Here is a 60,948-nt window from a genome sequence, read left to right as displayed (position 1 = left end):
AGCCTATAGGCTTAACTATCTGTTACAGTCTCTAACAGGCCAAGTTCCTCAGACACGAAGATGTGCCCTCTCATGTAAACATAGACCAATTCTGAAGAGGGCCCAAAGGAGTGGATGGTCTAAATTTGTGAATCCAGCAGTGGAAATACTGGCAGAAGCAAAGATGTAGAAGCTCAATATGGCGAATTAATCTTCACAATGATCAGAAGGTTCATAGGAGATCCTTATTTCTTTTCTTTTTCTTCTTTTTGCTCTGATATGGACCAAGTGGGACAAATCTTTTAGATAGTAGTTTATCCATTTCTCCAGTGCTGATGGTAAAATGGCAGAGTAGTGGAGATTCCTAGCAAAAGAGAATGCTGAATGTGCTCAAAATGAGGCTGAGAGGATCCTAGGAATCTGAGAAGCAGGTTAGGGATTGTGGATAGAGATGAGAAAGACATGGCAGTGCCTCTAAGACAAAATAGGCAAAGATTGTGGCCATAAGAGGGTGGAGGTTTGCCATCACAAATTAGCTTAGTACTTGCAAAATGGAGCCTTCAAGGTAATCTGCATCCTAAATTCCCTCACCTGTAGCACAGGTGATACAAAGTAAATAAAATAAATTATAATAAAGTGGAAAAAGGAACAATTCTTTAAGAACCGACAGGCTTCAAGGACAAACATGCAATTGCTATTGCAGTAAAAAACAAACTGCAGGGATTCTGTGAGAACCATGCTTAGTCATGCACGCAAGGGGCAGAGCTCTTGCCAAGAAAGTCTGTAAGCTACAACAGATTCCAAACAGGTTATGCACCTGCATGGAATAAAAGATTTGATAAAGAAAACTGGTGTAAAGAGCCATAATTAAGAAAGTACACTTTATTGTATTTTTTTCAAAAATTATTACAAAAAGCAAATGGTTACACATTATTTAAATTATCAAGTGCAAAATAGAAGCACCCTACAAGGTTCCATCTAAAGTTCATGGAACTATTCTAGACCTGAAATGAGCAGCTGCAACTTTGCTTGGTCCACAGAAATCACACTAACTTATACCAAGCTTAATTGCAGGGAGCTAAACTGTAGACCTCCAAAAGATCAGAAATACACACAAGGTGCAAAATCAGCCAAGACACAAAAATGTATCTACAAATATATATATATTCTTTACATTAAATAGTTGCATTTAGAGGCTATAGGTTTCGAATAGAACAAGGAAAGGGAATTCCCAGCTCTCCTTATTATTTATCTTTTAATTGATTATAAATACAAATTGAAACAAAATTTGCTATTTTAGGGGTTTTATTTTAATTACTTCCCAGTTATGTTTTTTGTTCTTTGCCTTTTGGAGAAAACATCACATTATAAGGCTGCCTTCTTTTGGGACGTGGACAGGGAGCAAGCTCTTCTTTTATATAACCTTAAAAAAAACAAAGATAACAAATGTTCACACCATGATTTTGGTAAAAGAAAACACTAGTAAGTTGTAGTGACATGAATTTCTGCCAACTTCAAAATATAACAATCATAAAAAATCTTGATTAAAAAACCCAGTTACATAGTATAGTTTTATACTATTGAGAAACAAAAAATGAATTAGTAACTTAAAAATATTTAACAGTGACTTAAAGCTTTTGTATTCATACACATACAGAAATAAAAATAATATATTATCTTTGTTAAGATTATAAATAGTTAATTGAAGTAATTTCTCAGGATAAAAATTGTATCAATTTATTTTAAAAGTTTGATCCAAAAGACTGGGATCAATGTATCTTGACTTTTATTCAGAAGTTTTATTGCTAAAGACTTCCTGTGTTCACAAATACAAAGTGAGTAGGGAGCTGTGCTATTTGTCAATTTATAAGCTTCTAAAAAACTATTATGGGACAATTTATATTTTGAGATGCAAAGGTAACTTTCTGTGTGCAAATAGGGAACATTTTATGTCACATTCTCTGCAGACTTTCTAAGAAATTAAGTAAATTTTGCTTACTACAGCACAGTGTATAGAAGGCTAAACTTTAAATGGGGAGATTGCTCATTCAGTTTTCACTTTATACATGGGTTTACTAGATTAAGAGTTATTTACAACATACAGTGGAAAGACTGTAACAGCCACTATGTAGGACAGACAGGCAGAAGACTAGCAGAGCACATCCACGAACACCAACTGGCAGTCAGAAAACACAATGAAAACTTCTTAATCTCACAACACATGGACAGACTCAACCATAGTTTCCACTGGGAAACTGTGAGCATCCTAGACCAAGCTAAATCCAAAAATGCCAGAGAATCCCTGGAAGCCTGGCACTCAGACAAAGCAGCCATCAACAGACACATAGAGGTAAACAACATTTACATACCATTCAAAAGAGACAATAGAAAAGCCAAAACACCAGAACACCTCCTCGCCAGCAATCAACACCCAGATATGCAAAAATCAACACTAGGATTAACACCAGATGAACCATCAAACAGCACAATACACCCGAATCAAGGAACTATTAACTCAGGCAATCAACCAAGCAGAAAACAACAGCCCAATCAAAGAACTCCCAAGGAGAGAACACCCCCACCAACACATGCAGGGCAAGCCACTGCATATAAACTGAGAGCAAGGCCCACTCCCTCTTCGCAATGAAGATGTTGCCTAGTCTGGCAATGAAACGTCTGCAAGAAAACAACAAGGCTCAGAGAGCACCAAGGACTCCACATTTACTAGATCGCCATAGACAAATGATCATCATTCTGATTCAGCTGTGCATCTGTAATAGGGAGATAATACTGGTTTGACCAATGGCTTTACTTTAAGGATTGCCAAAAGAATGTGACACTCAAAAACAAAATAATAAAAAATATTGTTTATTATTCTTATTAATGAAGATTAGTGATATCCTAATAAGACACTGTAAAAGGTTATGGGTAGAATTCATTGCAATCAATAGGTAAAATATTATTTGTTGTTGCAGTTTATATTTGTCCTTTTTTACATCCCTAAATAGCAATTATTGGGTACATGTCTATGTCATATAAACCATGAAACAAAAGAAAATACAGTGTAGTTTCCTATCAACCAAGTTCTATTCATAACAAACAATAATGGGCAAAACCAAAATACACTAACTTGTGTAGACACCATGAAGGTGTGGGGTGGCTCGGTCAGGTTGCCTTTGGACAAATGGAAAAATATTTTATCTATCTATCTACCTACCTACCTACCTACCTACCTACCTACCTACCTACCTACCTATCTATCTATCTATCTATCTATCTATCTATCTATCTATCTATCTATCAAATATATCACTGCCCATCTCCCCAGAAAAGGGACTCTTTCTATCCATCAGTTCTGCTACTCTCCCTGCCTCTAATTCAAGTGACGTTCAGGCAGGAAATACTTCCTTCAGATTGCCTATCTTCAAAGAGTAGTCCAGTGAGTTGGCCCTCATTGTAAAATTGGAACAGAACTATCCTTGTTTATTGGAGTTAGATTTGTGATGAGGTGGCAGAGACTTCCAGTGGTTGTTTCCTTGACTATTTCTTGCCTGAAAAAAAGATGGGATGTAGTCTCCAGAAGGAATGGATGATGACAGTTTTCTTTTGTATGTGCTCTCCTTCTTTTCTGCGGGCAAGCCTTTCTTTTTATTTGGGATAGATTCCCCAAGAAAGGGAAGGATGCCGCAGAACTCTCTCTCAGTTGGTGAACCACCTCTAGTGCTTGAGCCATAGCCCCATTGTGCCATCACACTGCAAGTTATGGATCTGGTGTGAACTGTAAGAGATCCATAGACATGTCTGTCATGAGCTCTATTGCTCTGGCTAGTTTTTTTATGCCCTCTCTTAGGCATCTGGGCTCTGACAGAACTTCTGGGAGGAGGTCATATGTCTCTATTACCAAGACTCAGTCAATGGTGGAAGGAACAGTTATGGCCCTGCTTCCCAAGGCTGCTGCTTTGTAGGTTTGCTTCAGTGCTCCATCCATTCTTTGTTCAGGGCTTATGGGAGCTGTCTGAAGGTACTGGGTTGGGAAAAGCTGACATAATAATTATGCATACAGTGACTCCCACTCTTAAATACAAATACTTGAATTTTCAACAAATCTGCTTCAGGTTTTAGACATCTTTAAATCATCTGGATTTTATGATGGCTTATTCTTTCACAGGTTCCTGCAATCATCCTCCAAAAAGAACAGAGCAACCATTAAGATATGGGCTTAGACATGCAGGTACATATTTCCCTTGCTCCTTTCTTGGGATTCACAGATCCCTCCTCTGACATACTGCTATATCAGGAGTCCTTTGGTTCTCTTGCTGCATTCTCTTGATGGAACTGAGGGAGATCTGACTTACTACTTCTCATGGCAGTCTGGAGCAACTGAATACTGCTCTGCTACATTGTGACTTGCCTAGTCTTCAGAGAATGACTGCCAAAGGCCTACCTGGTGTTTAGCCTGCGTAACAGTTGCCCCAGTTGATGCCACTCAACAGTCTTTTCCTGGCTGCCACAGTTGCTGCTGCCCACTGCTTCACTCTGATGGGAGAGGAAATTTCCAAGAGGCCTCCTGATCTTCCATGCATGGATCCTGGCTGCAGTTGGGGTTGCCTGGCCCCATTGTGCCATCACACTGCAAGTTACGGATCTGGTTGTGAATTTCCAGCTCCATGAGAAATGGAGCTGGAGGATTCCATGTGGCTTCCTGATCTGCCATGGGGCTAGCTGTCATTGTCCTTTGGCTTCTCTGCTTGCCAAACTACTCTGAGAAAAGTCTTTGTGCTCACTTAATTCCTATTCACTCCAATTTTACTCCTTTCTCCCAGTCCTTTTGAAATATATTTCCAGATGGCTTTTTGGCTGCAGCCTCTGATCTTCATGTTACTTAGCGGGGATACTGTTTTGGGAGTTGCATTTCACTGAATGCTGCTTCGCTACCTGTATTTCTGATTGTCTTTTTTCCCCTTCTTAATAGGTCCTTAAAACGGAGCCAAGGGGAATGCCGCTGCTTCTTCCTAGACACCAGAACTAAAGGGGGGGGGGGTCCCTTCTTGGGATGGGAAGTTCTTTCTACCCAGGAGAGGCTCAGTTTGCCCATTTCTGTGGGCTCCATTTTTTGTGACTGAGAAACCAAGAAGCAACCACCCCTTGTTGCTTCTACTCAGGTTCCTGCATTATTTCTGGCAACACAACTTACTCTTCCATTTTTATATATACTGCTTTATATAATTACCTCTTTCAACACACATTTGTGTGGAAGGGAATCCAACTTCCCAGAAATTTTCTGGTGTGTCAGGAGGAGCATAACGAGATCGATGTCTAGAACAGGTAGCTACTTTTTTCTCTCTTTCTTCTTCTGGTAAATCTGCATAATACTAAGATATAATAATTAGAAATAAATAACAAATGAAGGAGAATATTTTAGCAGTAAAAACATGGATACCCAACAATATATACACGAATCAGCATATTTCTGAATCCCTGATTTGTGGCTGTTTGCATATTATGTCTTTAGGTCCAAAATGAATCCCATGCTTTTGGGTTAATGTATCTTCTGAATTAGTAATCCACAAGCTGGCTACAAACATATTCATGATATGCAGAAGCATTTCTGGTCTTATTTAGATTTCCATTTATATGTAGCATGAGTTGGTTACTGGGAGCTATCCTGTGTCTTTAGAAAGTCACAAGAGTATAGCTATTAAGTAATTTGAATTAATATGGGCTAAGAACAAATTGTATTCCATATTTGTGAATAATTGTTAAAAATCAGGAAATAATATAGACTTATTTGTTATCTATTTTGTTCTACCGTACGTGTTCACTGCCCTCTCTTCCTTTTTTTTGAGTTAGTAATAGTGCAGTGTTACACTGAAACTACTGATCACTGTTGCTTTTAAATGACTGACAAGCACTCTAAACTGTTTATTAATCACACATTTAAATAGTTCCAAAATCAGAAAGAAGGAAGAGAGGAGACAAATACATTTACAATGAGTTTTTTAAACACAGATTGGGTGGAAGTTCTATCTACATTAGGTTGTAGAAATTATTTTTTAATGTTTTATTAGAACAAAATGCACTGTCTTTTCAACAGGATCTTTTAATACTGGCAAACTGATCTAGACTGGCAGTCTGACATATTAGGTATGCAATTTATATAAAATCACAGGAATTATTTTCTTGCAATATTCCCGTTGGGTAGAGTTGATTAAAGTCAGTCAGTCAGATATTGATGGGAACATGCAGTATTGAGCTGTTCTGAGTGCTATTCTATTGCTAAATTGGAAAGCCTAGAAGTATGCAGTATTTATATCCAAAATGGGGTGGTTCAGAGTGGCATATATAACACACCTTCCCTTGTATTTTTCCCTACAACATCCCTCTGTGGTAGGTTGGGCTGAAAGAGATTAAGTGGCCCAAAGTCACCCACTGAGCTTTTATGGCTGAGGGGAGACTTCCCACTCAATGGGAAGGACTTCCCAGTGCTAGTACAAAACTTTAACCACTAAACCACTTTGGATCCAACTGTATCTACTTGTAGATCTTTAAAGAAACAGTGGCTTTCCTGGATTCACGTCCCAAGGCATAGCTTCTTTAAAGCCACCAACAGCTACAGCAAGCATGTCTACATTCAAAGCACTTTTCCTAGCTGAGATTTCAATACAGGTAGTCCTTGGTTAACAACGCTAATTGGGACTGGGAACTCTGTTGCTAAGCAACAGTCGTAAAGTGTGATGTCACGTGACTTACAACAGCGGTTCCAGTTGTGATTAAGCTAATCCTGTGTGGTCATTATGTGTGATGTCACATGAATGCCATTTGCAACCTCCTGCTGGATTCCCCACTGACTGCTTTTTGGAAGCCAGCAGTGAAGGTCGCAAATGGTGATCACGTGACGATGGGCACCGCAACTGTTATAATTGCAAGCCAGTTGCCAAGTGCCCGAATTGTGCTCATGTGACTGCAGGAACACTGTGACAGTCACAACTTGAAGGACCAGGCATAAGTCTCCTCATTCAGCACTGTCGTAACAGTGCACAGTCACTAAACAAATGGTTGCATACCTCTAGAGAAGTATGAACTGTCTATAGACAAGGTTGTGATCTTGTCAAAATTTAATTTCAGTTTCTTGATCTTTATGTAGCTCATTACCAAACTTAGGTACCAACACAATCTTCCACAGTGTAGAGTAAGGAAGGTGATCTTGACAGAAATATGCAGGAACTGTTTTCTAGGCTAAAGGGGATGAAACATTTTAAAAGTCCAGAACAACAACATAACATCTGTAGCAGCTCTGGCAGATGCCTCCATAATTCACTGGAGTATAAGAAAGAGGAGGAGGTACAGTGCAATCAGATTTACAAGATTCTGTTACTATAACCAATCTCAGTAAAAGTAGTTTTAGCCTTCCTGTGGAGTTGATTTCCTGGTCTGTTTTACCTAGTGGGGCTGAAACACAGTAACTCATGCTGTCATTATCATCTGCCTGAATTATTGTAATGCATTTTACATGATGCCTCTTCTGAAAATACTCAGAAACTTCAATTGGTGCAAGATGCAGTGCTCTGTATATTGGTAAATCAAAGTCACCATAGCCATATGATACCTGTTTTACAGTTACTCCATGGTTATCAATACATTTCTGAGTACAATTCAAAGTGCCAGTTTTGATCTATAAAACCTTATATGGTTTGACAGCAAGCTACTCATAGGACTGCCTTCTCCAAATAGAGGTGGCTTGTCCAATGTCCAGTGCAGACCTCCCCCCAACATCTTTCAATGGTGAAGAGGGCTGGGGCTTACAGGCAATGTGTTTCTGTTGCAGCCCCCATGTTGTGGATTTTCCTCCCCCTTGAGATTAGATAGGCAACCTCGTTGCTGATCTTCCAGAAGCTATTAAAGACAGTGTTGTTCTGGAGGGCCTTTCAGGAATAAATGGTCACCATTACACTTACTACTTTTATGGTTGTTTGTGTTTTTATTGGCTTTTATGTTTTTGTTCCATTTTTATATTGTAAATTGTCAGGAGCCATTTTGTTGAATCCAGCAGTATATTAAAACAATTAATTAACTAGCTTGTAGGATTCTAAGGGACCAAGGAGAAATTCTCCCTATGCCAATTTTGAAAAATATCATGGTCAATGTTATAGAAAGCTGCCAAAAGAACAAGAAAAATCCATAAGACATATTCCATCCCCCATGCCAAGACTAGCCATTATGATGGCCAAAATTCTTTTAGTGTCTTAACTAAGCTAAAAGCTACACTGAAATGCTGTTGTTAAAAAGCCTCTGGAGTTATACAGCCACCAATCTCCCCAACACTTTAACAATAAAGTTATAGCAATAGCTCTTAAGTCAAGGGGATCCAAAGAGTGTTTCTTAAACAATGGCACTGATTGTACAACTGACTCCTTAGAGATCAGCCCCTCTGGTAAAGAAGCATTAAATAGCTCTTACAGCTATATGGTCAATCCCTGCATCATGTCGGAAAGTCATCAGTAAGTAAGACTGGTAAAGATAAAGATGTTTGCTTTCAGAAGTCTCATTAGACAGCTTTCCAAATATGGGAGTGCTTATGGTAAACCAAAAAATATCAATACTTTCATTAAATTAAAAAACTTAAAAAGTGGAATTTGGGTATACAGAACAGATTCACAAGTTACTTTCTTAATAAGGTTCAACTGCCTCCCCATCAAAATACTGTGGCTGTAGTGGCCTTGCGTTCTGATAGGATTGGTTCCTATGGTCTATTTTTATTATTATTCATGTATTACTCATTTAGCATTTCAAAATATACATCCACTTTAAACACTTGGAAATAAAATCTATAGCTTTAGGATACCAAGCCTAGGTCATTTTCAGTTTTTCTGGTTCTGAAAATAATGAATAATACTTTCCATTAAACCTGAACAGCAGCAACAAAAAACCCACACAGGAACAAATATGTAAGTTTCAGAATACATTAGGTAAGAAAAGAAATTTAATCTCTTTTTGCTGATGTCTGGCAGGATAAAATGCTATGCTACAAATTATAGGGAAAATTGTACTGTATGGATAATATGCAGTACTACAATGTTTATGTATCTAAAACTTTCTTTTTCAAGGGTAAAGTAGAAATTTAACAGTACTGCAAGTTGGAAACACTGATGGATCTTTAGAAAACCCTAAGGATTACTGTCAAAAGGGTATCACTATCTCTTGTTTCCTAACACTGTTTCAGGTAGAGAAAAGGGGGAAGTTAAAATCTCAAAAGCAGAATCTAAGGAAATGAATGCAGGACCCCAAAGAACTCTGTTAATAGTTTGTCTCAACGTAAGTACAAATTTAGAGGAGCAGCTTTTTATATATTCATGCCAAATCTTTACATATAATGCTGCTAAAATAGCTCAAGATGAGAATGTCCAGAAACATCAGCTGAACCCTGGTACCATTTTGTTACCCATAACTGGAATCAGATTTCACACTACTATAGAAATGTATAAAAATGTATACAGGCCAACTAATGAAAGGATCAAGCATTGTTTAATGGGATTAAAATTCATGCTTAGCAAAGTTACCACCTTCATTATTGTGAAGAATCTATAATGGTACAGAAAATCTACAAAACCCTGAAACATAATAGTGTACTATACAAATCATTGCCCTAACTTTATCTTTACAATTATATACTTCCTAAGGCTTTAGAGGCTACCATGATGATCCCTCCTCAATTTAAACTGTAAACCCTCAATTCTACCCAATAGAGGAGTGTTTAATGCATTTAATATTATTTTTATATTTTTAATAAAGTATATAATTTTATATCTTAACTTTATATATCTATAAAAATAATTTTATATTTTAATTCCAAAAAGCTTCTAGCCTTATTTATTTTCACAGTGCTGATGTGAGAGCTGTGTGGTCTAGCAAAAACAAACAAAAAATCTGGTTAAAATAAAATTCTACTATATACAATGCTCACACACACAGATGCTAAATATTACAACAACAAAAGTGCTATCTCTTGGTAGGATGATATTCCTGATTCAGACAACAGAAAGTACTACCAATGCATAAACAATAAGCTATAAATTTCTGACACTGTAACTATTTTGGAAGGCAGGGTTCCCATGTCCACAATGAAATCAGAGATTAACTGTATTTCAAGCAGGAGATGTTAATTCTGATGTATTAATTGGCAACTATATTTATGGTAAAGAAGATTCATTTTCGGTGAAAGCAGGCAAAACCCAACATATATAAATGAAGAAATCCATCCATATTGCAATCCATAGATTATGAAGTACTGATGGATGGACAGTCATCAATAGCCATTACATCTTGATAGATTTTACTGTTAAGAGCACATACCAACAATTTGGATCAGAAAAGGAAATTATTCACATGGATCCTGTAAATAAATCATTTAATGAATTTTACTGGCAGAAGAATCAGACAGTGAAAATATTCTTTTACCCAGTATCTAATTAACTAAAAAAATTTACTACCTGCAGTTGTCATAATAGTAAGTATTTTAAAAGGCTTTAAAAACAGAATAGATCAATAATTAGAAGACCTTTATAGACAGATACGATTTTCTGAACACTACATAACTAACAAAAGGATATAGTGCAGGTATATTCCCAATGCTATCTAAATGTCTGCTTTTGGGAAAAGCAATATAAACTTGTCTGTACAATACTTATATTTTTAATAGTATATGCTAGCATATTTTTTTCTTCTTTCTAGACCGTTTCTTAAACTTTGAAAATTGTACTCAAAAAGTAGAAGTGCTAATCAAGACATAAACATAACTAAGCGTAGCTTTTCCTGTCTTGTTTATTTTGATTTAGAAGTCTTCTGCCTCTCCCTATCACTTTGGTGCCATGCCATGGCTGACATTCCACATAGTTCTGTGAAAACATTAATTTTGGATTGTTTATATTAAATAATCTTTTTATAAATGCTTTAGATGTTTTGCCCTTATTTTCAACATTTTTACGCCACTGAGAAAAGTTCCTAACTGTTTTCAATCTACAGTTAACACTAACAATCACTTGCCAGAATGTAACAAGAACCAAGTTCCTGGAGAGGAGAACCATGGCTGTGCGGGGACAGGAAATTAAAATTGTTCACACACAAACCTTGGCACAAAAAACAAACTGCTTTTATGTCCTGTTTCCTTCTTCATTCAAGACTCTAGATTCTGCACTTGCGGTGGGGACATGGTGAACTGAACAGCGGTGGAGCCAGTGGGCAGAACTGACAACACGGCAGTTTTTTTGGGCTCAGGCAGGCTTTTCCTGATGCCCTGGAGTGTTTTCCCAGACAAAGAAAATACTTGGAATCATCCCATCTGTCCTTCAGAACAGCGTCTTGCAGCCAGGAGATCGTAAACAGCACTTGTGCTCAACTGGTAAGAGCTGTCGGGACGCTGGGACGTCACCATTTCCAAGCCACGCTGTAGCCTTAAAGGGACATTAAGACTGGCCACCCCATTTCTAAATCACCCAATTTATATATATATTTAAGTTTATGTACCCTAAGAGAAGCTTTCTACAGCAAGGAGAAGCAATCTCTCTTGGTGCTTATTGTTATTTTTGGGATTAATCTTTAAAAAAACTTTTTAAGTTTTGGCTTGTTTCCCATCCAAATACTAAGGAGGATTGAGAGTAAATAATTGTCTCCCTGTTATTATTTCTGCACTGAATTTGAAGATTTTAATATTTTCCTACACGCTGAATCTGCTGTTTTGAACCTTCAGCTTTCTGCTGCTACTTTTTCTGAGAAACTGCCTGTTATCGTACTTTCACTTGTGTAAACATCTTTCAGAAATTTTCCATTAACTCCTACTTTTGCTAGTTAAGTACCTAGGGGGTGCCATAACCTACTGCCTGAGACATGGAGGATTTCAAGCAGACTTTCTTGGATTTCCGTTGTGAGCTTAAACAGATTCTTTTTGATTCTTGTCAAGTTATTATGCAAGATATTCGGGACATTGTAGAAAACATCAGTTCTACAATGTGTCATCTGGCTGGGGATGTCATGGAAGAAATCAAAGCTTGACAACGATAGAAATGCTTCTGCTGACAGCGAGATTGAGGCTTCTGTTGAAAGGCCAGATGGTGACCAGAATGTTGAGTTGAAGAAATTAAAGGGACAGATTGAATTGCAAGCCATAAGTGAAATTGTCTTTCTGATGGAATGTTATGGGAAAGAAGGGGTTGTTATCTATGGGAGGTTTTCAGCTGAGAAGTCAGAGTTTTAAAGGGGGGCAGTTGGGCTGTCTGATTTCTTTATGAAAAATGCGCTGTGTGTACTGTAGAGATATGTAAATGCTTTGGTTTATTTTGAAGTGGGGTAAGGGTTTAAGAAGGTTCATCTGGATTGCTTTTAGGGCTTGTTTGATTTAATTCTTTTTTAATGATTTGGATTAAGTTTAATAAGGTAAAATAATAAATGCTTGGTTTTAGGTTTAATATGATTAAGATTGTTATAATTGTACTATTATTAGTTATAAGAGCAGTTTATATGCTTTTTAGTTTGATCTTTATTATAGTGGACAGAAATATAGTGGTAGGAAGAAAGTAAATTGGGGGGGGGAGTTGATTGGAGGGTTTACATATTTCCTTTTCTTTTAATATAAGGGGAGGGAGCAATTGTATTTAGTGATTTTTATAATGCGCTAATGGAATGATTTATAGAAATAATGTAATTTTGGTTTGATATAGAGTAAGGGATTGATTATGGAAATTGCTGTATATTCTTGCTGTTAAAAGTCAGAAGTCACCTCTTTATGCAATCTTTAACATTTTCTTCTTGTTTTCACACCTTTTTAGTTTTCTTTTTGTAGTTTTTTTGCTTTTTTGTAGTTTTTATCTTTGCCTTAAATCTAATAAAAATCTTATTTAAAAAAAGACTCCAGATTCTGCAGGTTTTAATGAACCAATTTAAGTTTCATGATGGGCTATAAATAATGTTGTGTGTTAAACAGAAAACACTAGCAGCAACCTTATTTGCGGAAATAAATTCCTTATTTTAAAGATTCCATTTCAGAGATATATTGATGATTTTTTAAAGGATGGATGAAATAAACATTTACAATGGAATCATCACTGCGTTTTTGAAAGACAGTGCAGTAAAGCGCTGCTATATGATCTCACAACAAATTGTATAGAATATCAATAAATAAATTTCATGTACTTTCACACCACTTATGGAAGTAATTTACATCATATTATTTTATGCAGTCATGGAAGCAAATGCACTCAAATGATAATAGCAGTATATACATTTTTCATATATAATGTTCTCCCCATAATGAAATGGTATAATTATTATATGAACAGTCACTCTTAGTAAGTACAATTTTGAGAATGCTCAAGGACTACAACAAGGGCTTCTGAAGGTGAAAACAAGGGAACTATAACAGTGGTATTAGAAACCAGAAGAGGAAGTTGAAGAATCTTCTCTGATTGGGAACATTCACAAGAATCTTCCATGGTAAATTCCTTGACAGAATTTTGTAATAAGTTTCAAAAAATTGGCAACTCCATTGGAACACTGTTGGTTTATTCACGCAGGCTGGTTGCTTCTTATCTTATACACAACTGTCTTGAATAGTTATCATATCGCTCCCTTAACTATTCCCACATTATACTAAGCCATAATGTAGTTCATTTATTTTTAATTTAATGTGACATGCAAACCCATTCTAGGAAAGAACCCATGGTTTATAAGTCAATGTGAATATGCTTAGTTTTTCACATTTTTCCATAGGACTTGGTGTTTTAATACCTCACCATTTTTGGCTACCTTCCTCCAGTCACACGTCAGTTTTATCTACATCTTTTCCAAATATGTGAAGAACTGGACACAGCACTTCAATTTTATTTATTTATTTATTTATTTCTCAAATTTATTCTGACTACATGCAGGACAATTCATAGATGCAGACAGGCTAATAGTCAAAAGTATGGCTCAATGAAAATTTTATTCATTTACCAATTCCTTAGTAATAGCACATATATGTTTATTTGCATTTGAAAATTAGGATATAAGTAAATATTAAAAAGAAATATACAAGACCCACGGTGTACTTACTATTTCACATTCTTTACAAGTGTGGCCAGGTAATTTTCTTCTTTCTTCTTTTTTCCGCACAACTTCAATGTGAGGAAAACCCAATACAAGATTTGTTCTGTAAAGTAAGCAGAGAAAGGACAAGGATCTAAACTTTCTGCTGTTAGAAATTGCACAAGCTGTTCCACTGCTGTTGAAATTTGATTTTGTCCCTAATTATAAACATACAAAATATAGAATCATGACAACACTCTGGCAGTTACAGTATTTCTAAGTATTTTTCCAGTTTTATATTTGTGTGTGTGTGTGTGTGTTGCTATCACAAAATTATTGAAAAGAAAAAAGGAAAAAAGAAACCACTAGAACTATAACTAAAATTCTACTGATATCAAAATGACTTCAGTATATTAGCCAAAAATAGGCAGACTACTGAATATGTACTTTGGGGAAGACAAATTTCAAAAGAAAAATAAGTGACTTGATCTTGTGTGCTGAGAATATGGATGAAATAAGGGTCTGGTAGAGAGGCTATATGGGATATCCTGAGCAAGAGATAGGTTTAAATGTTGGGTTTATACAATCTTTGTTTTGTATTCAAATTAGGCAATTCTTTAACCTCACCAATTCCATTTTCTGTTGCATAGCAAGAACGGGTTTGTGTTTTTGAATACAGACCACATCTCTGAGTTGACTTCAGCTATTCAGACTTGCTTTTTAGTTTATTAGTTTGCCTTTCTGAAAACTTTCTGGGTGTTATGTCAAGCAAATGTCAAGAATGATGAGCATTCTCTCACTTTGTATGTGTCCATCAACCTTTCTCTATGTTCTAAGTATACATTACAAGTGGCCTGCACACCTTGTAGAGGGGAAAGGACCACACTGATAAATTAAAAATAATTGCTGGCTATTAAGAAATGGCTGGCATGCTGATCAGCTGTTTGGTGGTTAGCAGAGAGGCAGTAGCAATGAGGCTATGGCACTGGTGAGGCCTGAAGGCGTTGGAAGCACTCAGCAGTATGTTTTTTGGGGTGGTGGCAGCAGTGGCGGTGGATCCTTCCTGGCGGTGGTGATTTTAGTTTTTAAAAAATGTCAGCAGGCTGCACAAGGCTATATGTTTTGCAGGTCTGCCCTAGAGTCATGGACAAATCCACAGAAACTTAAATGATGAAAAGGACCCATTTACTTTTTGTATTACGTTCTTACTGATTTCCTTACGGACTAACATATAACTAAATAAAGATATGGGCATGTACTTAGAGAGATAGAAATTACCATTCATTTGAAATTAATAAATAAGCCATCAAAATACTTTGCTAAACTTTTAATTTTGCCATGTTATCATCTGTGGGCAAATATGTAACTAAGATTTATATTCTGAGGAAATTTAATTCCATAAATGATCATTTTTACAAGTAAATAAAATGGGGATTGCTGACGAATAATAACACACTGTGTGAATGTGGAGAGGTACAGAGTTCGGCCCACCTGCTGACCTGCCAATTATTACCAATAGTATGCACTGAAAATGACTTGTTTTTGGCCAATGACAAAGCCAAGAAGGTAGCGTCATATTGGCAGCGTAAGGTTTGATCTGGATACGAAAGAAGAAGAAACAAGTAAATACCTTTCATCACTTTTAAAATATGTTTCCACAAAAGCCTTCTGCTTCATTTTATTTTGTTTGTCTCCTTCCCCTGAAAATATATAGATTATGTCATAAACAATGCTGGAAAGAACATGCTGTAATTATAAATCTATCTGAAGAAATATAGCTACAGAAAACTGTACATTTATAAGCATTTGTAACAATGAATAAATTTTCTCTGAATATCAAAGCTAGATTTTGAAGACAATACTTTTATGTGCATTCAGAATAAAGCAGTTATTTGTCTTCAGCCACAAACAGTGAATTACAAATCTAATAACAAGTAAATACTTTGTATGCTTCTTTTTTCTTTTCCTTCTTCCTCAGAAGAATTCTTATGATCACATTCTGGAAGATTGTCATCTTCTAAATAGGATTCATATTCTTCATAAGATGTCTGATCAAATATTTCTGCTAAGGTGTCCTTTTCTCTCTTTTCTTCTTCTACAAATACAAGTAACAATAATTACTAGCAATAATCTTGACCATCTGGTCCCATAAAACTTAGTTTTATGTTAGTTTTTAGTAGAACATAAACACAGCAAAATCATCTCTACTCAGCTTTCCCATTTGATTTTTCCTCTTTAAAAGGGTGGGGGAAAGTTAGGTATTAGTTTCTAGGAGACTCCTGGCATTGTTTTAAAGGGATGGCTTCAACTATTGGTTTAATTCTATTACTTTATTAAGCATGTAAAATATTTTAATCACATCTAATGTCATCAGACTACATCCAAAAGAAAATGATGTGGGCAGATTACTATCTCTTATACACATACTCAGTTTGCTAAAGCTAATGTTTTTGTGAAGATCCAAACTTATGTGAGATCCATAAATATCGTTGATCTTCCAGAACTATGCGTTAGGAGCTCTATGAGATTATTTACTAATTTACTAGTCCAACAATGCTTACTGGAAAGAATTAAAAAGTATAAACATAGGAGTATAAACTAAAGTATATGTAAACTTAATATTTAAAATTCAATATTAAAAGGCCAGAACCAGCACAACCAGCACAATGGAGGAAATCAGAGTGAATTCCATTGCATAACAACTGAAATTCATTTGAAGTACTAATCAATGATGGTTGAGGCAATGAAGAATGTTTACTTCCCTGCCTCCACTATATCTGCACAATTAGTTTGACACTACTTTTCTATACACCTCAACCAGGATGCTAAGAGGGGGGGCTGGAGCAATCAGTGACTTGCAGTGTTTGTAACTTTCCTTGCCCATAAAATTGTTCAGATAGGTCACTTGAATTTCAGTGCTAGAGCAGGGCATTAAGATTTCACAATAGCAAACACCAATCTGGTATGGACTAGATCTGCTTATTTGACTCCTGCCTCTGGCTGATTAAATTGACTAGGGGAGAACTGGACCCATAGTTAAGGGAAGCAATAAATGCTTCTTTACAAGTGGAATGTTATTTGCCTGGAGGAGGCAGTGCAAAAAAGTATTATTAAATAAATCTGTCCCTTGACTAAGAAGAGCTAGAAAAATATTGGCCATTCTCGAACATACCATTTCTGACTAAGGTAACAGAGAATGTTTTGGCCTTTCAACACCCGATACAACTGAAGGATATTGATTAGCTAGACCCAATTAATTCAAGGTTTTGGCCAGGATATGTGATTGAGATCATTTAATGGATGATGTACACTGGAAGTTAGGTGGAGGAGTAAGGCCCTACTAGTTCTTTTGGAAATTCAGAGCTTTTGATATCACTGATCAAGGTATCCTTCTAGACTGCCTAATGATGGAGGACCTCGGGGACACTGATTTGCAGTGATTCCGGTCTTTTTTGTCAGACCATATTCAGACAAATAGTGTTGGGTGACTACTGTTGATACCTATACTGTGACTGCTATTGTCTCCTATATTGTTCAATATCTACATGAAACTGCTAGAAGGGTACCCAGGGCTCTGGAATGAAATGCCATCAGTATACTGATGATACAATTCTATTGGTCCTTAGCCCAAATTCAAGGAAGCAGTTGATTTTTTGGAACATTGCCCAAATTAATCCATGGGGTGAATGAAGATGAACCAGCTGAATCCCACCCCCTTTTAATATTCTGTAAGGCATGAAGAAACAAGAATACATGATAACAGCCCAGACCAATGTATCTCAGCATTTAATCACAGGCTACATCTTACACTTAATTTATCAACAGAAGAGTTATTATTATAGGCATGACTTACATAATCTTTCCAGATCTGATAAAAACGTGAGTCATCCCTCAGAGAAATCACTATTCAAATTTTATCAGTACCTTTTTTCCACAAGAGCATACTTTCCATAAGACTATACTTTACCTTGCCAATTATTCAATGATAGGTTATCTAGAAATTTCCAGTTTTGAGCAATTCTTAATGTTGCAGTTGTTGTCAACTCTTAGAGACCACATAGATAGATTCTCTCCATGATGATCCATCCTAACCTGGTCCTTCAGGTCTTCCAACTGTGCACTCATCGTCACTATATTTGGGTCCATCTAACTTGCTGCTGGTCATCCGTTTCTCTTTCTTTCCACCTTTCCCAACATTAAAGCCTTCTCTAGAGAGCTAGGTCTTTGCATAACATGTCCAAAATAGAATATTTGAGTCAGGTTATTTGTGCCTCTGGTGAGAACTCTGGGTTGATTTGTTCAATGATCCATTTGTTTGTTTTCTTGGCTGTCCATGGTATTCTCAGTAGTATTCTCCAACATCAAGGTTCAAAAGCATCAATACTCTTCTGCTTCTTCAAAGTCCAACTTTTGCTTCCATAGAGTGTCACAGGGAATACCATTGTTTGCACTATTCTGATCTTTGTAGGTTTAGACACATCACTGCATCTGAGTATTTTTTTTAAGGCATTCATGGCTGTTCTACCAAGTACTAGTCTGTGGCGTATTTCTTGACTGCTTGTTCCTTTACTATTGATAGTGCATGATACTGAGAGCATATTACAGGTAGTCCTTGGGTTACAATGGCAACTGGGATCAGGATTGCCATCGCTAAGCATTGTGGTCATAAAGTGCGATGTCACATGACTGCATTGCTTAGTGATGACAATCCCAGCAGTTCCAGTTGCCGTTGTGACCCCAAGGTCATTAAGTGGGAAGTGGTGGGAGTCCCATGTAAGGAGCATGGGGTGCTGCGGGTGGGTGCCACAGGGGGGTAGGGGAGGCTGAGGGAGGCCTGCTGCATGAGCGCAGAGAGGCCAGGGAATGGATGGTGCGGCACGAACACAGGGAGGCTAGAAAACTTACCAGGGCAACTTGTGACCTTTCCTGCTGGCTTCCCCACTGACTTTGCTTGTGGGAAGCCAGCTGGGAAGAGTGCAAAAAGCAGCCACGTGATTGTGGGGTGCTGCAACCATCATTAAATGCAAGCCAGTTATCAAGTACTCGGTTGTAAGTACCACTTGTTTAGTACTGTGCAGCTTCAAATGGTCACTGAATGAGTGGCTGGTAAGCAAGGACTACCTGTATGCCATAATGGAAAGACATACATTGATTGTCAACTCTCCAGCACAATTTCTGGTTTTAATTTTTAAAGCCATAAATAGATTAGGCTCTGAACCTATATGATATTAAGGTCAGCAAGAGAATCCCTCTTGAGGAAGCTCTCATTTTCTTAGACCTTATTTTAGGGCACAAGAGAGGAGACTTCAGCCTTTAGCCTCCAAGCTTTGCAGCCACTGTTCAGTTGTTCATTGCATGCATTCACTCAGTCAGTCAGTCAAGAAAGGAGTTAAGTTTGAACTTGTTTAAGAGTGATTTTAACTGTTTTTGTTTTATTTTTTATAGCTAACTGCCTAAAAGCTCAACAACCATAAAAATGCAATTATAAAAGCCCATGGGGACCATGTTGCTGAAACTGCACAAAGGAGCTCATCTGCCATTCTTAAATACTTCAAGCCAAGAGGTGGCCACTATATACCTGCAGCATTCAAACTATTTGAAGCCAAGCCAATAACACAACTCCTGTATGGAGCCCAGGTTGGCCCCTTCTCCAGTTTTGCACCACTGGAACTTGTGCAATCCAAATTTCTATGATCGGCCCTTCAAGTCCCAAAATGTGTCTCTAATGCCACCATGAGACTAGAGACAGGCCTCATGAAAGTGGAGGCTAGGGTCTGGGTGGTCATACTCAACTATTGGCTCAGACTATCCTTTTTTCCCCTTGGTCTTGCCCCATTAACTATGAGGGATGACTTTCAGTCCACATGGAAACAGGCAGGGGCTGTCCTAACCAGGAAACACACTGAGACAATGAACTGGTCTCTAATATTTATTGCTAGTACTTAACAGGAATCCTAACAAACTGAAGAAGCGTGGGAAAAACCCAGACATATAACCCCCAAGGGTTAAGGCGGTCCCGATCTGTGTCTCTTTGAATGGCTGAACAATTCATCAGTGCTACGCATGCGCTTGACAGTCTGGATGGGAGCCCCCTGCTCGCCATCCTTACTCATGACAGGGGCAACTAAAATCTCAACTCTGGGCTTCTCTCCAGGTCTGCTACTCAGCATGGGATATGATCAGGCCAAAGCATTCATTAAACAGTGTGTAGCAGACACAGAGCGCCAACTGAATTTAGCCAGATTCCCAACCTTTATTGCCAGTGAATCCAGCATGTATTCTGCCTCCCCTATGACGTACTTAACTAAATGCAAGGTACCCAACCATCGGAGGGCGCTCACTGATTATTTTCACTATGTCCTGATACGTAAAACCACAGAACTCAAAAAGGGTGTACTTTCTTTTTCCCATGACTGTACGATGTTGCCAGGTTCTGTGCAGCAGCACTTAAAATTTGCCAGATGATGACTGGTGCCACAAACTAGCATTTAATTTTAATTTACTAGAGTATTGTATTTACAGGTATACTAACCTTTATGCTCCCCCACACTCATCTAATGCTCCAAACCCTCCCCTAGATTTTTTTCTTTCCTTTTACTTTCTCCTTTTCCTCTAAACTTTTGTGTTTTATCTTTTTATATTAGCTTTTAATATATTTTCTATTTCTGTGTTTTAGCTTTTTGTATCAGATCTTAATGTATTTCTGTGTTTTAGTTACTTATATTAGATTTTAATGTACCTTCTATGCTTTTAACTGACTTTACCCCACCCTCCTTATGCTGGTCTTTGACCGTAATATTTGTTTGTTTGCAATTATAAAAAAGTAGCAAAAATAAATAAAAATAAAGGAATAGAAGAATCTGAGTCCTGCAATTTTTACAAGCTTTTGCCCCACTAAAGGCTGTTTTATTATACCAGATTAAAAGGTTGGTAATTATCCTATTCCTTATTGTAAAGCTAACTCTAGGTAAAGGTAAAGGTTTCCCTTGACGTAAAGTCCAGTCGTGTCCGACTCTAGGGGGCGGTGCTCATCTCCGTTTCTAAGCCTTTAGAGCCGGCGTTGTCCATAGGACACTTCCGGGTCATGTGGCCAGCATGACTCACGGAACGCCGTTACCTTCCCGCCGAAGCAGTACCTATTGATCTACTCACATTTGCATGTTTTCGAACTGCTAGGTGAGCAGGAGCTGGGACGAGCAACGGGAGCTCACCCTGCCGCGCGGTTTTGAACCGCCGACCTTCCGATCGACAGCTCAGCGGTTTAACCCGCAGCGCCACCACGTCCCTTAATTTCCTATTTTCTTACTGCCTATATTAATCTAGGGTATTCCTATTGCTACAGGTTTTGTGCAACTACTTCTATCTTGTTTAATCTATGAACTTCTATCTTGGTGTTCTATACTTCCCATGCCTACATTCGTAGCTCTGTATTTTCCTTTTTTAACTATTTCCTAGCACTTTGAGTTTTTTCTATTTCCCCAAGTCTTCAGCTCTTTGCAGGCCCTAGTCAGGTTCTTCCCCCATCCTTTGGCTCTGTCTCAGCTAGTCTTGCTTGCTGAAGGGTTGCTCCAAAGGCTGCTGTTCCTTGTCTCTTCCTGGGATTGCTGCTGAGTTGCTTGCTTTTGGACTGGAGGCCTTTCTTGTTTCCCTGCAGTCTTCCTGGCTCAGCTCCTTTGTTGCCACATAAGCTCTGGGTTTCTTATCTGTTTGATGGGATACACTCTCCAATGAAGGAGGAGATGGGGCTGTTTTAAGTCTCTTTCCCAGGGAGTGACTTCATCCTTCCACAGTGGGCTATTCATGCACTACCATCAACCCCTATTGACTATGGTTCTGATGCAACTGCTATCTCGATGCATCTATGGAGCAGGGTCACATATCCACGTAAGGCAGAGGTACATTAAGATGATAAGTTATCTTAATGCATCAATTATCTGAAGAATAAAAATGATAACAGGCTGTGATAAACAAAAATAAACTTACTTGTACTGTTTGCTTCTTTCTGTTCTTGTTTTTTCATTCTTAATAGAATACTATCACTGATACATGTATAGTCCATGTTCAGGGTCTCTGATCCAATTTTTGTTTGAGTTCCTTCCTTTTAATTAACAAAATTAAAGATAACTATGATAGACAAAATTAAAATATCACTACTAAAACTGTAAGTATAATTTCTATAAATGTTCAATAAAACTACATCAACATTTTAAAAATAAACATTAGACTGCTTATCATCTTTTTAGATTCTAGAACAATCTCAAGTCATCTGGAGGTGCCTCATACATAGCAACTTCATCCATGTGCAAATTCTGATCAAAGCCAAAACCTGGAAATGCATACAGTATTTAATATTTTAAACACGTATGAACATGTTTTGGGGCTTCTAGCATATACATTGAGCACTTCCATAAATAAAGAGAATTATGTTATATTTAGAATTGGTACAGGAATGGAATTATATTTTCATGGAGATTCAAAGAAGCAGAAAAACAAAGCAATTTTACAGCCCATATTTTGGTCAATTTCATTAAACAAAATAAAGTTGAAGTTTAATTCTGAACTTCTCTGTCTTAGGCTTATGTCTTGAATATTTATTCAGTTATACTGTGTACGTACATACAATTTAATTTGTGCCTCTCTGCAGTTGATTGAACTACATTTTGAAGTTTCTCTTCTCATTTACAAAGTCAAAGTACTTTTAACATGATTGTAAACCTCCTAGAGTCTGATTAGGGTTGCATATACTACAGTATATTGGTGAAGTATATAAACAAGACCAATGTGCAAAAGCTTGCTGCCAAAAACCTGCTTGGATATTACTTTAATTTTTTTTAAATTAAAGATGACATTACTAGTGGTAGGTCAGAGTGAAGAAAACATTCTTCACACAGTTCTCTAAAACAAGGAGTTCCTAACATTCAGTCTATCATATAAATGTCCCAAGCAGATTATAAAGGAAGGCTTCTAAAATATCAGTGTTTCTAAAGATACATTCACAAAGATTTTGATATTTTTAATGGATTATAAAAATTTTATTGAGGACAGAGAAGATATATTCAGGGAAAACTTTTTGCATGAAAAGTTGGAATATCATTTTCTTGGTAGATAATCATTATATGTCATGAGTACTGATGGTGAGCAGGAGGGGGCCTCTATCCAGGGGGGAAAACGCATGCGTAGTACTGAGGAATTAAGCAGCCATTCAAAGAGACACAGATCAGACCCGCCTTAACTTTTGGGGTTTATCTGTCTGGATTTTTCCCACGCTTCTTCAGTTTGTTAGGATTCTGTTTTATGTAGCAGTAATAAACACTAGAGACCTACTCCTCGTCTCAGCGTGATTTCTGACTGTTAGGACATTATATGAGCTTAGAGATTTTGGTAACATGAAACAGTCCCCAACATTGATTGTACACGGAGGACTGTTTCAATATAAAAAGTTACATTTAAGGATTAGCTGTAAAGCTTTGCATTATCAGTAATTAAATGCATGTCATTTTATATTTATCAGCCTTAAAATTACTTTCAAGAAAGAAAATGATCTATTAGCTCTGTTTTATTTCAGTCTTAATAGATCAACAGTCTAGTCTGTACAATGAGTTTAATGAGCAAAGCTTTAAAATTGCTTACTTTTGTGTCAATCAGAGTAACATCCATTTTATATTGGGAAAGGTCAGCTCCAGGATCTATACTCCATTGCACATTTTCCAAAGATGTTTTATCTTGAAAAGAAAACAGAACTTTTAAATGTAATGACAGTTCTATAGAAACAAAATTCCATACATAATCAGATAAAAAATACAAATTGTAGCCTGTAGTAATTACTGACTTTAGATGTCATAAACATGGCAAGCTTTAAAAGAGAATATGCAAGCAGTATATTACAAGAAGATCCCATGAACAAAGATAGCATGGAAAGATCTGTAACTAGAAACAAATTTAGGGTATGGTAATACCAGCAAAGGGGTTAGTTTCAAGGCACTGTGATAGTCCTGCTCATTTATAAAATAATGAGTAAAAAGATACCTTGCTCATTGTCAAGCTGTATGATCTTTGTCAACCTGCAAGGATTTGGCTGAAGTACCGATGCTGGTTCACCCATTCCATGTCCTGATCTTATTCTCTTACTTATTGGTTCATGATCATCAGCAATCTCCTACCAACACAATTAAGAATTTAAACAACTTTTGCACTAATTTCTAGTATAGAATTACTATCTACTTATGCATATTTTCAGTTGCATTTATTTTCTGACCATCAAACTTATATGCAGAAATAAAAGTACTCTCCTATGTCCATTGCAAAGTCTTTGCACAGGAAGAAACTAATTCAGTTTCTCAAGAAACTCAGGCTACAAATGATGGTACATTATAGATTAAAGCCTTAATCACATACTTACTTTCATATCTCCATCATTTGGCAAAGGCGGATTAGAAAAATTAGCAATTTCCTCTTTTATTTTTACTTCATGCTCTTTTGTTGGGGACACTTTGCTAAGAGATTTCAGGACTGCTTCTTGTATGCGGGGATTCTCTTGTGAATCTTTGTTTATTAAATTACTATCGGTGATTTTAGATGAAGACTCTTTCACTAGTGGTTGGAAAACATCATGGAGAGTTGCCTGCCTCAGTTTTATCTTGGAGCTCTCGGTACTTATTTTTTCACAGTGAAAACCAGAAAAGCGATCAGACAGATCTAAAGGTTTATCAGTTGTGTTATCTCTGGCAATAGGAGAAATATCCGCATGGGATGGGAAAGCATTTTCTTTTTCACAGTGGATTACATGGCTGTTCTTCTCATCATTTTTTTTCCTTTTAGAACATCTGTTTCCTAACAGTTTCTGTGATGCAAGGAAGCCACCCTTGATGATGTCATCTCTATCCAGATGAATATTGGTCATACATATTATGGGCTCCTCTGTATTCTGTTTCAAAGCCATTTGCCTACCAGTTGGAGCTTGATTGATAATTGTTGTTATTTCAGTCCCAAGGCTCACAAAAGGAACATCTTCAGATTTTGATCTCACTTTCTCAGTTCTTAAAAGGGAAGAATTGTTGATGGGGCTGTTTTTCAGATTTGATTTTCTCTCTGCTGCTAAAACAGATGGGGAAAGATTTATACTTAGGCCTAAGCTGCTTTTAACATTGGCAGATGCCCCAAAAACAGGAGAAGGTATCTTGGAATCCCATGTTGTAGGTGGGGAAGGATCCTCAGATGGGTCTGAAAACCTGAACAGAGTTAAGTTTTATAAATAAATGTTAAAGGAAATTACAAAATGCTAACAGAAATTACAAAGCAACAACAGCCATTCACTTGCAAGTACTTTTAATGATTTTGTTATATATATTATTTATACCATATAACCACAAAAAGTTATTTGGGATGATTACATTTTAAAAAGTTAAAATCTTTGAAATTTATAAGCATGGGTAAGGATTAAAACTAATAATATAATACTACAAAAACACAAGTTGAATAACAGATATTACTTAGGAAATCTTGAAAAAGCAGTTGAAGTCACATTAACAATACTAGGAAAACATGTAAGTGGGAACTAGGCAATCTGCTCTCGGAAAGAAAACCTAGAAATTTTTAAAACCAGATACTGACTTTGAGAATAATATGTTCCTAGTAGCCTTCCACTCATCACATTTAACAGGCTAAAGTATCTACTGAAATATATCCAAAGATAATCTTAAGGTATCAATAAATATGTGGGAGAATGTGATCTTTCCATTCTTTAAAAAATAAAAAGGAAGACTCACTCCAAATTGTCACTATTACTTTTACAACACACTTGAAACAATTGTTTTCTGGTAACTCCAAGTGGTTTGCTGCGAGGTTCCTATGGAACAAAAATATATGATTTCAGAAAATGATTCTAATATTGCATGATATAATTGTCTAACAAGCTCCAAATATACTTACTCACTTACTGACCACAGAATATTATTGTTAATTTACGATCTAAGACCAAACCAACAAACTGCGCTTGGTGAAAGAAGACAACTATTCCCAATAGAAAGCGTGTACCAAGCTCAGAATTATCAGATGTACATGTTTAGAGATGTTTTTAAAAAGTTACATTCTCAGTGAGATTTGTTGGATGGAAAACAGGGGCATCAAGAACCTGGAATACTGGAAAGGTAAGTGAATTGCACATGACACCTAATTATTCCTTAGCTTCCTCGCCTTCTTAAGATCATGCCTGCTAAAACCTAGTTCTGAGAGCACAAGATTCTTTATACTATGTGCATGCTTTTTAAAAAAATGGATTATGTTCCAAAACTGCGACTAAGGAATCACTGTAAAACAATGAATAGTTATATTTATTAAGCAAAGAAATGCATTTGGCAGTGCAAAAAGATTTGTATCTATTCCTTCATGCTTATTTCTAGTAATTTGCTTTCCAGCAAACTGAAGCCAAAAATTCCTTTAATTTTCTTTAAAAAATTATGCAGATGCAGGAATGATGTAATCATTTTACTTGGAATAATACAAATTTACAGGTAGACTACAATTTTTAGAATTTACATTCTCATTTAGCTTTTTGGGGAAAAATCAGAAGAAGCCACTGTAAATTATATATGCCTCAATGCTTTATGTACTGCGCTTAACAGCTGGTGATGTTTTTGTGAGTCATTAGGTGAAATAAGGAAAAGGAATTACACTTTTCCCTATGAGGATTAATCTCTCAAATAGACTTTATGAGAGATCATAAAAATAGTACTTACATGCTCATCACATTCAAGTGTTTCTGCAGCAACTGCCTTCAAATTAAAATGCACTGAATTGGGACATTCTCCTTTCTTTTCTTTGCCTGCACCAATGAAAAAGAAATCTTTTTCCATTCTTGGTAATGGTCTTTACAAGCTTTTGCAGACTGAATTAAGACCTAAAAGAGCTTCATACACTGTGTCTTATGAATTAAGAATATCTCCTCTGAGATGAATTATTTTCAAGAGATCACTGTTGAATTTTTGATAAAATGGTAAGCTATTTTCACAGCTATTATTTTAATTCATGCACTCAAACAGCACACATTTGATCAAAGGCCATGGTTCAGATTTACTTTCTCATTAGTTGTTAATAGTTTTGATAATATCTGTAACAAAGGTATTACAGGAGCTAATAAATACAAGAAATAAATTAAAGTTCATTAAAAATGAAAGTATCAATAAAAGTATAACATAATCCAAAAACAAAGATGAAACAGAAACTAAAGCTTTGAAATAATTCCCAAGCAATTGTTAAGTAAGCCTGACAAGGTAGGGTTAGGCAATTCTGCAGCCAGAGCAAAAGCCAGCCACCGCACATCAGCACAATTCTGTGGACACTTGGGAAAGTGCTTCCAAAAATTATCTTAGAATCAAGGCAAATATATACGGTGAAAATCTTTAGGTTACCTTGTCCTAAGTTATGAATGACCTTAAAGATTTCAACAACAACAAAATCCACTTTGAATTGGGTCTGAAAAATAATCCAAGTTCTAAAGATGACAATATCATAGCTGATATTAGCACATCAATAACATAAATGCTACTATACACAGTCCGTATGTATGTATTTCAGTTTTAAACTTAGTTTTCAAATGCTCTGCTTACAGCAGCAACCTTTTAAAAATCCCAGAACCTACCTGACCTTTTCTGATCAATTTGGGGGCTAAGTGGTATCCCATAAGAAACCATAAAATGTCCTCTCCCAATAAACAAGCACTATCTAGATTTGTGAAGCATCAGATAATTAAAAAATACAATTTGTACAATTTTCAGTGTCTGTGGTGGCCACCACCAAGTTTTTCATGGGCTGCATATAGCCCTTGGGCCTTAGATTTTGCACCCCCTATTGTATGAAGAAAAAATTCTACTGGTTAGATTGGTACAATCATGTGCCAAACATTTTTTAAGCTATTGGATTCTGGAATATTCTCTTTGCTAATCAGTCTGATTCAGAAATGACCACTCTTTGGCTATTTAGGGCTTTACATCCATGCAGGAGGCATGGCTAAATCCCCTCTTACTAATCATAGACTGTATTATGGGATCAACATCTAGTAATGAGCAGTCCGGAGCATTTTTCAATTTCATGAGTCCTGGTAGAGAGCAATTATCACACTTTTAATTTTCTCTTTTTGATGGACATACAGAATGTCAGATTCAGTTCTATCTTTCTTTTAGCCTTTAACCTGATTTGCTTTCATTAGACATACAAAACTAGTTGTCATAAATAGGAAGCTTCTGTTTTTTTTGTGACTCATTAGGTCAAGATTTTTGCTCTATTCTGATGGGTTTTATCAAACAGTAGAGTTCATAAAGTCATGTCAACATTGAAAACCATTTGTATGATTATAGTATATAATATTCTCTTATCATTGCTGTCAACACACACATATTTTTCAAATTTTTGGCAGTCTATATTTAGGATATATCTATAGATTTATAGATAAAAATAGAACATGGCATATTGGTGAAACTAAGAGAAATAACAAGTATGTAACAGAGCTGAATGAAAGTGGTCTGATAGTGTGGAATGGAGTTGAATGTATTAATACATGCAGGGAAGTACAGACGTGGAGTGGAATTGAAAGTATGAATACATACAGGCATGTGTACGTTTAATTAGGAATGAAAGGACTAAAACATATGTTATAAAGTATAGAACGGTATAACAAGGATTATTGTGGGTGAGTATGAAAGTACTAATTCATAGATTACTGATAACTGGTTTCCATTCTACTGAATGGTGACAATGAAAGAATCAGGGATGATTTTTGATAAAAACTATGCAAGGTTCTGATTGTGTCATCCAGTAAAAAAAATTATGTTAGGAGCCATAAACAAATGATAGGAATGAGACAAGAGAGGTCAGAAAAATGATTCAGCTATTCAGAAACCCAAGAATGAATGAGAATGGGGATTGTTGGGGAATATCTGTTTAGAAAATGCTGTTTCAAATATGCAATATAAGCTTATTTATGGACACATATTGCAAAAGAAGGAATTTAAATCTAAAAGTATGATTGATTTGATTGTTTTTGATGAAATATTGAGAGAATTAGTGAAGTATAGAAAGAAGATGAGAGGTTCTGAATATGGGACAGACTATTTCTTAGTAGTGCCAAATGTGACCTTGGGAAAAATGGACATTGAAGAAAAGGAACAAAATGAAAAGAGATGAACAATGTTGTGGTGAACTAGATTTAGCTATATTTCCTTTCCTTTTCTCTTACCTCACAGCTTAAGTTCCTTTTGTTGCTTATTTCTTGCTACTTTTCTGCACTTTGAACATTACTTACTATGAAAGGGAACAGCATCAGGTACATATATGTATGTAGATATATGCATGTGTGTTTTATTGCAGAAATAGTTCCTTTGATATATAGATATTAAAAAGCAAACATTAAAGGAATCATTACCAGAACCCTTGCAAAAGTGTGTTTTTTGAATGCTGTTTGTAAAGTGAACTGAAGAACTTGAAAAGCATAAAAAATGCTTTGTGTGAATGTCATCACTCTTCTTGCTAAGCAAAAATCACCAAAAGGATGACCTTAAATGACTGACCAAAGAAATCAGTATTTATTAAAGCTACCTCATGTTTTTCAGCAAAGCTGATTCCCAAAGTACTAAAAATGAAGAACTGAAATAAATATACAAGCATAATAAGAGAAAAACACAGATTAAAGGGGGCAGGGAGAAAGTATTCAGGGTTTTGATCCTTGCATGTTGTTTTGCTGATGCAATAACCTGCAGAGGTTCTTTATTCCTTCTTGAAGCCTGGTAGGACATCTAGAAGAAAGTGATCTTTAAATAATTCATGGCTCATATTAAAGACTTGACTAAATAGCTGTAATTTGGTCCTATCATCAAGATTGCACTCACCACAAGTTCTGTTGCAAACTTCCAACTCAGCCAAGGATGTATATCCTTATAACATGTCTATACCAAATCTTCTGAGTGTCAAAAAACAAAACTAACTGAATACTGTTCTAACACAAGTCTAAAAAATTATTAGAAATATTGTAAGACCTTTTATTACTATATAAACAGAACCTGAAATTTTAAATTTTAACTTATAATAAAATTTCTTAGCCAAAAATCAACTACAACAGAATAGTATTTGCTAGAATTTATCAACATGTGCGTATTACATTTCTGTGGAGTCTTTTCTAAATTAGCACCACCCCCACCCCTCCAGATATAATGGTGTGTCATAATTGCTTGGCAACATGGTTGTTCTGGCTGAGAATTATAGTAGTTATATTCTAATAAAAGTCAAAGGCATCAGTTTGGTCAGGGCTAGTGTACACTTTTTGCCAAGCCATATGTCTCAATGGTTAATTAAATATACCCAGTATGTTACTGCATTTCTAACCCATTTGCTTTGAATCATCTACTTGATTTTAATTAGTTGTTGATGAACATCTGATATTCTGTAAAAAGAAAATCTGAAAAGTTATACCAGAAAATAACATGATTCCAATATTATACAGTTGAATGCTCATTTTAAAAAAACCAGACAAGTTTTTTAAGCAGGTGAAAAGCAGATGAAAAGCTAAGCTAATAATTAACCTACATAAAGATGTAATATAATTGCTTTAGTGTTCCATCTGTTTCTTCAGAAATAGTTCAAGAATGAACTATTTCTTCTTTTCTGACCAAAAATAATCTTATAGGAAGATCTCTTTAAAAACACTTTCTTTCCTTGTTATTAAGTATATAATGCTAAAATTGGCTATATTTACTTGAATCTGGGGTCAACTGTGGATCACATGTATCTGCCACCAATATTTCTTCTTCAGAACAGACATGCTTTTGAGTGGATGACAATGGGATATTTCCAAGTTCTAAAAAGAAAAAAAATCAAATCAAATACAAAATTTGTATTTAAAGATTTATAGAAAATGTTTATTTTTAAATATCTGATGTCCTCTGATCCTAACTGGTTTTGGTTTCTAGTTAGCTGTCTTCTTTTTCTTCTTGATATATTTTGGTTTTTTTGTTTAATTTCTATCTGTAAGCTACTCAGAGCTGCTGTGAAATCAGGTGGCCTTGACAATGAAATAATAAACAGATAAATATAAGCTGACTAGACCTGAATGGACAAAATCCATTTTCTTTGAGAGAGTTTGAGCATTTCTTGTATGTATGTAAATAGGTCAATAAAAGAGCTGAGTACGCACTAGGTTTATTGATTCAAATTTCAGATCAGCTACAAATTCACTATGTGCTTTAAACAATTCACATTATTGCTGAAATTCTGGAATACAACTACCACCCTACCTATTCAAAATCCCCCACAAAAAGGTTTTGTGTTAGTTACTGAAAATTCTATGAAACAATCTGAACACCTGTGGATTTCCATTAGAGTGGTGCTCTTTGTCTTGATCAGCTTTTAGATGTCAGAGGTAAAAAGATGGTTGTAGATTTTAATTGGTTTCCATATTTTGATTAGTCATTAAACTGTGTTGTTAAAAAAAGACACTCCCTGTCCAGAATACTAGGAAAAATGCATTTATTTAGAAGCACTTGAAGTATGCAGTCTAAAAATTGGAGAACATTTAAGGATTGAACAGAAGACACTGACCAAAGAACAGCTTAGTCTAGTTTGCTAGTCTAAATTAGGCAGATTATGTACAGTAATATATAATGAAATTTCTATATAATATATAGAATTTTGAATATAAATTAATATATATAATAAACTAAATATTCTGCTTTTGCCAATGGCCAACCAGATGCTTTCAAGAATAGGAAGGCATAAAACCCTTAGGCAACAGGATAGGTACACTTCCTTATGTTTTTACCACTATTGCATTTTTTTTCTTTAAAACTGAAGTTAAACTGTTCCAAACCCACTATATATTTAAAAATAAAATTATACACAAGCACATTTGGACAGAAACTGGAATATCCAAAAGGAAAAAAACATGCAGTTTAAAAGGTGAAGAGATGACTGTGCTATACATCATAAGAGCTCTAATATTGAATTTATGTGTCCAAGTTATGGTTTTAAAAGAAATACATAACTATATTTTAAGTATTTGAGATGAATTTTATTGTTTAAAAAATGAAAGCATTCCAAAAATTTCACCTTATATACATAGTAAGAGAAATGCTCTTATTAGTTCCAATTTGTATTTTTATCTCTATTTGTATGAATAATAGCTTGGTTTTAAAAGCTTTTGATTATTTAAAACATGCTTTTTCACTGAGCAACAGCCCACAGTTGAGAGTGAAATCACAATAGTTTTAAATGTGTGTGAGTGCTCTGTGTATGTGTGTTTGTGTATGTATGACTAAAGGATTTTAAACATTAGTTTATCATCTATATTTTCTTTTATTTTAGTTTAAACTTGGATATCATAAAATTAAAATCCTTCTATTGTCCACAAGGTGGTGACGTAATACTTAAAGGAGAGCAGCTAAAATTAAGAATTTGCTTCCTAATTTCCAGAAACAGTTTTCGAAGGTACACACTCATATTATTTAAATGATACAGATGCTTAAACATATCATTTGAATATTGCTTATCTGAACTACTTAAATTTAAATGCCCATATTTTGAATATATTAATTTGCTAATATTTACAATGAGGGTCAAATATTGAGCTTGTTTAACAGGCAAAAAAGGGGCACCAATAACTATTGCCTTCTATTATTCTTGATATTACAATTATTACCAGCTACTTTAGGGGAAGAAATTAATTATTAAAAACTATACCATGGATTCTTCCTTTCTTTTCCAAATCTGTGCACTTTTGTTCTGTGTACCGGACATGCCTATTTTCTCGTTTTCGGCGCATTCGATTAACCATTGAAAGTGATACTGACTGAACTGGTGAATCTGGAATAATTCCTTCCATATATTGCTCTTGCTCCCTAAGAAAATCATAGAAAAACAATATAAATAAAGGCTAAATACATCAACCTCCCCCATTCTCTCATCTTCCTGGAAACTGAATCAAGGAAAGTCTGTTATCAAACAACCACTGAATAGTTATTTCTTTATCCTTTTTTTTTTTGCTCTTACCTGCACTGGGGGAAGGAGGAGAGTAGCAGAATAGGAATGAAATTAAGGAGGAAGAGACCCCCTTATGAGAAAGAGGGATGAAAAAACACTGAAATTTTTAAAAAGTAATTAGAAAGATTTAAAGAATAAAAATCCATACTAGCTGGACATGATCAGGAAAGGAGCTTCAGAAAACAACAGCAGTAAAAGTGGAAAAGAGAAACAATTCAGCCTTTGCAGCCTTCAAAGAGAACCATCTGGAAGAAGCATACAGACACTGATGAAACTTGGCAGGAGATACTGGTAAAAAAAAAAGAATGGCAGCAGTATGCATATAAACGATAATTTTAAAAAGATTGTAAATCAATGCAAGTGTTAAAAAACTCATTAGAAGTGACAAGGGTTCATTTCCCCACTTCATTTAATCATAACAAGAGTTGTAGATAAGCTTAACTTATCTGGTAAATACAATCTGGTGTTGCTATGACCATCTCCACTATGTCCCCAATCCATCCTAATACCCTACAGTCCTAGAGATTGAACTAAAGGTAAAGGAAATTCTCTTAACAAGGAGCTGACATCTATTTTTATTTCTTTATTGCAGAACTCCTATTTCTTTCTCAGCTGGAAAACAATGGGGGAATTTTGAACATTTTGAACATGAAGTACTGAGGAGATTTTTAAAAAAATATGCAGTGCTTTTTAAATATGTAGTACTTTACAACAAATCTTGCTTCCTTTAGGAAAGTGAGTGTCTCATGTTGTACTGAGCAGGAGCATTTGCCCCTATTAATAAAGTTATGGAGTTCTGGTTATGTCATTAACATGTCACATTGCTAGCACGTGCACATGCGTGCACAGTTTATAATACCTGAGCTTGACTACTAATAACTTACACAGATACATCCATGCATTTTTCTTGGTGTGAGATATAAGTTATTTGCCATTCATTTCTTCTGAGATAACTTGACTATTACATTTATTTGCATACTTATAGACAAACCTACTCAATTTTTTGCTGCATCTTCTGAAGCTTTTCCGAAATCTTTTTATTTTCATCCTGTAAGTTGTTTCTTTCATTCACTAAAATAAAATGAAAGCATTATAATTTTCTGTTGTGTTTTATCTTAAAAGATATTTTTCACAAACCTATATATAATCACTAAGATAACATTGAATGGACTTACATTCTAATGCGCATGGAGTATTTCATGCAATAATTTGTAAATTAATTATATTCATTATGAGGTTTGGCAATAAATTATTTCTTATTTCACTCTTTTTCATCACATCAGAATAGACCTTCATGGTAAGAATTAGAACTGCTGAGAACTCAACTGATACAGATTCAGAATTAGAAAAAATCATACCTTAATACAAAATTGATATGTGAGCAAAATCTCTCCACTGAATCAAGTCTAAATGAAATGTTCTTGGTACTCAGTTCAATATCAACTAAAATGTTTTTGCATTTTATCTCAAACAAATAAAAGCTTTCCATATTATTTATCTTACTATATTAATAAGTTTGAAAAGTACTTACGTTTCATGAATCCTCTAAAATTTATGGCATGAGTAGTGCAATCCCTCACATATACCAGAGTACCAAATTAAATTCAAATGGGTAAATGGTTTTTGTCATAAATCTTGCCATTTCTGATTAAAGGACGATAGCAACACAAATCCAAAAACAATGGTGTAATGACAAAGGGATGATAAAACTCACTCAGTTCAGTGATTAACTTAAGGTTCTGTTGCCGGATATTTTCAAATTCCTGTTGTTTTTTCTTCATATGCTCTTCGGTTACTGCACAACGATCACATAATCCTGCCCTTAACCTATGTAATTAGAAGGTGTATTTTCTCCATCTGTTGTCGGTTCAATATAAATTTTGAAAGTACTAGATAAGTCGGAGCACTCTAAAGATGGGCTTATGATAAATTATAAAGACTTAGCTAATGGGATATACAAATATTAAGGCTGAAATCATAAGCATACTTACAAGAAATTAAGGTTTATTGAACATTGCAGGATTTGCTTGCAAGTAATCATACAATAATTGCTTTGTAAGTAGTAATTGAAATACTTATAAATATTGAAGCATGTTTCTGGACTAATTCCAATTTCTGATCACTGAGTGAAGAAAATACTATTTGGTGAGAGAAAAACATTTCTTCTCACATATGTTCTTATTTTACAGATCTTGAATATCCCCCGAAGAATTCATAGCTGGATATCATTGGAAACAAATTCTTCACAAACTCAGCCATTATCTGATCCAATATGGCATATTCAGACATAAACCTTCAATATAAATGTTATCTTCAACAGCGCAGTTCTAATATTATTTGGCAGCAAGACAAATACCTTAAGTATAGAAAGCAAAGCAAAAACATTAAATTATATTTGTTTGTTGTCTGAAACTTAAACAGTTTTAATCAAATTAAACTTTAGGCCTATAATGACACTGGAAGTCTGAAAGGTCAAATGACCCATGTGATGTTATAAAAGGGCCTATTTTTGGTCATGCCGAATCACAGTCCAACATATATTAGTGGAAGTACTAGCAGATTTACAATGGAAATTCCTGGTCCAATGCTATAGCAAGAGACCATTTATGCTAACAGTAAAACTTTAGAAAGATCCTATTAGTCATTTTCCTGTGCACAAAGTTGCTCTGCTTCTTTTATGCAAGCAGAAAGTACATTTGCATAACATGCATGCCCATTATTTTGGCAAACTCTGGGTAGCCTAATATATGAACAAGCAAATCCCAGTTTGCCTGACTTTCCTCCTCTTCATAGCAGCTGGCCAGTCAGCCCTTCCCCACCAGAATAATGGCCCAATCAGGGAACTTACATACCAATACAAATAAGGTGCTCAGCAGACCCATGAGTGGCTATGTTGCTGTGGTAGGAGCAATTCCAATTGTGCCTGCTACTACCATTGACCCCATGCTTAGAGAACAGAAGCTTTTAATTGTTTAACTTTTCTCTCTGGGTTCATGCAGAGCAAAGGCTAAGTGAAGCAGGATTCTAGATTGTGTCTTAGAATTTCTGTGTTAACCACCAGCTTAAGCCTAGAGGGGATTTGAATGACACATTAAGCTTAACTTTAGTATGACTTAATGCATCATGCAAGTGCTGCCAGTGATCAAGCCAGGAAGCCTCTAACTACAGTTTCAAGACATGGGTTAGCATTCTAACATTCAGAAACTTGTTACTATAGATTTCTGGTTTTCCTTGCACCCCAAAGGAAAGGGCAAAGTGATTGCCTGTGCAAGCAAAAGTCTCATTCATATTTTAGCTTATTAACCTTACATGATTACCTAAATATGGTCACCCTGTTTATTTATTTAATTTTTATCTCGCCTTTATTATTTTTATAAATAACTCAAGGCAGTGAACATACGTAATACTCCTTTCTCCTCCCATTTTCCCTACAACAGCAACCCTGTGAGGTAAGTTGGGTTGAGAGAGAGTGACTGGCCCAAAGTCACCCAGCCAGCTTCCATGCCTAAGGCAGGACTAGAATTCACAGACTCCTGGTTTTTAGCCTAGCATGTTAACCACTAGACCAAACTGGCTTTTAGTTAGTTTTAGTTAGTTAGTTTTAGTCTCTGTTAGTTAATGAAAGCCGTAACAGAAAATAAACACATAATGTCAAAGTGTACTAATATATATTTGGGGGGAAAAATTAAAAAACATACAAGAAAATGTTAAAAAGCGACATAGTATCATAGACTCATAGAGTTGATAGGGATGTCAGAGGTCATCTACTCCAGCCCCCTGGTATATGATGTGCTAAAGCATTTTTGACGGGTGTCTATCCAGCCTGTGTTTGAAGACCTCCATTGAAAATGAATGTACCACTTCATGAAGTAGCCTGTTCCATTCATCGACCTACCCTTACCATCAGGAAGTTCCTCCTAATATTTAACTTGAATCTATTTCTGTGCCATTTCCAGCCATTTCTGGTCCTGCCTTCCAAAAATGACAAAGTCCAAATCCACTCCCTCCTCTATATGACAATCTTTTAAATTTCTGAAAACTGCGATCACATCTCACTTCAGTCTTTTCTTCTTCAGGCTAAACATACCTCATAGGACTTGGTTTTCAGTTCCCTTGCCATCTCAGTGGCCTTTTTAGACTGTGAGGCCCAGAACTGGACATAATATTCCAAGTGGACTCAACAAGGCACAGTAGAGTAGGACAATTACTTCTTACGATTTGAACTCTATATTCCTGTTAATACATCTCAACAAAGCATTTGCCTTTCTAGCAGCTCCATTCGGTTGACTTATATTCAGTATATTTATTTATTTATCAAATTTGTCACTGCCCATCTCCTGGCACCGGAGGGACTCAGGGCAGTTTACAACAAAATAATAAAAAAACAATAAACATATAATAAAATTCCATATAAAATGCGCTATTAAACAATTTCACAAAGCTACTAAATATAAATAAAATCCAGATGGCTGTGGTCTCATTCAGTCACTGGGTAGGAGTGGCACTTCAAGGCACTAGCCAACCCCAAGTACGACTATTCTCCTCCCTGCCCCAAGCCCAGTGGCAGAGCGAGGTCTTCAAATTCCTCTGGAAGGGTAGGAGCGATGGGGCTAACCTCACCTCCGGGGGCAAGATGTTCCAAAGGGTGGGCGCTCCTGCAGAGAAGGCCCGCCTCCTGGACCCCGCCAGATGGAATTCTCTTACCGAGGGGGTCCCTAGCATGCCCTGTCTGCATGATCAGGTGGGACTGGCTGATGTAGCGGGGAGGAGGCGGTCCCTCGTGTAGCCTGGTCCCATGCCATGTAGGGCTTTAAAGGTGATAACCAACACCTTGAATTGGACCCAAAAGCAAACTGGTACCTAGTGCAGCTCGCACAGCAAAGGTGTTATATGTGCTATTCTAGAGGTGCCAAAAATAGCCCACACGGCTGCATTCTGGAACAGCTGAAGCTTCTGGATACCCTTCAAGGGTAGCCCCATGTAGAGCGCATTGCGATAGTCTATATGGGAGATAACAAGGGCATGAGTGACTGTTCGAAGGGCCTCCCGATCCAGGAAAGGGCGTAACTGGTGCACTACACGAAGCTGTGCAAAGGCCCTTCTGGCCACGGCTGCCACCTGCTCCAAGAAGATCCCCAAGTTACTCACTGGGTCTATCTGGGGCAGTGCAACCCCATCCAGAACCAAAGATGACAGAGTCTTGGATAGGGAAGAGCCCTTAACCCACAGCCACTCCGACTTACCAGGGTTCAGCCAAAGCTTGTTGCTCCCCATCCAGACCCCTACAGCCCCCAGGCACTGAGAGAGGGCAGTCACAGCATCACTTATCTCACCCGGGATAGAGATATACAAGTGAGTATGGTCAGCATATTGATGATACCTCATCCCGTGGTGACAGATGATCTCATCCAGCGGTTTCATGTAGATGTTGAATAGGAGAGAGAACCGAACCCTGCGGCACCCCACAAAGGAGGAGCCAAGGGTTGGATCTCTCACTCCCTATCACCGATTGGGACCAGCCCTGGAGGAAGGAGGTGAACCAGCACAGAACCACGCTGCCCACCCCCAACTCCCTGAGCCGACCCAAAAGGATACCATGGTTGATGGTATTGAAAACTGCTGAGAGGTCAAGAAGAGCAAGGATGGATGCACTACCCCCATCCTGCTCCCACCAGAGATCATCCATAAGTGTGACCAATGCCATTTCCATTCCATATTCGGGCCTGAAAGCTGACTGAAAGGGGTCTAGATAATCCATTTCTTCCAGAACCCTGCAATGCCACCACTTTCTCAACCACTTTCCCCAAAAAGAGGAGGTGGGAGACTGGATGAAAATTATCCAGTACAGTAGGGTCCAGCGATGGTTTCTTGAGGAGGGGCGGTACCAGTGCCACCTTAAAGGCAGTTGGAAACACCCCCTCCCTCAAGGATGTATTGGCCATCGCCTGGACCCAGCCACATGTCACCTCCCGAGCGGCTTTCACCATCCAGGAGGGACATGGGTCTAGATGACTAGTGGTGGCATTTACTGTCCAGAGGATCCTTTCCACTTCCTTGGGTCAAACAGGATCAAACTGTCCCCAGATAACGTGGTAAGTACGCTCTCTTGGTATCTCCACAGATTCCTCATGCTTGGAATCTAATGTAGAGTGGATCTGAGCGATTTTGTCCTGCAGATGCTCCAAAAACTCCTCTGCACGGCCCTGTAGGTGGGTCACTGGGCCCACCTTCCCCAAAAGGGATTGAGTGATTTTAAACAGGGTCGTTGGGCAGCATTCTGCAGACGCAATAAGGGCGAAGAAGTATTGACACTTCACCGCTCTTATTGCCACCAAGTAGGCCTTAATAGCAGCTCTAACCAGTGTTCAGTTGGATTCGGTCTTTGTCTTCCTCTAGATGTCTCTTAATCCTCTTCAGAACTCTCAGCTCCTCCGTAAACCACGGGGAGCATTGGGTATGATGAGGTAAGAGAGATCGTACAGGTGCAATCCTGTCCAAGGCCCCAGCCCCCTCTCCATTCCAGGTGGCGGCCAGGGCCTCCGCTGGACCGTGCAGCAGATCGTTGGGTATAACTCCCAGCAATCTCTGAAACCCTGCCGGGTCCATCAGTCACCCGGGGTGGACCAGTCAAATGGGTCCAGCCTCCCTGCGGAGGGGGGCGGCATAAGAGAATCTCAGGGCCACCAGGGTATGATCTGACCATGACAATGGGGGATAGCTGTAACTCTCACCTCAGGTCACATTGCCACTGCTCCAACAAGAAAACCAAGTCTGGGGTAAGGCCACTGTCTCGAGTCAGGTCCTGAATAATCTGAGACAGGCCCATGGCTACCATGGTAGCCATGAACTCCCTAGTCACCTCTGAGGCACGCCCCAGGGACAGCAGGTTGAAGTCCCCCAGAACCATAAGTCTGGGGAACTCCACCGACAACCCTGAGATGGCCTCCAGCAGCTCAGGCAGGGAGGTTGCTACGCAGCAGGGAGGCTGGTATAGCAGCAACACTCTATGATGATCTATTATCTATTAGAGCACCCAGATTTTTTCACATGTACTACTGCTAAACCAGGTCTCTTCCATCCTATGCCTTCATCCTTCCCCCTCCCATGTTAAATTTAAATTTCATACTGTTCATTTCAAACCATATTTTAAGTAAAAATATATCTTTTTGAAACTTCTCTTTCTTTAGCCAATTGTCCTAGTTCTGCATCATCACCATCCCTTCAACCTCTTCCAGCTCATTAATGTTGAACAGCACAGGGCTCAGGACAGAGGCCTTTAGCACTTCACTCACATTTGGACCTATTGCATCCAATTACAACAGCAAATGCAGAATAATCCTCTGCATTTTGTTTAAAAATCCCGTTATGACCAATGGAATTTAGTATGCACTTTTAGAAGTGCATCTTGAACATTTAGAACATTAATGATATCTTGAATTTTAAACTATTGGTTAATCTTCATTTTTTTAAATATGCAATAAGCATATGCTGGCAGAAGCAAAAATGTGGTTTTAGTATCAAAATCCCTGTTGTTCAATCAACTTTAAACCTACCTAACATTGCAGAACAGGAAAATTTTCCAAAAGATACATTCAAATTCACCGTGCAATATAATTTATTTACATACCCTTGACAAAAATATGTACAAATATGTTGGGCCTAAAACTCACATTTTCTGGATACATCTCTATGATTAATTAAGCTATCTACTACTGAGTTCTATATTTCTTACAGAAAGTCATAACAGGTGTGGTATTTTTGCACCTGGCAGGATGAGTATTAGGAACAGAGATTTGGGAGGTTTCACTGGAATCTAATGTTTGGTGGAAGTATTATTTTATTCCTCCCTTCTTTCCCTTAATTTCTTCAGAAATGCAGAAAGACAAGGCAAGCAAGAAATGCCTGTTTTAAAAGTTTCTTCCTAGTCTGGACAGACTGTTTTTCTACAAGGATGCAGTAAAATGAGGAAGTGTGGAAAAGTGCTTGCAATTTCTTAGGGCTAGACAACTTTGTTTCATAAGAGAAATAAAGGAATAGATTATAAAATATCAAAGAATTATCTTACAAAGAAGTGAGAAAAAATATGAAGAGTATAATCTATCCAGGAAAGTATTATATGCCAATAGGTACTGCATGAAATCCCTCCCATTCTTTGTTTCCTGTAAGTTCTGAATTGTGATTTATTACTTTCTTTTGTTATAAATATATTAAAGATAATTTTAATAACACTACTAGATAAATGTTCATTATCTACTGAATTAAATCTGCAACTAATTTAAGACCATTCCTTTAAATTCAGTCAACTTGTACTAAAAAAAGAGGAACCAAATTCTGTAAGCAAAAAGGAATAATTCTTACTTACCGATCTTCCAAAACTGTAATAGTATCGTGCAATGATTTTTGCTGTTCTCTAAGCTGCTGGTTTTTTGTATAAAACTCATCAAGCCTTGCTGCGTCCCTATATATAAAGGAAAATTCATTTATAAGAGATTGTATGAGTTAGGAGTATTTTCATTAAGAAGAAATCCTATTACTTCAAAGTTAACAAATAGCTATGACTTCTAACATTAGGACTGAATATCAAATTCTGTGTCGTACAGAATTGATGGATTTAAATGGTAATAAATAACAAATTTCATCTATAACACATTACAGCCAAGTGACATAAATGTAGCTGCACTGGGCCTCTACTATAAACAACATGAAAGACAAAGGGAAACTCTTAATGCTGTAGAGAAGAATGAAATGATAGCAAAAATACTTTTTCTCTATTATATATGTCTATCAAGGGAAGCATGCACAGGATTCCAGCCTTAACGAATCAGTGTTCTATGCATATAGATTGGATAGAGAAAATAAGATAAGTTATATAGAGTATGGGGAACACATTGGAAAGATAGAAGCAATGTGGTCTGGGACAAACTAAATACAATAGTAGAAATATATATTTAAGCATTGTACTGGATTGGCTCAGTTACAGAAACAGACTGGAATGATTTGCTTCTAACAAGAAAACAACTGAATAAGCTGCATATCTCTTGGCAGCTCTCCTTTCAACTAGCTCAAAGCCTATAACAATATCTAATATAAATTAATATATGCAAAAAAAGAATTTTACTAACAAAAACTGCAAGGAAAAAGAAAGAAAATATTGAAGTGACATTAAAAGCCAATAGCAACAGCTGATGCAGTATGACCTTTCAGGGCATACTCCACATTAGTACGAAACACCTTTCTTTGAATCAATAAAGCTGCTGCATCTTTTTCCAGGATCATACAGCTGCTTCATAAGCTGTTCCCAGCTGTCTTAGCATGTGCAGACAGCAGTATCCTAGCTACATTTACTTGAAAGATTCCCATTGTTTTAAAAGTGAGTTGCTCCCAGTATATAAATTTTAGCCCCAATACTTTCCACATACATTAAATAGGGTTTAATTTCTAACTTAGGTTGGTGTCTTGGTTATGTTGCTGGCCTAGAAACCAGGAGACTGTGAATTCTAGGACTCCCTTAGTCATGAAAGCCGGCTGGATGACTTTGGGCCAGGCACTCTCTCTCAGCCCAACCCACCTCACAGGGCTGTTTTGGGGAAAATAGGAGTCAGAAGTATTTGACAGAAGAATAGGTACATTTTCTGCTTTGAGTTATATATAAAAAAGATAGGATAAAAATCTAATAATAACCACAACAACTTGCAGGAATTAAGGAGGTGATAGTTATAAAGGTATTTCTTGCAAAATTTACATATCTCAATCTAATACATAGTAACTGGACCACCAACCAAAATGGCCATCTAATAGTATACTGGAAACACAAAGTTCAACGACCCATTTCAAATGAATGTAGCCCACCAACTTTATATAAGTGCCCATCACTCTGCCAGCCTTCCATTTTTGCTCTTCAGTAAACCTCATATTTTAATTTGGGGATGAAGGGGAGGTTTCCAAACATTTGCAGGCCTTAATGTAACTGATAGGCTGTGCCTGACTTGGTATATAAATTATTTTTTAAACTAGAATTATTAAAGGATTTTGGACATATCAACAATATGAAGTGAATAACATACTTCCTTCAGAAGTTAAATAACAGTGAAAATGATACTAAAATAAGGCAATATTTTCATTCACAGTGAGTAAATCCTGCTGAATTCACTGGGGCTTATGTTTAAGTAAACATACTTATAAGGCTGTATGGCTACAATCTTAAACTCATATACTAGGAAGCATATAGTATCTTACTAGACACAGATTTACTACTTAGGACACATTAGGATCAGTTAGCTAAAAGTGTACCTGCATTCTACAAAGAGCAAAAAATTGTCAAACAAGAGACATAATTTATTAAATCCTTATAGAGACTGACTACTCTTTGGCTATGAAAATAATCTTATGACCTTGCATTTACAAGAACATTAAGTTCAGAGCTGAACTAGGGTACAGTATAAGGAGCTCATTGTTTGGCTGGTTATCAGCTCAGAAATATTCAGGTATTCAAAACTAAATTAAACAAATTAAATTAATTAAAACAAAAAATCATTTAAAAGGCTATTGTATCTATAATGCAGTATTTGTAGGCTGGTTCCAACAAACAATAATCAAACTTATTTTGCTTAATATTAAGTCCCAACAGAAAGTCATTAATAATGCGTTTCCCCTACCATCCCTGAACAAATCTGGGATGGAAGCTTTTTCATATGTACATAGAAACAAACAAGAATGTGTTGTACTACTATAACTAATGTTACCAGACAATCCCACCATCTAGAATTTTATAAAATATAGGCTAGATTAAAATAATTATGATCAGGAAACAGGGGTTATGTATGGAATAATAATAATAATAATAATAATAATAATAATAATAATAATTCCCATCTGTCAATTACAAAAGGCCACACTGCTTGGATCCACACATATACTACACTGATACATTACAACATCCTAGGTTCTTGGGGAAGAACTCGATGTGAATGAAGGCCAACACCAGCTAAAGAATTGGCAGCTGTGATTTCACGTTGTTGTGTATAATAACAATAATAATTTATTAAACGTATATGCTGCCGAACTCCCAGTGACTCTGGGTCATTTTGTTGTTTATTCGTTCAGTTGCTTCTGACTCTTCGTGACTTCATGGACCAGCCCACACCAGAGCTTCCTGTCGGTCGTCAACTCCCCCAGGGACGAGTCCGTCACCTCTAGAATATCATCCATCCACCTTGCCCTTGGTCGGCCCCTCTTCCTTTTGCCTTCCACTCTTCCTAGCATCAGCATCTTCTCCAGGGTGTCCTGTCTTCTCATTATGTGGCCAAAGTATTTCAGTTTTGCCTTTAATATCGTTCCCTCAAGTGAGCAGTCTGGCTTTATTTCCTGGAGTATGGACTGGTTTGATCTTCTTGCAGTCCAAGGCACTCTCAGAATTTTCCTCCAACACCACAGTTCCAAAGCATCGATCTTCCTTTTCTCAGCCTCCCTTATGGTCCAGCTCTTGCAGCCATATGTTACTACTGGGAATACCATTGCTTTAACTATGCGGACCTTTGTTGTCAGTGTGATGTCTCTGCTCTTGACTATTTTATTGAGATTTGTCATTGCTCTTCTCCCAAGGATTAAACGTCTTCTGATTTCCTGACTGCAGTCAGCAACTGCAGCAATCTTTGCACCTAGAAATACAAAGTCTTTCACTGCCTCTACGTTTTCTCCCTCTATTTACCAGTTATCAATCAAGCTGGTTGCCATAATCTTGGTTTTTTTGAGGTTTAGCTGCAAGCCAGCTTTTGCACTTTCTTCTTTCACCTTCATCATAAGGCTCCTCAGTTCCTCTTCGCTTTCAGCCATCAAAGTGGTATCATCTGCATATCTGAAATTGTCTGGGTCATTTACATTTTTTTAAAAACAAGGAACAATTCAACAACACAAAATCAACACAGAACAGAAATGGCAGAGAATACAAACACAGATGGGAACAAGGAAAAGGAAGAAAAGGGACATGAATCATCCTCACCAAAGGCCTGGGTGAAGAACATCTTTAGGGCCCTTTGAAATATCAGTAGTAACAGGGTGGACGACTGCAGAGGCATTAGGGTAAAGTTGCTACAAGGCCCAGACTTGGAAATGGCCAAGGAGGTTATGTGGGGTAAAGAAAACTGCAGGAGGATTTCCACAGAAACAGGAAAAGGGAGGCATGACAGGAGGTATTGGGGCAGTTTCCAACAGTATGCATAAATTGGGCTTAATTATGTATTAAGACAAAATTTTTAGTGGAAAGACATACATGAATGTCTATATTGTTTTTGCATATCTGTATATAATAATACATTCAGATTTACATTGGCTTAGCACACTCAAAAATTAGCAGAGGTAACTATTTCCATCTAATCAAGAACAATTTTTTGCTAATCAGTGGTACTTACAGACACCTTTCTGCTTTCAGTTTAGAGATCTTTGACAATAATCCTAAGAAAAGAAGACAGAATACAATTAATTCTTTGTTTAAAATTTCTTTAATCTGATAAATTAATGAAGTCTCCTTTCATACGGAAATACAGAAACTGGGATTGCCAACAAATTGCCCATGCACTTTCTGGAAGCCTAATAAAATGTTATTTAAATATTTATTTAGTTATGGTTGATTTTCATGTCAATTTTTCAGTTCTCAGAACAGATAACAGCAAAATAACAAAATAAATTGATTAAACTTTTAAAAAATAAAATAAAAATAAACTAGAAAATAAAACATACAAAAAAATTTAAAAGCTACTCTTCCAACTTCAGCTTGACAGACCAATTATTAGTCTAAAAATCTACAACTTTCCAGATAGTTATGATACCTATAAAATATTTGTCACTCAACATCATAGGATAGAATCATCAACTCAAGTTGAGGAAGAAATATCAAAACAATAGCTGAAATTGAGCCCAGGAATAAATTGTCAGCCAATGAAGCTCCTACAGCATGGCAGACATATACTCTGCCCTCCTGGCGGATATAATCAGCCACAGTATACAGGACTTCAGGGATAGTCCTACAAAAACAGATTACATCAGTTGGCACTATCACAGCACACACACACACACACACAGACAGGTTTTTCCATACAGGGGACACAGCTGGTATATCAACATGTTATTAATATGACATCTAGTTATAACTTCTACCTTGGTTGTTCTTTCTACTAACACAAGGGTAATGACAACCTGTATGCTTAGTGAACTAACAGCTGATGGTAAAGAACTGAAAGTATTAATTTTTTCTTGGCTCAAAAATAGCAAAAAGGGACAGTATGCTGGAGAAATAAAGAGGAGACTAATCCTATAGAGAAAAGCAACTGCAAATTTAAATAATGACAACAAAGGTCAAGATAGTTAAAAAGTGATAGTCTTTCCAGTGATAATCTGTAAATGTGCAAGCTGGACACCGATTAATAATTTATCTTTGTATTATGGATCAGGAGATGGTTACAAAGAGTATCATGGACCTCTAGACTAAACCCTGGACCAATAATGAATGGCTGCTCTTCTGAGGTGTTGGTAAGCAAGCAGAAACTGATCTCCACTGGACATATGAAGTGAGATAAAGACAGACTAGAAAGAATTATTACGCTTGGTAAAGTTGAGGAGAGTAGAAGAGGAGTACAACAGATAAGATGGATGGACAAGTTCAAATAAACTGTTGCCATGATTTTGAAATAGCTACAGACTATTTCATAATAGCAAGAATTTGACAATATAGTCCTCATGAGTCAAACCTGACTCAATGAGTCAAACCTACCTCAATGCTAGAGACTATTTGCGTGCAAAATGAATAAATAAATAAACAGAAACAGAAACAGAAACAAAAACAAAAACAAAGAAATTCACTGCATTTGTAATTGCTATATAAGGTTGGAAAATGTTCTGCCTTAAAATTGGGCAGTCACTATTAATCATTGTCAATGATGATGAGTTAGATAGACCAGTGTCTAGATAGCTTCCTATATGTTCAGTATATTATACTGTATATTACTTTACCCCTGTAACATAACAGGTTTAAATCTGTTCCTTTGGAGTGATAAAATCTCAACCAAAGCAGTCTTGTCTGCTTAACTCAATAAAAGCTTATCTATATACTACTAAAATCTCATTGTGTTTATATGTTTGTACCCTCAACTTAGCCCAAACAGTGCATTATACCACAACAATTTTTGAATTGAGGTACCTAAAATCTGCTAATGTAAAGAATGTGTAAAAAAATCTGGGACCCACTACTCCTGTGGAATTGAAATTTCCATGATGTTCAGACCAGGTCTATTCACAAAGTTGTGGCTGTTGCAGTATCCCTGAAAAGGACTGGGGCTGCTAGAGGTGAATTAGCAGGCTCAATGAAACCTCTCTCCAAGTTTTTATCTATGAATTCCCTGAGGACCTTTTTCTCAGTCTCTGTCATAGCATACATTTTCAGTTTGGGTAATTTAGCCTTTGGGTCAATTTCGATGGCACAATCAGTTTTTCTGTGCGGAGGTAATTGGTCACATTCTCTTTCATCAAACATGTCAAAAAAGTCGGCATATTCGGGTGGAATGCCTGATTGTGTATCAGGTTTTCCCGTTGGGATCTGGTTGAGGAGTATCCTGGCTACATCCCACCCGTTCTGTGGCACATTCGAGAGGTTGCCGGCACCATCGTTAAACAGTAAGGCGCCAGACTCCCAGTCGATTTGTGGTTTTCTACTCTTTAGCCATGGGAGTCCCAAGATGATGGAATAGTTGGCGACAGGGGCCACAATGAACTGCAAGGTTTCCTTATGCCGCCCCAACCTCATGGCTACAGTCTCAGTTCGGAATTCAGCGGGACCCCCATGGGCAACGGAACCGTCCATCTGGGTGAAAATAATTGGGTGCTTAAGTCTTTTAGTTTTGAGGCTCAGCGTGTCAATTAAGGCGGGGTGTATTAAGCATTTTGTGCACCCTGAGTCTAACATTGCTGTCAAATTGGCTTTGTGCCGGGTACTTAGGTTTTTTAGCTCTACTCTCACCAACAAGGTGGGGCAATCATCACTCACCAAAGGGTCTTCTTTGTTGTCTTCCTCCGAAGTAGACATGCTGCGCCCAAGATTTTCCACCAGCTTGCAGGCACAATCTAGAACAGGCGAAAGTCATTTCCCGCCGGTTTCTGTCCCTCCTGCTGGGAGTCTTTACTTGACTCCATCAGGGACTTCACATCTGGATCCTTTTGTGCCAGCACTGTTGCAGCTGTCGCTTTGCGTCTGGTCAGCGGGGTCTTAGTCAGCTTGGTTCCTCCTTTAGGTGCATCGGACTCCCCGCGTGGGCATTCTGCTGCTCGGTGGTTGTCTTTCCCGCACTTGAAACAGCTGCCTCTTTTTCATGTGTGGTCTTTCAGGTCCTCTCTGTCCTGGAATAGCTTTTGCTGGGCGGACGGAAACTACCCTGGGGCTCCGGTATTCTTCCCTGTCGCTTGCGCTCAGAGTTGCCTACAGAATTGGTATTGAGTATTCTCTACCTCCCCTGCTAGGCGAATCCATTCTTTTAAGGTAGGAGGGTCTCTGCGGCAGAGCGCCCATCTCAGGATCTCCAGCTGCAAGCCCCCCTTGAAATAGTCAATCTTAGTGGTCTCCGACCAGTCCATAACTTTCCCGGCAAGAGCTTTGAACTCCATGGCATACTCCGCCATGGTTCTCTCCCCTTGCCTATGTTGCTGGATGCCCACCTTCGCTTTCATCTTGTTGAGTGGGTCCTCGAACTGCTCTCTCAGTGCCCCCATGAACAGACCTTGTAGGCTGTTCAGCTCAGGGGCCATGGCATCATGCAGTTGCACAAACCAGTCCGCTGCCAGTCCCCAAAGCCTGGCGCCTACCTGGCTCACTTTCTTGTACTCAGTGGGAAAGCAAGAACCACATTCCTTCATGTAGATGGACACGTTAGTCAAGAAGAATGCCAGCTGTCATGGATCGCCATTGAATTTAACTTGTATTTCTTTCGGGGGTCACAGCCAGTGTCGCCTCCCTGTGTGCTGCTCTCCCCCACTTGCCTTGGCTCTCTGGGTGGCCTCCACTCTGCCAGTGCCTCTCTGGGGATTCGAAATCCTGGGTCGGGGTTAGGGTGTGTCGCCTTCCTCGTGGGTCCGGCGATGCCACTCTGGATAGCTGAGTCGAAATCTCTGCCAAGGGGTACACCATGGTTTCAAGGGCTTTTGACACTTGTTGCAGCACCACTTCCATAGCAGACATCCTCGCCTCCAAACCCCGCATTTCTTGCACAGTCCCATTGTGGGCTGATATAGTCCCATGGGACCCCAGGCTGCGCACCTTTACTTGTGTCTCCACAGGTGGAGGGGCTCTTCCTTCCCCCTCCCTGGCACTGGACTGCGAAGGACCCATCTTTGGTTCTTCTATGATCACGCTTGGTGTCTGAGGCTCCCTCTCGAAATTGAGGGAGAGAAGAGCACTTTCCAACTCCGTGGTGTTGAGCCGGGGTTCCATCTCACACTTGCTGGTCCCGCTCTCGGAGCACTCCTCCGACTCCACTTTTTCCTCTTCCACTTTGGCGTACAGCACTGTCCTCTCCGATGATGGTAGAGGCAATGGCTGCTTGGCTTGGGATTTTTCGTGTTTAGGCATGATTTGTTAACTCTCAGCTGAGCTACTTTCTCAGGAAGAGTTTTTGAATAAAATGAGATTCGCAGCTTAATGTCAGCACCTGATCATTCCAGCATTCCCACAATCACAGTCAAGAGGCTGGGATTCCTTTAACTGTTTAATGAAGCGAAATGAACTGTACAGAAGTAAAGCTGCGAATGGAGAGTTCCCACTCAAACCTAGATTTAAAACTACATTCCCTTAGTTTGTTCCCTTTCCCACGAAAGCATGTCACCCCCCCTCCCATCTAGATGGTGTTCCTGGTGTATCTCAATTCATTGTCCTTGATGTTTTCCATAGCCATAATAATCCATTTCACGCTACAACTTCACACCTCCTCCCATCTGGCGATAGAGTCTACACCATTCACAAGGAAATGATGGCAGATCCTCCGATAAGGGGTTCTGTGAATCCTTTGATCGGGGGGATCTGACAGGTCATGTGATTGTGATTTCCGACATTCCCTGACAGCTTCCCACAAGCAAAGTCAATGGGGAAGCAGCAGGAAGTTGGAAGTTGCTCCCACTCCCACTGCTTTTTTGCCTGTCCGTGGTCATTCTGTTTAGGTAAGTAAATATTGATTTATTATTGAAGTTCGTTTGCCACTACAATTATTTTTCTATTTATGATATATACTCTTCTTAGATGATCATGGGACCATCCAGCACTGGGGTAAAAAAAAATATGGTCAGCCTAAAATTTAATGTTCATTCGGGTCACATCAGACTGCACTACCTTTCTCTCAAAGGATGACCCAATGGGTCACAGGGTTGTTTAGTCTGAATTGAATTTCAGCTTTTTCATTCTCACTTAGGCCATTAAGCCAATTTCAGCAATCATTTGTAACTACTGGCATTTAATATAAGAAAGAGAAGTAGTACAGCATGATTAGAGCCCCCATCTCCTACTTCCTCTTAGTCATGACTAAGACATTATTCTTTGTGAATACTGGCATGGATTCTTGATAGCCAAAGCTGTCTCAGTCCTGAACAGTGGCAAGAAATCAGAATGAAATTGGTAGCATTTTATCCCTGATTATCCGAAGTTATGTGACACAGTAACTTAGTGATCTGTCTTAATGTAAGCTATTTCTGAATGCAGTAAATAGACATTTACAATTAATTATGTAAATGTACCAAAATTCATTTTTCTATGTAGAAAACAACAGTCATGTTAAAGATGAGTATCACAGCCAAACTGGAAAATGACTGCAAACTACTTCAGAAGAAAATATGAGTAGTAAAGACAAACTTCTCATAGACAAATAACAGCAGAAAAAGTATTTATGTTTGATTATGCAAATCAGCCAGGTAGTGCTTTCTTTAAATAGGCTGCTATTTGATAAGCCAGTTAGGTATCTGGATTAAGATTTCTAAAAAATATTCCATTTTATTCCTTATCCACACCCATCAGGAGGAATGAAGCTGTAATACAATGAAGCTCCTGTAAGAACAAGTTATTATTTGGCAAAGTATTTGGAACTCTGACATTAGCAACCTGAACTGTCACTAAATAAGCAGTGCCTATATACTGTAATATACCTATAGACCCTATTTCATCTGAATTTATCAGAAATCTTTCTGAAGGAATTTTCAAACATTAAATTAGAATGTATATGATGAAAGCAACTTAAAATTACAAAAAATGATTTGCATAGAACTAGAATCTTTATCATTTTGCCCTTTCATTAATATAGTTATAATTAATCAAAGATGCAATATTTATATTTAAGCAGGATTAGTCCAAATGGGTTGAAATAAAATGAAATGGCTTTATATCACTCCCTTGCATCTTCTAAGAAAATGCACAACGCGGCCACAAATACATGTTCTATATACTTACCACACCAGAGCCAAAATTCCCATTAAGAACATGTTTAGAGCAAGTTTGTAATAACTAGTAAATTTCTGCAAACTCATCACATAAACATTATTAAAACTAAAACGAACTGAATTATAGCCTGGAGTAGGTTGCATTCAGATTAAATTATTTGGATTCAAACCTTACTGAGCAAGGTTTCAGTGACTAAGTACAGGTACAATTGTGTCAGACAACTCTGTTGCTAAGTGATGCAGTTGTAAAATGAAATGTCACGTGACCATGCTGACTTACAATGTCAGTTCTGGCTGCAGTTGTGAAACGAATCATCTGCAGTCATTAAGTGTGATGTCATGTGACCATGACTTGCAACTTCCTGCTGGCTTCCCCATTGACTTTGCTTGTCGGAAGCCAACTGTGAAGTTCACAAATGGTGGTCACGTGACTGTGGAATACTTTGACCATCGTAAATGCATGCCAAGCACCCAAATTATGATCATGTGACTGTGAGGATGCTGCGATAGCTGCAGCTTCAACGACCAATTGTATATCTTCCTTTTCAGTGCTGTCATAACTTTGAACAGTCACTAAATGAGCGGTCAGTAAGCCAGGACTACTTGTATTCAGTTTAGTCAACTACACTCATTTCAAGAGATTTTTTTTTCCAAATGGGTATGTGATTGTAAATAATAATGTGGGAAGATTTGCTAAGGATGATGGGAAAAAGGGATAGTTATTTATCCTTTCCTATCCATCAGTTTTTCTGTATAAGTCTTTCCCCTAAGATTTTACCCATCTAGGTGCTTAATTCTGATCTCAGATCATGAGGTGAAAAAAGGTTTGAATACAGAGAAAACAGACATGTTGCAGAAAGAGCTTTCTCTCCCATAAAATATGCCCTTTCAATCCTTTCATTACATTAGCATGTATTTACTTTCTGAATGCCTTTATTTTGATCAGGTTGATTTGTTTCGAATCAAAACTGAGAGAAAAAAGTTATAATTTTTACAGAGAAATGTGCATTTTAAGCCAAAGCAACTAATATTAAGCACAGTCTAAGTAGATATACTTGATCACATTTTTCTCAGCCATATTTATTAAAAATCAAGCAATTAAAAAAGACATAAAATATAGTAATTCGGAGCCTCTACATAAGAGATATAATAAAAAAACGTAACTCCCTGATTACAGGCTTCTACTTTATAAAGCATATTTTGCTGACATCTAAAATTAAAAATCATGAGTCAGTTTTAATTCTTATTTATAGACTTCAGAAACATGGTCCTGACAAGTCTGTGTTTGCCTTATGTGTCACCATACTTGGTTCTACTATACAATCCCCACCTTTTGAAAAAATTAACTATCCTTTGGGCATGTATTTGATGAAATCATATAGGTTCAAAATTTGCCATGCATTATATAGAACAAAGTAACGAAGTTTAGAAGATGAAAAAAAATCCACTTTATCAGTTTGCACTGACACACCTACAGCCAGTTTTAATCAGAATTCCAAAGTGAGACCTTTATCTTAGTATACATTATATGTTTTGGATTATAGCTCCAAACTATTTTGAAAGTTTACCCATATTTTTTTCCTGATGTTTAAAATTCAAAACTTAGTTTTCTGTTATTTGCTCCAAGACACATAGATACTCCTTAGGTTGCCAAATCTTGTACTGATGATGCCTCAACATGCACTCTGCTGACAGTGACTGTTCAAAGCTGTGGAATAACTAAGCCAAGAAGAATAAAGGTTATGGGATTTTTTATTCTTAATTATCCCAGTGCTAATATACCTGATAAATAAAATGCATTCAATTAATGGTCTGTGGAAGGTAATCAATATTCCACATAGGTTTTGTAAGGTTCTTTTAAACCTGATGCTAAAATTTTTGAAAAATCAGACAATGCTTTTGTTTCACACAGGTCATTTTATAATCATTGCTCCAAATGTTGAGGAGATATTTCATCAAATACCTATAATCAAGTAAATTTTAATTGTTGTTATATTATGTCATATATCTTAAGGTTATTTTAATTATTCCATGAAACAAGTTTTTAGATATAATTTTGCCTCCTAGATCCTAATATACTTAGTTACAGATATCAGTTCCACTAGTGGATTGTACATTTTTAGCATAACTGTAACAAGTTCTTAATAGCTCATGGTACTTGTTCTATGGTAATAAGCTAGCCATCCTAAAATAGGATGCTGGTTTTCTTCTTGATTCTTGGAATCTGATAGTATGTTTTGTTGATATTTTTGAATGGAACTTGGGAAGTTCTCTTAAGCATACAGAAATCTCCAAGTCATAATGTCTATCACCATTATACATCTTTGGCTTTGTAAGACAGGGAGGTGACTAATACTACTGAACATAATGGGATTTGCTTCTCATTTAAAAGTTACTATAGGATTATACTGTGGTGTTGGATCCATCAGATTTTCCATCACTTCATCTCCATCATTATTACTTCTACATTCTATATATGATAAGGAAGAAAAGGTATATAGGACTCAACTGTATTGATCTTGTGTACCATTTACTTAATCTCTGCACACTTGCATTCAAATGATTGAAGTGGAAACCACTTCATCACTTTACAAAGTATTCAATCGGCTTTACAGCTTATGATAAAACTGAAGCAAGATAAATTGATATAAGGCTGAATACTCTGAGAAATGTTAGAACCTAAGTTTTTCTTATGTGACTAACCATTCAAAAATCAGGGTTATTCAAGCAAGACCAACACACTTTCACTTGAAATGATAATTCATATCTATTGACCATGACTGCCAATGTGATATTATCTCACTAAATTTTATGGAATATACATGGCAAAAAAGTCAGTGATGAAAAGCTAAATACACTATATAATAATAAAAACATGAATCCCAACCATATGAACTCAGAAAGGATTCTTAAAATGAACAAACCTATATAAGTTCTTTTAGGAATTACACTGTTTTACAACTCTCGTTGTTGCTTATTTAGAAATAATCCATGGTTCTCAATACTGTCAATGGCTAAATAGAGCGACCATACCTTTGACTTCTTTATCATGACATTCTTTCAGTTTGGACCACAGTTCCTTGAAACAGTCAGCTGCAGGTTCTGTGGAGTTGGGACTTCCACAATTCCCTCCAGAAGCACTCATTTTATTTGTTTATAGTTTTTCAAGTTTTTCTGAATTCTTGATGTTTGGCTCTTCTTTAGGTTCACATTAGTTAGGAACCTGTTTTTTCCAGACAATTGGATTCCTGCAATGACAGATACAATGCTTACAATATATTTATTAATGTATGATTTGTTGCTGTAATCATACTACCTCATTATTTTTCGGTGTGGATTAATTATTGTATTTTTAAAAAATAACAAAATAGAAGCCATTAGAAACCTGACTTCTCATTCTCCTCAAAAGACAAGATTTTCCTGAGGAAATAAACAGAAGCCATGGTTAACTGTTGCAAGAAAAAACATTAAAGAGACTTGAGGTTTTACAGATTTATTTATTATGCTGTAATAAAACAAATTTTATGACGCTGCTAGCTATGGATTACAGTTCACCAAATAAATTACAGGTAGTCGTCATTTAGAGACTGCCTTGTTTAGCGACCAATCGCAGTTACAACAGTGACCAATACTCGCATTTATGACCTTCGCAGGTCTGTAAGGCAAAGGAAAGCTGAAGTAAGATCATAAGCACCATTGTGGTTTCACTTAGTGACCTCTTCACTTAATGACCAAGTTACTGGTCCCAATTGTGGTTGCAAAATGAGGATTACCTGTACATGGATGCATTAAGTGGTATACACACCTATGCACAATAGTGGAGAATGGAAATAATTAACTCACAGAGAAATGAAATGCAGAAAGTATCCTACAGACTAATGCCCAGGAGGTGTGGCACTAACTAAAAGTAGAATTTCAAGGGAACTGAAATACATGGCATGCATTTCCCTTGTATATATAGCTGTATGTATGGTTGATTCTTATTATTCTCTAGATCTGAATGCCTAGGGTTGGATTGGACAATTTGCAGCCTGCAATTCACTGCAGCCCTTGGCTCCAACACTGCAATCTGTTTTTGTTGTTGTTTATTCGTTTAGTCGCTTCCGACTCTTCGTGACTTCATGGACCAGCCCACGCCAGAGCTTCCTGTCGGTCGTCAACATCCCCAGCTCTCCCAGGGACGAGTCCGTCACCTCTAGAATATCATCCATCCATCTTGCCCTTGGTCGGCCCCTCTTCCTTTTGCCTTCCACTCTCCCTAGCATCAGCATCTTCTCCAGGGTGTCCTGTCTTCTCATTATGTGGCCAAAGTATTTCAGTTTTGCCTTTAATATCATTCCCTCAAGTGAGCAGTCTGGCTTTATTTCCTGGAGGATGGACTGGTTTGATCTTCTGGCAGTCCAAGGCACTCTCAGAATTTTCCTCCAACACCACAGTTCAAAAGCATCGATCTTCCTTCGCTCAGCCTTCCTTATGGTCCAGCTCTCGCAGCCATATGTTACTACAGGGAACACCATTGCTTTAACTATGCGGGCCTTTGTTGTCAGTGTGATGTCTCTGCTCTTAACTATTTTATCGAGATTTGTCATTGCTCTTCTCCCAAGGATTAAGCGTCTTCTGATTTCCTGACTGCAGTCAGCATCTGCAGTAATCTTTGCACCTAGGAATACAAAGTCTTTCACTGCTTCTACATTTTCTCCCTCTATTTGCCAGTTATCAATCAAGCTGGTTGCCATAATCTTGGTTTTTTTGAGGTTTAGCTGCAAGCCAGCTTTTGCACTTTCTTCTTTCACCTTCATCATAAGGCTCCTCAGTTCCTCTTCACTTTCAGCCATCAAAGTGGTATCATCTGCATATCTGAGATTGTTAATGTTTCTTCCAGAGATTTTAACTCCAGCCTTGGATTCCTCAAGACCAGCTTGTCGCATGATGTGTTCTGCATACAAGTTGAATAGGTAGGGTGAGAGTATACAGCCCTGCCGTACTCCTTTCCCAATCTTAAACCAGTCCGTTGTTCCGTGGTCTGTTCTTACTGTTGCTACTTGGTCGTTATACAGATTCTTCAGGAGGCAGACAAGATGACTTGGTATCCCCATACCACTAAGAACTTGCCACAATTTGTTATGGTCCACACAGTCAAAGGCTTTAGAATAGTCAATAAAACAGAAATAGATGTTTTTCTGAAACTCCCTGGCTTTTTCCATTATCCAGCGGATATTGGCAATTTGGTCTCTAGTTCCTCTGCCTTTTCTAAACCCAGCCTGTACATCTGGCAATTCTCGCTCCATGAACTGCTGAAGTCTACCTTGCAGGATCTTGAGCATTACCTTACTGGCATGTGAAATGAGTGCCACTGTTCGATAGTTTGAACATTCTTTAGTGTTTCCCTTTTTTGGTATGGGGATATAAGTTGATTTTTTCCAATCTGATGGCCATTCTTGTGTTTTCCAAATTTGCTGGCATATAGCATGCATTACCTTGACAGCATCATCTTGCAAGATTTTGAACAGTTCAGCTGGGATGCCGTCTTCTCCTGCTGCCTTGTTATTAGCAATGCTTCTTAAGGCCCACTCAACCTCACTCTTCAGGATGTCTGGCTCTAGCTCACTGACCACACCGTCAAAGCTATCCCCGATATTGTTATCCTTCCTATACAGGTCTTCTGTATATTCTTGCCACCTTTTCTTGATCTCTTCTTCTTCTGTTAGGTCCTTGCCATCTTTGTTTTTGATCATACCCATTTTGGCCTGGAATTTACCTCCAATGTTTCTAATTTTCTGGAAGAGGTCTCTTGTCCTTCCTATTCTATTGTCTTCTTCCACTTCCGCGCATTGCTTGTTTAAAAATAATTCCTTATCTCTTCTGGCTAACCTCTGGAATTTTGCATTTAATTGGGCATATCTCCCCCTATCGCTGTTGCCTTTTGCTTTCCTTCTTTCTTGGGCTACTTCTAGTGTCTCAGCAGACAGCCATTTTGCCTTCTTGGTTTTCTCTTTCTTTGGGATGTATTTTGTTGCCGCCTCCTGAACAATGTTGCGAACTTCTCTCCAGAGTTCTTCCGGGACCCTATCTACTAAGTCCAGTCCCTTAAATCTATTCTTCACCTCCACTGCATATTCCTTAGGAATATTCGTGAGCTCATATCTAGCTGATCTGTGGGTCTTCCCTAATCTCTTTAGTCTGATCCTAAATTGTGCAAGAAGAAGTTCATGGTCTGAACTACAGTCAGCTCCAGGCCTAGTTTTTACCGACTGTACAGATGTCCGCCACCTTTGGCTGCAAAGGATGTAATCAATCTGATTTCGGTGTTGTCCATCTGGTGAAGTCCATGTGTAAAGCCGTCTCTTAGGTTGTTGGAAGAGAGTGTTTGTTATGCAGAGTGAATTGTCTTGGCAAAATTCTATCAGCCTATGTCCTGCTTCGTTTTGTTCTCCCAGGCCATACTTACCTGTAATTCGAGGTGTCATTTGACTGCCCACCTTAGCATTCCAGTCTCCTGTGATGAAAATAACATCTCTTTTAGGCGTGTTGTCCAGTAGGTGCTGCAGATCCTCATAGAACTGCTCTACTTCAGCTTCTTCAGCATTTGTGGTTGGGGCGTATATTTGGATCACTGTGATGTTAGATGGTTTGCCCTGAATTCGAATTGAGATCATTCTTTCGTTTTTGGGGTTGTATCCAAGCACTGCTTTAGCCACTTTACTATTAATTATGAAGGCTACTCCATTTCTTCTGTGGTCCTCTTGTCCACAGTAGTAGATCTGGTGGTCATTTGATGTGAAGTGGCCCATTCCAGTCCATTTCAGTTCACTGACGCCCAGAATGTCTATCTTTAATCTTGACATCTCACCAATAACTACATCCAATTTGCCCTGGCTCATAGATCTTACATTCCAGGTTCCAATGGTGTGTTGATCCTTAGAACATCGGATTCGCCGTTCACCACCAGCACCGTCGGCCGCTAACCGTCCTTTCGGCTTTGAGCTAGCTGCGTCATCACGACTGGGGCTAGTTGAGCTCATCCTCTGTTCCTCCCCAGTAGCATTTTGACCATCTTCCGACCTGGGGGTCTCATCTTCCGATGGTATACCGACATATCTCTGGTTGTACTGATCCATTTAGTTTTCACGGCAAGAATACTGGGGTGGGTTGCCATTACCTTCCCCAGGGATCGCATTTAGTCTGACCTCTCTGTCATGACCTTCCCGTCTTGGGTGGCCCTTCACGGTTTAGCTCATGGCATCATTGAGGTGCTCAAGCTCCAGCACCACAACAAGGTAACGATCCTTTGCGGAGCTGCAATCTGTAGAGATTACCTTTTCTGCTCTTCTCACCAGCAAAGTAGCTGGCTGGAAGATCAGACTGCTACCTGTTACAAAAAGAAATATAATCGAGCCAGCGAGCACATGAGAAAGTCTTCACTTTGACACTATGGCAGTCGTTCTTCTAAAAGGTTTGCCCATCCTGATAATGCAGCTCTTGAGCTAAGCACACAACAGCCACCCTTGATTCGTTTTAGCCTAATCCTCAATGGGTGGTCAAAGTGACTCTTTTAATAGTATCTTGCTTCTAGCATTTACCATCACCCCATGATTTAACGCCTTCCATAAACATCCGACTGAGGTAACTTTCGCCTCCAGGGGGAACTCTCTAGCGGGAACGCTTCAATTTATGCCCGCCACGCAGAGGTTAAAGAGAGCACGCTAGACGGCACGACACGGCGGACACACCTCCCGAGAGGGGAGAATATTGCTCCAGAGTTTGAAAAGAGCGGTTTTTTCAAAAAGGCCGAAGGGAAAACGGTGATCCAGTCGTCAGCCTGGGCACAACGGGGCGCGCTGTCCCTGCTTCCCACGGGAAGGAGAGCCTGCGGTTGGGCTGCCCGAAGAGGCGAAGCGGAGCTCTTTCGTTTTGGCAAGGGAGGTCTGTGGACGCGTTCTGCTTGTGGGTGCTGAACCGGGGAGGGGGCGGAATTTTGGCCTCAGACCGGGAAAGTCCTGCGCGGATTGCTCCCTGCGACCGCGGACAATGGCGAGGGGAGTCGGGAAAGGATCTGCTCCCAGAGGCCGCGCCTGTAAGGGCGAAGGCAGGGGCCACTCGTGGCTGCAAGAAAAGGCGGGCTCTGGCGCGTGGTTACCTGGCGGCGTTAATCCCTTTCATCGAACAGCAGGACAGGGAAGGCGAGCGAAGATTGGGCGACGCTCTGCCTTTGTTTTTCCAGCCCGCCAAGTCGAGGCGTTTCTCTCTCCTCGCCCCGCCGCCTGCAGCTGGAGAGCCACCAATTTGGTTGCGGGGCTTCCGGCAGGACAGATCTGCCCCTGCTGGCCGGAGGCTGTTTTGGCTGCTGAGAAAGGGGAGGATTTCCCTCCCTTTGCCACGAAGGACTCCTGCTTGGTGGGCCAGCCTTCAGTTGGAGCCGAGGGAAGACGAGGTGAAGGGAGAAGAAAGGAAGGCGAGTCGCAGGGCGCGTGAAGAGTGCTCCCCCTGCGCCCCAGGAATGCATGCGGGGGCGGGCGTACTTTTTGAAAACATCTCAGCTAAGTGATTCTGGCCCTGCCGGCTCAGCCTGAAAATCAGATGGGAGCTCTGAACGTCCGCTAGAGGCCTTTAGTTTATAGAAGAATTTATGTGCCTTAATGTAGCACCAGATCTTCAAATTCACCGGATTCCGTCCTTGCTTTTAGAATCAGATGGTTAGTTGTTGTTTCTGTTTTACTTTAAAAACAAATAGCCGAAGAGTGCCCGAAATAGTTTTCTAAACCTGCGCAGCAAATCAACAGTATGTATGTATGTATGTATGTATGTATGTATGTATGTATGTATGAATATATATATATATATATATATATATATATATATATATAGTATAAATAAATCTCTAGACTGGCTGCTTTGTGTGGAAGCACAGGAGAGAAGGCAATAGTATCAAGTAAAGGGAGGTAATGAAACATCAAAGGAATATAGAAATGTAGGTTTCTCTGGCAAAACACACTGGCTACAAAGCATGCTAAGGAATACGGTGCACGATTGATTGATTGATTATCCTGCCTTTATTATTTTTATAAATAACTCAAGATAGCGAACATACACTGTACTGGGCTTAACTACCCTCTGAACATACTTTTTAATGTGATTTTTATTTAATCCTGTCCTTCAGCATAGCTGCTCCAAGTAGCTAATAAATTCAAAGGTTTGGGATACATTAATGGCCTTGAAATTAAACAGGAAGATCAAATCTTCAATCCTTAGAAACTGAAGTGTCCTTATTTGCCTAGAAATCAGTTTTCCTTGCTATGAGCTATAAGAGAAAAAAGCTGTTTATAGGCCTGAGTACCAATAATGTGCTAAGTGCTGGACATAAACCTGTTTGGAAAGTTTCAAGTAGAGGAGATCTCAGGGCATGTCTAAAGTGCATTTGGGAATAGGATATGGAAC

At 37.9% G+C, this 60,948-nt stretch overlaps 1 protein-coding gene across 4 annotated transcripts; it reads right to left on the bottom strand.

Moving 5' to 3' along the window:
* Window positions 1-846: 846 nt before the first annotated feature.
* On the bottom strand, window positions 847-54,720 carry RBBP8 (RB binding protein 8, endonuclease). Of its 4 annotated transcripts, none has more exons than XM_063299179.1 (18): window positions 54,547-54,720; window positions 45,462-45,504; window positions 41,417-41,512; window positions 34,769-34,881; window positions 34,050-34,125; window positions 32,755-32,912; window positions 30,776-30,877; window positions 26,769-26,854; window positions 25,800-25,879; window positions 24,434-25,262; window positions 24,061-24,190; window positions 23,665-23,756; window positions 22,018-22,132; window positions 15,977-16,126; window positions 15,665-15,734; window positions 14,062-14,158; window positions 5,210-5,351; window positions 847-1,402 (listed from the first exon to the last, which is right to left on the bottom strand). In XM_063299179.1, the coding sequence occupies exons 1-18, from the start codon at window positions 54,656-54,658 to the stop codon at window positions 1,305-1,307; spliced, it is 2,589 nt and encodes an 862-aa protein (XP_063155249.1). In that variant the 5' UTR covers window positions 54,659-54,720; the 3' UTR covers window positions 847-1,304. The 4 variants fall into 4 exon arrangements, with proteins under 4 accessions (XP_063155249.1, XP_063155250.1, XP_063155251.1 ...); XM_063299180.1 differs by having other exon boundaries at window positions 15,977-16,129; window positions 22,024-22,132; XM_063299181.1 differs by lacking the exons at window positions 41,417-41,512; window positions 45,462-45,504; window positions 54,547-54,720 and adding an exon at window positions 35,046-35,377.
* Window positions 54,721-60,948: the final 6,228 nt, after the last annotated feature.

The sequence above is a fragment of the Candoia aspera genome, chromosome 3 (assembly GCF_035149785.1).
Source record: "Candoia aspera isolate rCanAsp1 chromosome 3, rCanAsp1.hap2, whole genome shotgun sequence".
In the NCBI taxonomy this organism is placed as follows: Eukaryota; Metazoa; Chordata; class Lepidosauria; order Squamata; family Boidae; genus Candoia; species Candoia aspera.
This window is presented reverse-complemented; position numbering and strand designations above follow the sequence as displayed.

What these genes read in the sequence shown, in the direction of transcription:
- RBBP8 (XM_063299179.1), bottom strand. Translation starts at nt 54,658, where the DNA reads ATGAGTGCTTCTGGAGGGAATTGTGGAAGTCCCAACTCCACAGAACCT. An exon ending in AAGATGCAGCAAAAAATTGA is followed by an intron (nt 32,913 to 34,049) that starts GTAGGTTTGTCT and finishes TGATTTTCTTAG; the next exon opens with GGAGCAAGAGCAATATATGG. An exon ending in ACAGCTTGACAATGAGCAAG is followed by an intron (nt 23,757 to 24,060) that starts GTATCTTTTTAC and finishes TTTCTTTTCAAG; the next exon opens with ATAAAACATCTTTGGAAAAT.